Genomic DNA, 72,089 nt, shown 5'->3' with positions numbered 1-72,089 from the left:
AGGAGCTATAATTGGGATATCACAAAAGTAAGTTCTCTATCAGGGGTACTAGAAAGATATTATGAGTGACATCATTTACAAGATGCGTCTTTTTTTTTTTCTTTTGAAAGGTATTTACAAGATACATCACACTGAAGGTTTTTCCTGAATCCCTTCACCAATGGTACCATGGCATAAGAGTCAGTATTCAAAACCCACAAATTGAATCTCTAAAGCACCAAGGACCACTGGCCTAGAGAAGCCACTAGGACATGGAAGTGCTTTAGCTGTGTAACTTGGATCGCGAGTTTGAACCATGCCTCAAAGCAGGAGATGAACCTCAGTAGAAGGTTTTGCAACCAAGCTATATCCTGGGTTTTCAGGTCTTCTTCTGTCCCCCGGAGACACAGCCTGTAAGTGAAATAAAGGGAATCTGTGTATCTCTTAATATTTCTTTTAGATAAATTCCTAGGGAAGCAAACTATTTTGCTGACCACCTAGCTGAGGGTAGACAGGCGATCTTCAAGAATGGGGGATGAGCATCCACTATCTTAATTGATAGTTGTATATTTTGCTTCTTTTAATAACATCTCTTATTGTCAAAAGAAAAAGGTAACTGATGCAGGACAATTAAACCACTTGCTCTAAAAGCTCGAACTGATAGAGCATGGTGAATTAATCCCTTCATCTCATAGCCCAGGCCCCACATCTCATGGTTTAGGACCTCGACCGAACCCTCCTCGTGGGCCCCAAATCACATGGGTACCACCTCACATGAGCCACACGCCTCACACAGGCCACCCACCCCAAGTGTGCCCTTGCATCCCACAGGGGATGATTAATGCAGGGGCATTTTCACACTGGGCTCAAGTAGGGTTGCTTGTGAGATGTATGGGCACACTCAAGGCGGGCCCCACCCGTGTGACGCGGGTGGCTCGTGTGAGGCAGTACCCATGTGATTTGAGGCCCAACAGGGGGGTTCGGCCGAGGTCCTAACCCATAAGATGTAAAGCCTAGGCTATGAAATAAAGGGATTGATTCGCCATGCTCTAACAGTTCGAGCTTTTAAAACAAGTGGTTAATTGTCCTGCGTCAGTAACGCCATGCTCTACAAAGAAAGTAGCCACTTTCTACAATTTAGGTTATCAACTTTTTCAAAAGTCATTGCCTACTGTTGAATGATTCCTTTCAGATATAAGTTTTCCTATTTGTAGGATATTGAGACAAACACAGAGACAACTGTAAGAACCTAGATAAAATGTTGTAATATAGATACTGGCATAGGCCTTGAGAAGTATGGGCTGAGAAGATCTTTCCAAAAAGTATGGGATGAGAAGAAATGGTCAAAATAATTTTTTTCAATATATCTAAATGGTTTGTCCCCATGAAGCATGATGGTTCTCATGTAAGCAGGTATAATAGAAAAGTTTTTTATGCTTAGCAGCACTTTTGAGGGGCAAAGAGTCTCAATGGGATGGGCACAAAAGCATGAATTACAATCATCAGTTTCCATGTATTTTAAGCATATTGCTGTAATATGATCATCACTTTCCATGTATTTAGGCACATAGCTACCATGATGATATACAATTAACATGGAATAATCTCAGGATTTTTATTTTTATTTTTAAATAAGACTCTTTTATCAATTTTACAGTGAATCTTTTAACATTTTTTCAATATTCCATTGTGTGTGATAAGAATATAATAAAATTGTCAGCGTTTTGAATTAATGAACCTAATAGTACTGGATTTGGTTAAAACATGTCCATAAGTCTTATAGTATCCAAAACTAGTTATCTGCTTCCATTCATGACTGACACAATATGCTGAGCAAATAAAAGTATTTTAGTATCTTGGGTGTGTCCTACAATGATTTATGAGGCTCATGGGAAATGTTCGAAAACCTGCTCAACAGCAAATGGTGCATATTGTGAGCTATACAATTTGACAAGAAACCATATTCAATTCAGATTTTGGCACATTAGAAGGTCATATGTCATGAGAGAGTATGTAATCACCTGAGCATAAGCAACGCACCTCTAATACTCGCTTTCCAGTGAGAGATAAGTGCCCATCTCGAACCTCCGAAATAAGGGTCTTAACCAGATCAAGTGAACCTTCCCATAGCTTCAGACCCCCTAATCAAACAAGCAGCAATTTTATTTACAGATGCATTCACATCCCCACACACTGATAACAGAACAATAGAAAAGGCGAAGAAAGGAATGGAAGGCTTCAATTATCTATAAATGAAAAAACATTGCTTATGCACCTTCATATTTTCCAGGGACCAAATCAGAGTTGGATACACCAAAAACATCGGAAGTACTCACTTGACCCTAAAGAAACATAGCATTAGTTTCAAGTTTCAGTCATTCAATCTAATCAAGCAAACTCTCATGATTTTTTTTTTTCCTTGTTGTCAGGTGATTACCTTATGCAAAGTTAGACCTCCCTCCAAATTGATAGACTCCAAGGTAGATTTTGCAGACAACAAAGCCTATACGTTTACCAATGTCACATGCAGAACTATATAGAGATTCATAAGAAAATACAACATTTCTAGATTACCATCACTAGAATGCTAGATGAAAGAGACTTGATACCCACAAACTCCATTGAGGTCAAAACCAATATAAACATAATCACACTACATTTCATTTTTATCATGGACGGAACAAAAACCTAATGCCTTGCCGTTTAGCAATGGTTGCTAGTCGCTCTTTTATTTTATTTATTTTATTTTTTGTAGTATTTTGATCATTAATACAGCATGTTAAAAAGAAAAAGAAGAAATACAAAGGTAAAGGATGTACTTCTAAATCTAATTGAACAAGAACCAGCAAGAAATGTAGTAGTCAAAGACCCCCAGCACACCTCCCCTGCAGCACCTGAAACGCCTAGGAACATGCCCAGAGATTCTAGTCCCAAAATTTCAATTTACACAATAAATATTAATATTTATTTTTTTATAGATATAAAATGATTTTTTAAAATAATCAAAGTCAATAACATTCAATTCCTCTTTAGCCCAAAACCTCATATACCCAATTTTCCCCAAATTCCCCAATTCTAAATACTAAATTTTCCAATTTGCCAAATCCTAAACTTAAATATCCCATTTTCCCCAAATCTTCCAAATTCACAAATCCAAAACCACAATTTTGCCAAAATCATTGGAATTTTCAAACCTTAGAATACAATTTTTCGAAATCCCCAAATCATCTAAGCTAAACTTTCCGAATCCCCCAAAATCCTCAATTCATCTTAAATCTCTTGTATGACACCAACAAAAGCTCAAATTCCTTTCAAGAAGCCCAATGTGATGACCTTTTAGAGCATGTTTGTTTTTTCAATTTCATGTGTAAAGCAAAATGAATGAGCCATCATTATTATTTTAAGTTGTTTGTTTAAACAAGAATTACAACACATAAATCAAGAGTCAAATGCACTTATAATAGGAGACAGGTAAGGAAATCTGTGATCGTTGCAATTTAAAATTAAAAATTCACCTTTTCTACAATGATGCCTGGGCAAAATAAATAAGGGTAGCAATGTCATCCAATCTATCCCAAATCGGTTACGTTTCGGCCGTAACGGCCGATACGTAATAGTAACGGCATCAACCGTTACGCGATTCGGCCCCAAAATAGGGCACCTCTGTTTTTTGGGTTCATAATGGCCGATACGGCCCATAATGGCCGTTACGGTACCGTAACAAACGTTACGGTCCATAACCCTAAAGAAAAATTGAAAAAAAAAAAAAAAAGGTTTTAAAAAAAAACATACCTTTTCTTTTCTTTTCTTCTTCTTCTCCTTCTTCTTCTTCTTCCTCTTCCTCTTCTTTCCCTCTCTCCCGTTTTTTTCTTTTGAAATCGAAAGCGGATTGACTGGTGTACCACACACTAGTATAGCTGTTGTAGGTACGTGTCATGCTAAGACGAGCGCTGAAACTCCTCGAGCTCCGAGTTGTACGAACGGTTCAAAGGAGATCAAAGTTACATGGGCTCCACAGTGATGTATTTATTATATCTATACCGTTCATCTATTTTTAAATATCATTTTAGAGCATTAGCCAAAAAATGAATCGTATCCAAAGAGCCTCTGGACCACACCAAAAATAGCAGCGGAGATGATGATTTTCACCGTTAAAAAATTCGTAGGCCCACCGTAACGTTTATTTTCCATCCAATCTGTTCAAAAGGTCAAAAAGACCTTAATGAAGAGGAAAAACAAATTTCATATTGATCCAAAAGTTTTGTGATCCCAAAAAGGGTTTCAATGGTAGACGTTCGATCCCCCACTGCTTTTTGCAATGCGGTCCACTTGATAATTAGATCTGTATTAATTTTTCGTGTCAAGCCTTAAGACGAGCTCGTCAAATGAATGGACAGTTTAGATATAACACATACCTCATGATCAGACCCACAGGACTTGCTTGCGTCAAATGAATGGACTGCGTACGAGTTACGTAGCACGTCGCACAATTTAATAAAATGTACATATGCCACATGGGCCCCACCATGATGAATGTATTTTATCCATGCCATCTATCCATTTTGCCACATCATTTTAGGTTATGATTCAAAAAATTAGTAAGATCTAAATCTCAGATGGACCACAGCATAGGAAACAGTGGTTATAGAATGCTCACCATTAAAAATTTCTTAGGGTCCACTGTAATGTTTGTTTTCCATCTAACCAATTAATAGCGTCACACTGACGTGGATGAAGGGAAAACACACGTGTCGGCTTGATCTAAAACTTTTGTAGCCCCAATAAATTTTTAATGATAGTCGTTTAATTATTGTTGTTTCTTATGGTGCAGTCCACCTGAGCTTTAGATCTGCCTCATTTTTGGGCCCATGCCCTAAAATTATTTAGCAAAATGGATGGACAGTGTGGATATAACACATTCATCACAAGTGGGGTCCAAAAAACTTTGACACTCGTGTGCTACACTTCACAATCCGAGTCCTACCAAATTCGGGCCCTTAAAAAATTGTACATGAGACATGTATTACCTTAAAATTTACCAATTAAATTATGGATTGTAATTGCTAACTCAAAATGCCAAAATCAAATTGTTTGAATAATTTTAATTGTTAATTTGTGGACGCTTATTTTTAAAAATAGGGCCTTTGATTTATTTTTTTCATGATTCACTATCCAATAAATGTCCACCAATTCACAAGTGGGATAATGCTAATAAATTGCATGAATTTGAGGCTGATTTGGGGCATGGATTGGCCCTCCAAGTCAGCCCCAAGTTAGCAACGTGATCTACCTGAATTTAATTTCATTTTTAAAAGAACTATTAGGAGAAATGATATCAAATTGTTAAGTATATAAATTAGATATTTAGAAAATTAAATATATGAATTTTGTAGTCAAATTCAGGTTATGTAGTTCATAAATTCATCAGACAGTCCGATACAACTTCTCACCAAACAGTAGACTGTTACACCACCATAAACATGTTCCAATTTATAAATGAATGCATATTTGGAATGCTTAGAATACTTTGGATTTAATCCATATTTTTTCATTTTTTTTGGCAAAAAAAAAAAATTTGCGCCGTTACGGACCGTTACGCCCTGTATCACCATTACGCCCCCGTATTCGTATCGGTTTCGGAGGGCACCGTTACGCCAACCGATACCGATACGGGACACCTTGATGTCATCATATCAATCAAAGGCAGGCGAGCACGCGCCCGCACACACACACAAACACAAACACACTCCGATTCCTCCAAAATTGCCAGCTCATCTTAGATCTCTTGTACAACACCAACAAAAGCTCAAATTGCTTTCAAAAAGTCCAATTTGATGACCTTAACACACTTTTCAATTTCATGTATAATGCAAAATAAATGAGCCATCATTATCATTTCAAGTTGTTTGTTTAAACAAGAATTATGGTACATAAATCGAGAGTCAAATGCACCTATAATAGGACCCGATTAAAAGAAATTATAATCATTACAATTTCACTTCTTTTAAGGGTATTACAATTTTACATTAAAAAACCACATTTTTTACAATGATGCCCGCATAAAACAAACAAGTGTAGTAACATCATTATACCAGTCAAATGCAGCTAATGTATCTATAGAAGTAACGACAATTGTAATCATTACCCATTTCCAGCCATTTACTATTGTAATTTGAAAAACAAACACGCCCTAAGAAGAAAGAAATCAAGAAGAAAAGAAAATATGAAAATGTGTTGAAATTTAGAGGAAGAATATCTCAAGTTTTGATCTCAAAAGAAATAAGAGCCTTATCTTATTTATTTGCACCCTTATTGGGAGGTAAAACATCAACAACAACTTAAAATTTAAAAACAAAAACAAAAAAAAAAAAAAAAAAACACGCACATACACCCACATTAGGGTCCCTCACGGAAAAATTCAGGGCACCACAGGTGCACGCTCAAGTCTAGATGGGAGCAATGGGTCCAAACCGCCTATGCAGGCATCAAGGTTACCTTTGACCACACTGCCAACAAGAGTAATGACCACATCTAGCGAAATCCTGCAGTGGGTGATTCATCACAAATTTCAAGTGTATACTACGGCGTTGTTTGGATGCCAATAAAATCCTCTTCTTTTTTTTCCTTTTTTCTTTTTTACTTTTTTTGAAAGGTGAGAAACACACACACTACCACCCCACACATGCATAGGTTCTCAACCCTTAACCTCAAAGATGAGACACACAGTAAAATCCTTTATTCAACATCACATTCCACATTGAATCAAGAACAACAAATACATATTGATATGAATTAAGGAATTTTGAACTGCAGGCGACTAATCGCAAGTTACGAATTTATAACATCCATAGTACGGTCTACATCACCTTTTTTTTTCCTAATTGAGCATGGAAAAATAAAATAAAATCAATTCCAAACAAATTTAAATGGAAGAGCAAACGAAATTGATAAGCAGGGAAGAGAATTTTTATACCTCTGAGAAGAGAACTTCGACGCAAGGAGGGGGCGGCGGACGAGGCTTTTCAGAAGATCCGAAAAAACCAAACCCTAACTGGTTCTGATGCGATAGAGAAAAGAAAGGAAATTTTTCCTGCTCTAAATTCTTTTCAAATCCGAGGATGTAAGAAAACGAAAGATATTTTCAGTATAAGAAGGGGAAGTGAAAGAAATGGTAGAAAGAGGAAGAAATATGAGGGAGTAGGATTGAAAGGGGGTAACCTTGGGGTTTTCTGCCATGCCTGCTAATTTCTTCTCCTGCTGTGGAGTTGTAAGCTGCTAACAGCAGGGCTCGTTAGGATGCCTGCAAGCAACAACCGGACTAAATCCTCATCAACACCCTGTTTTACCTAGCTCAAGCTCTGTGGACCCACTATGTTGTGTGTAGAACATCCACTCCGTCCATCAGGTGTGACCCTCTATTCTAGATCCTGGCACCACAAATCAGCAGGATCCACAATTCAGGTGGAACACAACAAAGTGAATGATTGGGATGGTATATCAACGGCCGTATATTTCATCAAAACCGTCCATTAGATGTGACTCACCAAGATCTAAGGAACATACAAAAATCAGCCTGATATAATGGGTCGTTTGATTAGAGGCATAAGTAATCTGATTAAAGGCACAAAGCGTTTACATGCAGTCTTGCTTAAATTTAAGTTGTAATTTGATTACATTAATAATGCTACGTATGTATAACTAGAAATCAGTTTAGAGCCTATAATTAAGCATTTATCCACAACAAAAACTGAGTGATAAATACTTTTAAAATAATCACACTGTATATAAAGTTTTTATATAAGATAAATTGGTGGAAGAAGCCCAGTTTAATAAAGTCCGTGGCCGATTTTACAATAAATAAATTATTTGGCGGGCCACAAAAGTGGGCCCCCCTAATTCAAGCATGCCACTAGGGTTTAATAGCTCAATGTATGAGGAGTTTCACCCCTAAAAATAGTAATTGAGAGAGAGAGGCGTGTCTTCTTCTTCTTTTCTTCTTCATCTTTCTTCTTTTGTTTTGGGTTCTCACAGTTGCTGGAAGATGATCCATAACCCTAGCTGTTTTGAAACTTTTCAAAAAATATATTCATTGCTTGAAATCCCTTTACCTATAATTTGAAACATAACTTTTTTCATGTTTTATATTAAAGGTAAAAGTTGTAATCAGATTACAAACTACAATTTGATTACAGGAAAATATACACATTCAAACATTTCCTATAATCTAATTACGTGTAAATTGATTCCGATTTAAAGAACTTTACAGGCATCCAAGTGACCCCTATAACTCATGCTAGTGTATAGCCCATTAAGTTTGGTATCAGGTCATCTTTTCTACATCTGATGAACACAAGGGAATATTTGGATGCTTATGATCGGAATACATTCGAATCCAAATCACGTATTAAATGAAATCAATGTATATTGAAATCCTTAATTGTGTTCGGAGCAGATGGGTCAGATTATAATCTACGTCTGGACAAATATTGATCTCTCAATTTTCTCCGTGTACTTTCGTTGTTGGTTGACATGATACTCAGGAGAGAACATCTTCCTATTTACAGGGAAAAACAGGATTTGGTAGTTGAATTTGTAAAACTCCAAGAGTTTGGAGTTGAATTTATAAAACTTCAGCTGAAAGAAAATAAATAATAATAATAATTAATTTAAAAAAGAGGCATACACCTGCACAAGTGGGCCCCCCGGGCCTATGTCCAACTGTTATCTCTTCTTCTTTAATTTTAATTCGGGGGCTCCATAACGTGTTTTTCAGAATCTACACTATTTTACCCTTCTCACTAAGCCCCATCTTATGAGGCATGGACCTGCACCTTTTCATTGAGCCACGTCACATCAAGGGTTACAGGACAGGCACCGATTGGGTACTACCCCCACCAGGACCAACCCAGAGATGTACAGTCCGACAGGGACTCTGTAGGGCCCATTGTGACGTATGTGTTTTATCAATTGAATGTTCTTTATTTACCTATTGATCAAGTTAGTCACAGATGTACAAAGAAATTGACATCTTAGATGTATGAAATTAATTGACTACCTTTAAGATTCAGGAGTCACCAGATCAAGGATTGGAACAGCCTATTGTAAGATACAAAATATACATGTAAAGTTAGGCCGCGCCACACTAGCTTAGGCTAAAAAGATCCCAAGGAACAATTCAAATTTTGATTAGGCCATGCATGTGAGGCCAAAAGCCAAGGCTATTCAGGCCTGCCACCCTTATTGTATGCCTTTGGCCCAAGTTGCATAAATTTAAGGCTTATTTGGTATGTGAGATTAGGTGGGATGGAATTGCATTTGGTACCTTACAAATTTCATCTGCAATGTGGAGATAACTAGAAGGATTAGAATTAAGTGGGGGTGGAATTGCATTTGGTCATGTAGGATTTTTAGCTAATTTTGAAATATATTATATTTGTGGGCCCCACGTTGATGCATCTGTTTTATACACGTCATCCATTTGTGTATGCCTTTTACACGTGACATTAGATTTGCATATGTGTACAAGTGACTAACATCATTTGTGAATCTAACTTGTGATTACAATTCCATAGTCCACCAAGCATAGCTTATGCTTAATACAATGTGTGTTCTAGAGAAAGTGTTTGATCCCAAATTTGTGGATATGATTATCAAAATACCATAGTATTTCCATACTTAAAATCATTGTGCAATAATTACATTAATTACATCTAATGCAATTCAATACTACTTAACCTCGCACACCAAAAAAATAAGCACAATCCCTTTAGTCAAATATTATAATGTTTGCTAAGTAAAAGAAACTTCAGATTTCATTTAGTAATCATACATATAGTGTCGATGACAAATCAGTGACACAAGATATGATGTCACAAAAACATAGTTAAATGTAGAATTTTCACTTGTAAAACAAACATATTTTCTTTGCTTGTCCACAATATTAAAAGAGGTAATTATTACACTACCTTTCCATTCGTCTCTTTTCCACGCAATAAAATAGGCAAAGGAGTGGTTGATTCTATTCCAATTACCTTACTCTTTTTCTTCTTTTTTTTAATGCAACGACAATAATACTCTCATACGAGAGACTAGCAAGAATATAGCGTTTTTCTATTTCACCCTCCACATTCAATGCAATCCGGGTAGAAATGGCCTTTATGGTTGTTGCTGTGATGGATGCATTACCTCTCCTAATTTACCATTGTTGCGTGTCACAACAAACCGGGTGACAGTAGTGGGTTTTCCACTGAAATATCAGCTTTATCTGTGCTTTCCAGGTTCCAACCTTCACTGGCATTATTAGTTTGACAGAACCACGGCCCCACTTGTCATTGCTCACGAGTCCCAACAGTGCCGTACAAAGACTTTTATGAATGATATTGCAGACCATAACTAACTCATTAATAATTTATATTTTTCATTTAAAATTATTTATATTTTTTAACAAATATTTATATTTTTAATGTTAACAAACCTCACTTTGAAAAAGGGGTGGTGGCTCAGCTGGGTCCCACTGTAGTGTTTACGTGAAATCTACCTCAACCATTTGGTGCAACAATGTTGGAAACGGATTGGCTACTCCCCTTGACACCAGCCCCGGAGCTGATGGTCGATGCTCTGTGGGCCCACCATGATGTATATGTTTCATCCATTCCGTCAATCTATTTTTCTAGATCAATTTATGGTAATATACAAAAAATGAGATATATCCCAACCTCAAGCGGACCACATTACAGGAAACAGTGTTGAATGAACTTCAACCGTTAAAAACTTTTTGGGACCCATAAAAGTATTGGATCAAGTTGGTCTTTGTTTTCTCCCTTCATCTGGATCTTTATGACCTAATCAACGGATTGGATGTCAAATAAGCAGTACAACGAGCTTTAGGAGGATTTAAATGATGGATATCCAATTACTATTGTTTTCCTGTGGTGTGATCCATTTGAGACTTATATCCCTTCCATTTTTGGGGTATGGACATAAAATGATATTTAAAAATGGATGAACGGAATGGATGAAACACATACATCATGGTGGGGCCCACAGAGCACCGACCACCAACTCCAAGGCTGGTGTCAGGGGGAGTAGCCAATCCGTTTCCAACAATGTTAAGCAAAGGCTCAAACTAATTGAGGTGGACCACAAAATTGAAAAAGTGTGCAAGCCAGTTTTCCTTGATGCAGCCACCTAAATCACATATGGTCCTTATTTTGGGGGTTTGGGCCTTGCCATCTAATGGTTGGAGTAGATTGCATATAAATAACACGATGGTTATATGTAAAAATCAAAGGTAAATGTCTCTCTTCGAGCAGTTTCCTTTAGTGAAACTTACATGATCTAGAGTGACTATAATTAGATTTACAGTCCTTTCTTACTCAAATATAAAGTTTCTAATGTTCGTGTCACGCTCCGAACTCGAAAACCGGTCTCACAAAATTTTCGATCGCTAAATCCGGCGCCGACAGCCTCCGTAGTACTCCATTTTCGGCTCCCGGCACCCATACACTAGGTTCCGATCATGGGATGTTACAATGAAGATTTATAATCATCAGTCTGATTCATAGTCAGCAAAACCACAAGCATAACCCACGAACAATAACCACAGGAACACCATCACAAAATTCACTATGATCAAAAACTTCTGACCCTAAAAAGGAGTTTCAATGGTATACATTCAATCCCATTGTTTCTTGTGATGTGAGCCACCTGAGCGTCAGATCGGCATAAATTTTGGGGGGATTATAGTTCATGCTCCTATTGTGAGATTTTCTTAATGTGGAATTGTCAAAAGATCTCATTGTGCATTAGATATAGAGATATGAAGAAGTGAATGGCTTACCTAAAGTCACATTTCTTCTTGTTTACACGCCAACGCACTCACACAGTAGTGGGATTTCACCACCTATGGGTACTGGAACCCTTGATCGGGTATTGAAACTCATGTGAGCCTACCACTGGAGCACCCCAATAGTTTGGAAGTTATTATATGGTTGTATTATAACGTGGTGGGGCCGACCTGTCAGAGAGGCTGGACATCAGATGCACCTAATAGTTTGGAACTTGTCATATGAGTGTACTATGTCCCGTGGTCTTGCTTGTTGGACTTAGAAATCTTTTTTATTAATCACTGTTTTAGGAACAAATGACACTTGACACTTGATTTTTGTAGGACCCACAGTGGTGTCCACGTAAAATCCACTCCATTCATTAGATGTGTAATTCCATATTAGGCCTAGACACAAAAAATTATGCTAATACGTTATCTAAGTGGAGCACACTAAAGGAAAAGTTTGGGAGAGATGTGCACGCTTGAATTTTATAAGGGCCACCTGATAATTATATGAAACTCACTCCAACCATTACATACCATATCAAAATTTAGGCCTGCGCTGGCAAATCAGGCCCATCAGTGATTCAGCTGGGCCACACCAAGCGAAACAATGCACAGGCAAACGAGCACCTTCCATACTGTTTCTTTAGTATGCCTCACCTAAATCTCAAATGGGCTTAATTTTTAGGCCATGGGTTTAAATTTTTGGGTAGCATCTAATGATTAGAGTGGTTTTCATGTAAACATCATAGTATGCCCCATAAAAATCAAAAGAACATCTCTCCCAAACAATTGTCTTATCTGTAGCCCACCTAAACCACAAGGCAGTTTGAACTTTTGGCTCTAGGCAAGCTTGCATTATGCATCTAAAGGTTGAAGTTGATTTTGCATACACATCATGGTGGGCCAGCCAAAAAAAATCAATTACTGGCCTCATCTTATTTAGATAAAAAAGAAAAAAGAAAAAAGATTTGCTTGCTACGCGCTCTTGATTTTGAGGGATCATGCCATGACTCTAATCATTAAATATTTAGTCCTATATTAAGCCTAGAGACCCAAAAAAAAGAAAAGTGACCTATAATTTTTGTGAGACAAATAAACAGTTGGGAGGGAGACTTCTATCTTGATTTTTATGGGTTCTACCGTGATAATTATATGAATCTACTCTAAACATTGGATTCCACACATAAACTTAGATAGCCTAAAAATCATATCCAACCATGATTCCCGTAGGCCACGCTAATGGCAACAGTTTAGAGGGCAAACATTGCAGTGTACATTCTTTCCAACCATGTGGTCCACCTAAATTATAAATAGAACTGATTTTAAGCCATTGGCCTAACATGGGGTGACATACATATTAGTTTAGGTGGATTTTTATATAAAGATAACAGTGGGGCAGACATAAGCCATCCACCCATTTGCTCGCACTATCAACATTTAATTAAAAGGTAGTAAAACGATAATTATATCAATTAATCAGATTTTTTTTCAAAACATTTTTGAAAAAAGTAATGAAATGCAAATTCTACATTAATTAAGTAGTTTTTTTTGTAAATATTCATTGTGTTAAACTATTTTTAGCCTTAGGGTGGAATTCCACAAACATGGTTCCAAAACTTAGGTCTTGTCAGCTCAGCAAAGAGGAGGTTAAAAGCAAACTATGAATTCCTGTAACCAAATCACTGCACAGTGTTGGTTTGTTTTAACTAATTGATATATTTAACTTAAATATAATTATTTTAAATGTTTGTTTGTTACTTTAAATATAAAATATTATATGAATTTTTACTGCAAAAATCATTAATAATTTTTATTTTCGCAACCCATGCATGTGGGGGTGAACGCGTGCCAGGTTGCAGCATGAAAGCTAAGCTCCACACCAAACGATGGAGCTTTTTCGATTGGTCAATTACGCCAGTGACAAATAGATATAGCTTTCCTACTGAGAAACGGCTATAAATAACTCGAAAAATAAGTAAATAAACATTGTATGTACGGAATTATAATGAATTAGTAGGCAGAGTGGTTTATTTATAAAGGAAATGAGAGGGAATTAAAAAAGCAACAAAAGGTATGTTCCTCATTATAAAAGTATGGATGGTGTCGGTGGGATGGTGAATATTTTACACGCTCCGATGGCGTGGTGTGTTTTTACCGGGGATGAAGTTGTTGGTGAAGGGTATTTTAGTCTTTTCAATTCATTGCGGTAGCTGCCAACCTTTTAGGGTAGGCCTAATAGCCGTACAACAAAGGTTCTATGGAGCCCATTATAATCAATATCTGCACCAACACCAAGATCCCATTATAATCAAATTACCAGTGATTTCACAGTTTTTGGTTGGTGAAGTACTGCTAAGTCGTACATTTTTTTTATTGATGTTGAATCTAAATATGTACTGGTTAAATTGTTATCTATGCATTGATAATGAAATTTTTTTTTTCTTTTTCTTTTTTTCATATTTCCCATATGGTAATAAAATGAGTTGCCTTGTACTTAGAATCCAAAATTAGTCAGATGGAGTCGTTAAAATCCAATTTAATCTGAGCCTAAAATCTCCCAAAATAGATGGATGGTGTGTATATAACACATATATCATGGTGCGACCCATAAAACTGGGTGGCATCAACGCACCGCCAGGTAAGCACAGTCTGCACTCTCAAGACTGAGGTCTCATCAGCTCAGCTGAAAAAACATAAGAAGTATACAATGAATTTCAAAACTTAACTAAGAAACTTGTATAAGTAAATTGTTGGTTTATTTCAACTATTTTATATATTTTACCTAAATATGATTATTGTATCTTGTTTCTAATCCTTCTTAGAAAATTAAATTGGAAAAGACATGTGTTATAATAAGGAAAAGATATATAATGTTAAAGATCTTTATGATTACTTGGAGTGTTTTTTGCATAGTCACATTCATCATGATGATAAAATAGGGAGTAACTGATAGGTATTCAAAAGCAAATTAAGTGTCCAGTAAGCATTCAAGACTAGGAAGCGGCCGAAAAGTGTCCAAAAACAGATCTAGCGGTTGTGAGGCGTACAAAAGCAAAATGACTGGCTGAAAGGTATCCAAAAACAGAACGAGCAAACGAGAAGGGTACGAAAGCAGAATAAACGGTCAAGAAATGCTACAAAGCTTGTCCGAAAGAAAAGTAACCATCAGAATTTTTTAAATAATAATAATGATATAGAGAAATGCTTTTTTACTTCTATAATCGCTCAAGTAATGGAAAAAACATTTGAAAAACAAGCCGCGGCAGAAATCTATAAATAGTAGAAAAGTTTAGAAGACCAACACACTCAAATCGAATCCAACACAATCTAACAATCAAATCAAATATATCTTTTATCTGAGTTATCCTAGGAGTAGCAATAATCAAGTAGTGAAAATTATTAGCTATAGTTTTTAACTATAATCCAAAACTATACTCATATATTAGATTTGTCATTTATCCAATATTATGTAGTTCTTTTAAGATATGCATTCTTACAATCACTCTCAGTGACGAATTGTAAGTTTTTTTTTTTTCTTTTGTCTAATTACACTAGTATTTTAAAAAGTCATTTCTTATGGAAGTTAAATCTTAGAGAAAAAACCCCCACCCTCTGATTGTTATAAAATTCCACAAATGGATAAATAAGTGACAGATCCTCTCAAAATTTAGTCATACATATTGTTCACATCAAACATATATGCTTATTTCACTGCTTGGAGTCAAAGTTAATCAAATTAGATTGAGTGCTTTTACTGATTCTAATATACCCGCACGCACCACACGTAACATAAAACAAGCAAGAGCGCCAACAATAATTATTTTAAATATTTATTTCTTACCATAAATATTATATGGAATTTTTATTTATGCAACCCGGTGCATGTGGGGGTGAAGACATGCCAGGTTGCAACATGAGATGATGGAAACGATAGCTAAGCTCCACACCAAATGGTGGTGCTTTTGGAAGTGGATTACCTGGTGTACAGCACACCACCTACCTCAATGGTGTGTTGACGTCAGTTCTGTGGGGCCCACCATGAGGTATGTGTTATATCAAAAGTGTCCATCTATTTGGCAAGCTCGTTGCAAGGCTTAAGCCCAAAAATAAGACAAATCCAAACATCAAGTGGACCACATTGCATAAAGCAGTGGGGGATTGAACATCTACCATTGAAATCTTATTGAAGGTCACATAAGTTTGTATCAATCTGATATCTATTTCTCTTCATCCAAGTCCGTGTGACGTTATGAACAGATTAGATGAAAAATAAAAATTATAGTGGGCCTTACCAATGTTTTAATGGTGGGAATCATTGTCCTATTGCTAGTTGTGATGTGATCCACTTGAAATTTACATATGGATCATTTTTTGGATCATGTACTAAAATAATCTCAGCAAATGAATGGACAATGTGGATATAATAAATACATCATTGTAGGGCCACGTAACTTGATCTCCTTCCAAAGGTCCAGGCATCTGGGGGCTCTAGGCGTCAGCTCCTCTTCCAGCTCCAACTCCGCACAACGATTGGGCTGTGTGGGGTCCACAGATGTCGGTGACAAATCCGTTCCGTCCATTTAGTTTGAAAGACCACAATGGGGCAGGATTTTAAAAATAAGTAGATCCAAAAGTCTTGTGGGCGACACCAACAAAACAGTGTGAACAGTAATGTCCACCATGAAGTAAATATGCCATCCAAACCGTGAGTTTTGGATCCTTGTGCTATTTCAAAACAGATGAACTGAGTGAATTTGTCCTGGACATCTCGGTGGACCGTACACGGTTCCAGGCACATAGATATCTATTTACCGAGGGTCACAGGCAATCCGCTACAGAAAAACTGCTATAAATAATTCACAGGCAATGAAAATGTAAGGATTTAAAAAGCAGCATAGGGTATTTTCGTCATTATAATGTATTTGCATGGAAAGTGAATGCTTTATCCCACAACGGAAGGTTTTTCCTTGAGATTCGTCTTGATGAGCAGGTTAGGTTTTAGTCTTTTCAATTCATTGCTGAGAGCATCTGTACGTAAGCCCCCACGTAAGCCTATGCCTGGTGCGAGGGTGGCCGTAAGACAAGGACTCGTACATGCGTCCGTTAGGAAGCGGATTGTGTCCTATACCCGTCCCTTTCTAGCCACGAATGGGCATATTTGTGTGGGGGCCACCGTCATCTATCTATTCATCCACTTCGTCCGTTCATTTTCTTAGATCATTTTAATGTATGAGCTTAAAAATGAGGTAGATCCAATGCTCAAGCGAACCACACCACATGTTAATCTTGCATTTAATGCAACCCAAGGTTACTTTTTGGTGCGGTCCATAACAGTAACATAGTTATTAACCAAGTTCAACATGCTCACGTCCTCACATGACATGACCCACCCCTATGATGTACTTGAGGAACCACTTTGAACATGCTTTGCCTGAGCTCGGTGTTAGTGCTGCCTGGTAACACTTTGGTGGGGTTATCCGGAATGTATGTAAACCACCTGTACGAATGTTTTTAGTATTCATGTTGTTTATCTTTTTAAAATCTCAAATATTTGGTTGAACCAAATAAACTATTTGAAATAAAATAAAATAAAAAAGAAATTAAAAGAAATGAGTTATAAGACTTATAGAGTTGAGTCGGGCATGGTGTAAGTCACTCGACTTGAAATCGAATTTGCACTTGCATCCCAAGTAGTAATCAATTTTCAGGATATAATGATTATGACTCAATTCCAGCGGTGTACTCACTGTACATGGGCTTGAACCACATGCAGTTTAACCTAAAAGTATTGAGTTAACTCACCGATGAACTCAACAACTAAAACTCATAAACCAGAAAAGAAATAGAAAGAGTTTTCACACGATTAGAAAATTTTTGTGGCTTTTGAAAGTGGAATAAAAGTCTTTATATAAACTCTAAAGTGATGCATTAAACACTATTTTGAAAGGGTTTGATCCGTTAGATTTAAACCCAAAAGGTGTGATCAACCAACTGGCCGCATTTCTCTGTTTCAAAACGAAAAAGGCATAAGTGCAAATATACTCTTATATAAAATAAAGTCCTACAAGTACCCATACACACACCCATAAAATTTTTTACTCTTGTAAAACTCTCTTTGTTCCTTTTTGGTTTACGAGTTTTGGTTGCAGATTTTATTGTTGAGTTAACTTTTCAAGCCGAGTGACTTACGTTATATCCCAACTCAACTATACATCTTCTAACTCATTTCTTCTTTTATTTTTGATTTTAAATAGTCTATTTGATTCAACCAAACATACCAACACTTAGAACCCAAAAATTACGCAAATCCAAATCTTGGGTGGACTACACTATCAAAAATTGTGGTGATTGGCCGTTATAAACTTATTATTAGCCATAAAAGTTTTGGATCTAGCTCATCTTTGTATTTTTCGAGGTGTCGTTAGCATCCTGCTGAGACATCATAGTAGGTGACGAAGCCTCCTCGAACACAGAAAGGCTCTAGCATAGAGAGGCTTAACTGGGCCACTGTTAAAGATAGACCCGCAAGGTGTACTTGAAGGGGTTTGGCTCTGCGGCCGCCATACGGGGTTTGCCCAATCAAACCTCGTTAAGGGCTTTTTAGTTAAATCTGAGATCCAAAGTCTGAATATAAAATCTGAATGTAAAGTTTGAATATGAAATCAGAAAACTATTAGTGAATCTAGAACAACCTGTTTGGGTTTTCTCTACTGTTGAAAACTTCTTGGGGCCAAAGAATGCTCTGATCAAGATGATTTTTGTGTTTTCCCTTTATCTAAGTTTGTGTGAACTTATGAAAAGGTTAGATGGCAAATAAAATTCACAGTGGACCTCGGGAAGGTTTTAACTGTAGTTATTCCATCCCCACATTTTTATGTGGTGTGGTTGACATGAGCTTTGGATGTGTCAATTTTTTCAGATCATGTTTTATAATGATATAGAAAAGTTGACGGAAAGTGTAGATCTAACACATAAATTATAATGGGCTCGGACAAGTGCCACACATTAAAACTTAAAGTTGGGTATTAAGTAAAAAAGAAAGTTTAGACCGTATGACAATTTTTAATTCTATATATATATATATATATATATATATATATATATATATATATATATATATATATATATATATATATATTACTGGGTGCATTATTTATTCCCTATTAAGCTAATACTTGGGTCACCAAAAACTTTCAACATAAATTGACGGAGCGCTTTCATCCTTCAACATTAACCAACGCCACTAAACATCGGTCCCTTTCCATATTCCCCATCAAGTAAAATATTTCAATGTTAACAAACACGCCTTAGTCTGGAACTCATTCTCGGCCTCACGCCAGCGACGAACCGCAGATGTGTAAAAGTTAATACCTACAGAGGTAGGTGTGTGACTCACGCCGGCCAGAGACTAAGACCAGCCAAAAATTAAAAGAATGCATGCTTCTAGAATGGAGACCTGCTGCCGTTCCTAACGTAGGAAAGGTCCGCGAATGCCCGGTACAAAGTATAGACCGGGATCGGATTAGGTACGGCCTCAGCCTCACCGACAACGGTGCGGCCCTTACCATGGGGCTAGATTGACGTATGTATTCTATATCCAACCGTCCATCCATATTTCTAAATATTTTTCTGCTACCAGTCCAAAAATGGATTATATTCAAATCTCAGGTCGACCATACAATAAGAAACGGTAGCGATTGACCATTAAAAACTTTTTGTGGTTCAAATAGTTTTTTATCAAGTTGATATTTGTTCTACCCATTTATCTATGTTTTTTTGACCTAATCAAAATGTTGGATGGGAAATAAAAATTACTGAAAAATTACGATGGGGCTTATGAAGTTTTTTAATGGTGGGACTTTCAATCACCTATGTTTCCTATAGTATGGTTCGCATGACAATTGAATATGTTTCATTCTTTTCATAATGCCCTAAAGTATTTTGGAAAAACAGATGGACGGAGTGGATTTAGAATTAATAGACAAGGTGGGTCCACGGTAAGGGACTCACCGTCTTTCGTAAGACCGGGCGCACCTAATCCCCGCGAATATAGGCATGGGTACTCCGAACTGACACGAGCGTAGGGCCTCCTCCCACACAATCGAACAAGGAAAAGTGTTTAAACCATCCATCTTCTAAGGCCCACCATAACTATTCCCTGATACAAGCTGTAGGCAGGTCTCTAGATAAATCAGATGATCAGAAAAAAGGAAGACCAACAGATCATGCCGCCCAGATAATGAGTTGAGCTTCGGAAATTCGGGTAACCACATGTTTCTTCGGGGCCCCGACTGATGAACAGTCTGGATATCGCACGTGTACTTGGATACACGTTTTTCATCTCACTCGCGCGAATGCCAAGGAAATGCATTTGATATCAGTATCTAGCACAATCTTCACGTTCTCACCAAGCCACCTACCACGACTCCTCTCTCTCTCCCCTGTATATTGTATTGAATATAAATCCCACATCTGCCCCCACTGAAATTTTCATGCCAGGGATCAAAACGATCTCTGAGCATATTCCCAAATTCCTTTTCCTCTCCCACGATCTCTTCCTTCCTTTTAGAAAAACTAACCGAGAGATCCGTTACATTCCGATCCGACGTAGAGTTTTTCATTTCGTCCGTGTCAATTCCCTGCTGCTGCTTTCATGGCGCTTAGGGTTCCGATTCCTGCAGCTCTCCGATCTCATCAGAGCAGAAAATGCTCTGTAATCGGAAGCACTGGAGGAATCAAAGTAAGAGCGAGCGTGAAACAGCGGCGGAAAGGAACTGGAATTTCCCCTGATTTCTCTCCGTTCCTAACAGATCCGGAAGAAATCGCTTCCCGTTTCGGCCTCGAGATTACCGTTCTCGAGCTCGAACGCCTCTTCAAAGAGGCTTCCGGAGATCCTCTTCTCCCGCAACTCTGCGGCCCTTCCCATCCCTCTCTAGCGTCCGGTTTCTCTGGCCGCCCCGTCCGCGTCGCCTACCAAGGCGTCCGTGGCTCTTACTGCCAGGAAGCTGCAGTCAAAGCTTTCTCCTCTGTCTGCACTGCCTTCCCCTGCAATCACATGGAAGACGCCTTCCAAGCTCTCGAAGAAAAGACCGCGGATCGTGCGATCATCCCCGTAGAGAACTCGATCGACGGCCCGATAGACCGCAACTTCGATCTCCTCCTCCGCCACGGTGGAATCGATATCGTCGGCGAGCTGATCCTCCCAGTAAATCACTGCCTCCTGGCCGTGAAAGGATCTTCGAGATCGGATCTGAAACGGATCGTCAGCCATCCGCAGGCGCTAAGCCACTGCAAGGCGAAGCTCGAGACCCTCTGTCTGGAGATTGACGAGGTCCCGAACTCAGCTGACGCAGCAAAGTTCATCTCGGAGAATCAGATCTCCGACACGGCGGTCATCGGGAGCAAGATGGCAGCCAGGGAGTTTGGGTTGCAGGTCCTGGAGCAGAATGTCCAGGATCAGATCTGTAATTTCAACAGATTCCTACAGCTCGGGTTAGAACCAGCACCCCTGCTTCAAGGGAAAGAAAAGAAACCTACGGAATGGAAAACGACCGTAGCGTTTTCTTTGGAGAAGGGAGTTTCGGATTTGTTTCGGGCGCTCTTCCTGTTCCAGAGCAGGAATGTAACGGTGACGCGAGTCGAGCACCGGCCGAACCGGTCGAATCCGGTGCGCGTGGTGGAGAAAGAGACGGGTGATTTCCGGTACTTTGACTACGTATTCATATTGGATTTGGAAGGGAGAGTGTCAGATCCGGGCGTGGAGAGCGGTCTAACCCGATTGAAAGAGATAACGGGGTTCGTTAGGGTCCTGGGGAGCTACCCACTTATTTGAACGGAACGAGATGGATGGTTGGATGTATGTGGTTGTAAGGTCGCTGTTATTCTTTTCTTGTTTTCTTTTTTTGGGAAATGTGAATATGATAGGGCCATGTTGAACCGTTGATGAAGATGATGGAGGACAATGGAAGGTGGTGATTTTGGAGTATCCGTGACATAAACGTGTTGCAAAATGCTCGAGAGTTGTATATAAAATAAGCGTTTAGTAATTATTATTAATTTTAATTATTATAACCGAAATGAAATTGGGACTGAAAATTTGCAATGGCATTAGATCAACTCTAGCTCTCAAATGAAAATAATCTTCCCTGTCATCGTATTCATTTCTCGTTTATTTTGGAGTGGGTTTTCAAACCCTTGTTTTGGGGGACTCAATTCCTCTGTATGCAGTTGTCATTATCACTGGTGACGACGGTGCCATCCAACACCTAACGTCGTTTCTTGGCCTTTGATAAAGCTTGGACTTAGGTCCTCGAGATGTGGGTGAAATAAATCTGTTTTTATATAACTAGTTATGCACGTGGCATAAGGAGGTGAATGATGGGTTGTGTTATTTTAAGCACCGTTTAAAAAAAATAATGGTGGCCTTTAATTGTGCACATGGCATAATTGCAAGGCAATCCAGGCTGTCCAAACAGTGTTTTTTTTTAAAAAAATTTATTGGGAAGTCTTTTTTGTTTATCGGGGACGATGACAAAAAAAAAAAAAAAACTGCGTGAAGATATCATTAACGATTTGATTTTCCTTTGGATTTGAACCGCTCACTAAAATACTTTTAACCATCGATGATAGCTTATAAAAATGGATGGTCAGGAGTTAAGTATAATTTTAGAGATTTTCTCCATCGAACAATTGAACTCACAGTTTTTACCGTTTTCACAGCTGTGTACATTTTCTCTATCGAACAAATGAAATTAGCAGTATCTGTCGGGATGGTGTGATGAGCCACCACCCTTTTTTTCCCAAAAGGGTACAAAACGTACGTAGGACTGCAAATCATGCACGAGCTGAGGTAGAGTCGGGTGACAGAAATAAGGTACATCAGATTGTTGGATTGTCCACGAATTATCAAATTAATTTTTTTTAAAAAATGAATGAAAGAAAGAAAGAAAAACAAACAAATGGATGAGAGTAGTTTGTCGGAATTCTAATAAACTCCTCTTCTTCACCACGGCATGCTTAAAGTGTGATCCACGGGATATTCGCTTCGGATCTGGTACACCACACAAGAGTGCACTTCTTATATGGACCCGGATTGCTTGGGCAGAGTTCATGTAGTCGGAAACTGTGTGAAGCCCACAGATATTCACAACAAGATAAGGTCACACCGTTATCTGTGTGGACCCGGATTTGCTTGGGCAGAGTTCATGTAGTCGGAACCCGTTGATAAGGTCACACCAACCTAGATAAAGTAAAAATACAAATATCAGCTTGATCCAAAATAAATATAATTCACAACAAGTTTTCAACATTGGTCATTTAATCCTGCTTTGGACATGCGGTAAAACACATACATCAGGGTGGGTCCCATGAAGTCATGTATGTGGTCTTGGTTTCACCACACAATCGGCATCCAAATAAAGGGGATTACACTTTCCTCAGACATGTGGTGGCTCATTTAGCATACACGTGGCCTCATTTGATAAGTGTACAAGGAGGAGGACATGTTTCACCTTCATCTGACTAGCTGTCCATGTCTCACATCAGCGTCCCATTTTAGAGCATTTAAATATACCACTTGCCTGCAAATGCGTCTATTTATGGGATGAATATGTGCCACTTTATTAGGACCTACTTTCATTAACGGCCTCTTTAGCGAATAATCAGGTTTGTTACCAAACAATCCGGTGGAATTGCCATTTTCAACCTGATGGTTGGTATTTCTTTTAGGTGGAAGGCAGTGCCAATTTGATTTGAAATTCATTTATTGGTACATGTATATGATGCTGCTTAGTTTAAACTGAAGGTTTATGACTTTAAATGTCGAGGTAGATGGAGAGACCATAAGTGGTTCTGTATGATCAAGAATTGAAACAATACGGTCATTTATTCAGCCATTCTATACGACACTAGGTGATTTACACATTCCGAGTTTGCAACTAAGTCGCTCTCCTATTTAACATACATGTCCACTCCACTTGATAAATGGAAAACCTGGTTTTAGGTAGTGTTGTTATGGTTTTGGCCCGCCATGTGTGTGCTTGTCTTGTTGTGCACGGGCATGCCAAGACCAATGTGGGTCCGGTCCAAACTGTGATCACCACTGACTATTGGCGTAGAGATAGAGTGATGCTAGGTCAATCAACCATCATTTATTCAACAAGCAATTTTGTGCTCATTTTTAACCAGGCAGCTTTTGATGTCTAGGGCTCCCCCTCGAATGAGTTCATTTTGCATTGTCAGTCAAGGATTTACGAATGTTTAATAGTTGTATAATTGAACGGACAGAGGTAGATGAAAATGGATGTGGACTCCAAGTGTGATCAGTTACAGTCTCTTACCACCATGGCGGGATTGCCGATCTTGGCTAAGAGCAGTAGCAACAATGTGTTGGTGAGTGGGGTGATGACAATGATAATGATTGTTATAGCTTATGTTAGCCCATCATACGAGCGTAGGAGGACAGTTCGTAAGCTAAGGTCTTCTTTTATATTTGATGCACATGCACAAATGGGAGGAAATTATAGCTATTAGATTAAAATTATGAGTCGGCCTGGCATGGTCACAAGGACGGATTGACGCTACTCCTAATTTAAATGGTCTACCACTGATGAGTGGTGGATGAACTAAGCTAAGATGCTATATTAAGATAATCATCAGCATTGGGCTGATAAGGTTGTTTGTGTTTGGATTAAGGATTGAATTTGAGTCGATGATCTTTGTGTTTACTCATGTTATTAATAGCTTCTCCTGTTGAAGGTTGAAGATAATTGATGGCCCACATGGTGCCTCCATGTATAACCAGCTAGGAAAGAGCAGTTACTCTCGATCGTGGCTTGCCTCGGTCGAATGTGCTAGAGCGTTGATGCGTCTATAACGACTATTCATCATTATCCTGAGATTATCTAGATGATTTGGCATTCGAATATTCTATATGCTTTTTAGATACTTAGTAAGTAAGCTGGACAAGCTATGCATGCCACATGGCATAATCTGTGTTGCTGATATGATCAGTTAGATTTTAGTATAAACAGGTAAAAGACATGTTTCATTGTCATCTAATGAGCAGCCCATGTCTTCAATCAATGTGACACCTTGGCACATTTCAACACGTCACTTGCTTCCAAATGCGTTGATTTCTCACATTAATGAACCACTTTATCAAACCTACTCCTATTAAAGACATCTTCAGTGAGTAAAACGAGGTTGGCCACCAAACAACCCGGTAGATTTGTCATTTTCAAGAGGATTGTTGGTATTTTCTTTGGGTTGAAGTAGCAGTCATCTAAATCGTTCGTATGATGGGCCTCACAATGGATGGGATACCCAAAAGAAAATGTTGAATATTGAAAGATCTAGTTGGTGGCCCACTTCTTCTTTTTTTTTTCATTCCCATCAAAGCATGGCTTCAATAATTGAAACTTGATGCCACACCCAACAACCCCAATTGTTGTAGGGAAATTTGCAATGAGATGGTGTCGCAAAAAATCCTCGATGACACCACTTTGCTATATTTTATTTTATTTTTGTAAGGTACAATTTTGATAGGGGGAATTCTAATGGCTATGACTTTAATTGTGGACTACTCTTACAATCAAGGTGTTTGGAGGATAATGGGCATTGAAAAACTTGGTAACTTTTGATTTTTAAGCCGTTGATGAAATCACTCGTGTCCACCAAGAATTTCAAAAATCTCACATTAAGAATTGAATTATAAATTTATTATTATTATTATTAGTGGGGATCGGTAATAAGGTGTGGGGCACACATAATGGAGGTTCTAAATCAGTAATGACATCATTTGTATTGTGATTAATATGGATCATCTATTGGGTGTATAAGCAACCTCAGATCAAATCAAACAATCAATAGAGAAAGAAAAATCTAAACAAACACAGAGAATACAAAGATTTTACATAAAAAACACTCGTGAGAAAAAATCACGGCACAAAACGATAATCAATTCACTATAATCAGAAGAATTATAAGAGATGGAACATCTTACATATGGAAACCCTAGCTATTCCCTTCAAAACCCTTTGGCTCCTCTCACAATACTCTAATAGTAATTAAGAGCATTTCTTATAAACTCTGTATACGATTAGAAATAAAACATGCATTTACGCAAAACTTGGGTGCTTCGTTGATCAAATCAACAAGAATCACACATTTGTCGATCGAATAAAAAAGGTCCAAAACATCACAACGCACAATATGAAATTCTCGAGATTATTTTGATCGAATCAAAACATTCGTAGCATAATCAATATGGAGCATTGACTTCCTTCAAAATTAATTGAAAGATTAGGATCATTCAACGAAATCGATTTTCTATAAGGGACCGTCAATCAAGGATGGGAGACATGATGAATGGTCTACATTAATGATCAGATTATTTTTAAGATGATTAATATAAACCATTCATTTTCATAGGCATTGATTCGAAGTTATAATCAATTAACCAAAATTTGTTTTCAAAAGGAATGAACAATCAAGGGTTATATGATGGATGGTCTAGATCAATGATCATACCATTTTAATATGACCAACATGGATGGTTCATTTTCCTAAGTATTGATTGGAGGTTAGGATTATCAATGCTAAAAGTAAGTTTTTGAAAGGGAACGACAATCAAAGGTGAAATCCATGTAATGAATTTCATAAATTGATGATTAGAATATTTATGACATACTTAATATAGAAGGTCAATTTTCTTAACATTGATGGGTAAATTAGGATCACTTAACCAAAGTGATTTTTTTTTAGGGATGGACGATGGATAAGTTTTTTTATTTGGTTAAAATAAATAAATGCTTAGAAATTTGAAAATCAAATCAAAAATTAAAATTTTTATTTCCTTCCAAAAACATTTTGATTTTTTTGTTTAAAAAAATATTGAATTTTACTTTGTCCCACATTGCTTAAAGATGATAGATGGTTTTGAGAATAACTTACTTAGAAAAGAGAGAGAGAGAGAGGGGCCCTGTATCACGCGCGGCATCGGCATTGGTAATGTGTGGCTATAAAGGCGTGAAATTAATGTATCTGATACATGCTTCAGCCTGATTCAAAACAATTTTCTAATTTAATTTTTCGGTATCAAAAATCTTTATTTCAGAATAATTCCTAACATGGACAAGCAAGGGCATAACCCACATGATAGATGGTCTAAGGTCGATAATAAGACCATTTATAATATGATCAATATGAACCAACCATTTTCCTATTCATAGATTGAAGGTTAAGATTATCCTTGCAAACTGATATCTGAGAGGGATGACCGGATGAGCAACCAAGGGTGGTACCCATAAAATTGGTGTCAGAAATCAGTGATGAAAATATTTGTAGCATGATCAATATGAACTGTCAACTTTAGAATGCTTTAATTAAAAAAGATTAGCATCATTCAACTGAAGTGATTTTTTAGAGGGTTCGGCAATCATGGGCGGAATTCCCATGATGGATGGTCTAGATCAATGATCAGACTATTTGTATCATGATCAAAATGGACCATCCATTTCCTTAAACATTGAATGGACGATTAAGTTCACCCACCGGAAGTGATTCTTTTAGAGGGATGGACAATGAAGGGTGGGACCCACATGATGGATGGTCTAGATCAGCCATAGGATCATTTAAGATGTAATCAATGTGGATTGTCCATTTCCTTAACCATTGAATGGACGTTTAAGATCATTAAACAAAAGTTGAATTTTTGAGAGTATTAGTGATCAAGGGTGAAAACCACACAATGGATGGTCTGCATCGATGATCAGACCATTTTATGATCAATATTCAGTATTCATTTCCCTAACCATTGTGAATCACGTATCTGCAATTTTTGCTCACAGAAGCATCATCAAATCCACACATCATTTTGATGCATGATATACAATTTATATTTGAGAGCTGTAATTGATTGTGTATAGTTTATTACTACTTAGTATTAACCATCATACCTGATAAGGGATTAAAGTTCTTCTCTTTCGAAAATCATGGCAACCCCCTCTCTCTAGTCCACTTCTAGAATGCAATTTCCTAATTAATAAGACTTAACAAGAAACACATGTGCAAGATCAGATCCATTCATTAGGATACATCCAATGGTATAGATGCCTTAAAAATCACGGGGATGAGAAGGTTCATGTGAGTCACACGCGTTTATAGAATTTGAAATGTGTGGTTAATTTCCTCAACGGTTCATCTATTTCTGGATTATTGGGCATCCAGCCACATTTTTAAATTTTGAAACTCATATGCATTGCAAAGGCTCAATAGGTGGGCTACACATGTAGAGTTTTAGTTTTTCCTTTTTTTCTTCTTTTTTTCTTTTGATCTTTAATAAATCAACTTGATGAGACAACTAACTTCATATCTGGGCCCAGAATCAGCTCTTTATCACAAATATTTTTCTTTTCCTTTTTTTTTTTTTTAAAAAAAAGAAAGTTAGCCGGGTGGTTCAGTGTTCCGTACCGTTGATGGTCCATGCACCAAGCATCCCTTATATTATAAGGTTTTAGGTAATATTTGGCATTTTCGTGTTTGGATGTATTTTCTTCATTAAAGAAATATGTATTAATTTTTTAAAACACATAAATGTCTTTGGTTCTATGGTGTAGTGGTTAGCACTCTGGACTTTGAATCCAGCGACCTGGGTTCGAATCCCGGTAGGACCTTTTTGTGATAACTTTTCTTCTTCTTCTTTTTTTTTTTTTTCCACCTACATCATGGTGGGTCCTGCATAAAAACTAATGATAAGCATCCCATCCCAACTTTCTCATATAGTGTGGCCCACCTAAGTTTTGTATGATCATTATTTTTTGCTTCCAGGGTGAGCATGAGCCAGTATACCTGATGGACGTGGTGGATTTCATTGAAGTTTCACCTAGTCACACATGATCAGCAGAAGTAAACCGTGATGTATGTGTTTTATCCACTCATCATTTTAGGACATGGTCCTGGAACAAAGATGGATTTGTAAATCGAGTGAGCCATGCTACTGAGATTAATGGAATGAGAACACCCACCATTGAAAGCTTTCTGGGCCCACCGTGATATCTATCTGCCAATCCAACCTTCACATAAAGTGACTCAAGCCAGGATGAAAGTTTTAAATTTTTTTTTTTTTAAAAAAAACAAATATTGGCATGATCCAAGCTTTGGTAGGACCTGAGAAGTTTCCAATGATGTACATCTCGATCTCCACTGTTGTGGTCTGGTCCATTTAAGTTTTGGATCAGCCTGTTTTTTGGGCTCACGTTCTTAACATGATTTTTCTCAGAAGATGGATGGACAGAGTGGATGTCACCCACACACATCATGGTGGGTCCACATAACCCTAGTTTCAGGACTCCAGGGCAAGTAGCATAGTTTTTGACACGAGATGGAAAAGGAAGTTGGAATATGATTCTTCATGAATTGCAAGATTCCTAAGATAAATGCACTTTGGAAATTTAATAATTCACATCATTAATGCCCACTCCCTTTAATCATAGGGGCTAAACAGAAATAAAAGAATTAGGCAGTGGGTCTAAAAAGTATGGCCAGGAGTACTTAGTCATTTTCCTTTCTTCTTCTTCTTCTTCTTTTCCAATGACCCAAAGCAACTCAAGAATGAAAGATTTGGCCCATCAAAGTGTGCAATATCAAACCTTCTTGCATTCCTTTATTAAGCAAGTTGTTCATCTTTGGTCAGTAGGCTTGTGTAGGGAAAATAAAGATATTAACAGAAAACAAGGAACCCTTGAGTGGATGGTGATCAAATTGGCTAAGCAAGCTCCCCATGTGAATTTGAATGGAGCATATTGAATTGAGTAACGGTCATTTGTCATGAATACAGGATATCCCCATTATGTTTCTTGATTCTTCCTAATAGGCTATTGCTATTTCATGAAATTCCTTCTAGTCAACCAAGGCTCACACAGCTTTTGAAAGGATTTGAATAGATTCAGCTGTTTGCAAAGAAAATTAGAGAGGATTTCTTGGGGGGGTTGAAAAGCTTGAAAATAAGAAAGGAAGATGTGCAATCAACCACTTGGATTACCCCAACAATAGTACCTTAGATAGCTGGGATGAGACTGTAAAAAGAAGATCCAAGCTTTTTTGCCAATGAGCAGAATCAATATATAATGAAGTCTGCAAACTTGGCTGATCGATAACAAACCAATCTTAAAACAAACTGCATTAACTGAATTTCATGAATTTCGCTGAAAATTAAATCAGATCCAAATCAGACAGTGAACCTGAAAAAAAAAAATGGTTTTGGTCACCAAAGCCAGAACAACTACTGATGATAGAAGGATTGGAAGGATACATTTAGGGAGTAACTACATGGGAACCTTGCTATGCACATAGCTCATTTGGATTTGTTGGCATCCACATCACTTATCTGGATCGTTCATTAGGCTACCTCGAAGACAGTGAATGGACAAGTTCATAGACGATACAGCCACTAATAGATTTTTATAATCATCCAGCACGGTAGTGGTGGATGAGCTGAATGGACCTGATGGGCAGTCCAGATAGGTAAGGCGAATGCCGACAAGTCTGCATACGACTGCGCATTGGATGGTTGTCATACACTTAGCCCACAGATCATTTCTCTATTTTAATTTACAGAACAGATCCATGCCTTTGGTTTATCTGTTAAATCTGTTCCCTTACTGCCTCGTATGCTCCACACGTGGCTCTAGGGTGTTTGTTTATATGCCGCGTCGATAAGAACAATCGGGCTTGCGACAGCGACGAATAATGTATACTACAGGCCACCATCTTCTCATTGTCCTCTTCCAATACTCAGGATTCCCCCTGTAGGTCACAAATAAGATGATGGTTCCAACACTCAAAGAGGCCTCTTGTTGCTGATCAAATGGCAGAGCCAATTGAAGGTTTGCAGGCTAAAAGGAAGGCACCGAAAGGCCCACGGAGATTCATCGGAGTCCGGCAGAGACCATCAGGAAGATGGGTGGCCGAGATCAAGGACTCATTGCAAAAGGTCAGGCTGTGGCTCGGCACGTTCGACACTGCAGAGGACGCAGCACGGGCATATGATGAAGCAGCTCGTGCCCTTCGAGGTGCCAATGCTCGAACCAACTTCGAGACAGCAGTGGGTGGTTCAGGCCCCAACAGTGCTGTTAGTGATTTACCTGAGAATTTGGAACCATTTTCATTTGAGGATGGGTGTGAAGCAACAGGAGGCCTGCTCGATGCACTCAAGGCTAAGCTTCTTGATGGGAAGACGGTACGAGTGTGGGGAAAGGATCCAAGTATGAGATCCTGTATCGCTATTAGTCCTAGCTTTAATATAGAGCAACGTCGTGGTAGTGCGAACATCGAACAAGGCCCTAGCCCTGTACGAGGGTCTGATAAGGCCAACATGGGAACACGAGTGCCGGTTGGCCCAGTTGAGGTAATACAGCCTGATAAGACCAGATGGAACCATTGCCCCTCAACATCAACTACCAGCAACGGGGTAGGCGAGGCATGTACAATGGTGTCATATGATGCTCGGTCATTGTTACCTGGTGATGAGAATAGTTGGTTGATGCCTACAATGCCCATCGGAGAAGGCACAACAGCAGAAGCAATGACAGCCATGTCATTTCCCGACAAATGTCTAGCACCGCCTGCAAAGAAGGGGAAGATGAGTGTTGCAGAAGTGCCGGTGTTGCTGCCACAGCCTGCCCAGTCATGTGGAGATATGGGAGGCACTTGGTCATCTGAAGACTGCTTTGTGGACTGTGAGAACGGATGGGAGGGTGCCAATGGGTCCTGGGACCCACTGCTATACTCCATGCTTAGGTAGGTAGTCCTGCAAATTTGCTCTACAGTGACATCAAAGAGCATTTTGCGATGAAACATGACATGTTTCAAATCATTATTGATGAGGTTCTAGAGTTAGATTCTTGAAATTGGGACTAAATACTGCATGAATTTAAGTTTGATAACATGTTTGGGCCTATGGCATACAAACATAAGCATACATGATGTAGAGATATCACATGCAATTCATCTCCCATTGTCTTCCCTTATGTACATATTTGTTAACTCATTATTCAATTATTGCAAAAAAAAAAAGTAAAAAAGGAAGAAGAAGATCTCAATGTTGTGATCATTGCATCCTCACACCTTCACCAAATTAACATTTCCCTCAGCAGAACAAATTGAAAGCTTTGCATTCTGAGACCGAACTTTGCAGTTACCAGCTGTGCATGGCGTTCATTCCACCAACACAACAAACTGCCATGCACAATCCGACGACACCACATCCCAAGCAAAAGGCACATAAATGAACAAACTCTACAAGTTCTTAGGAGGGAAAGAAACCAACATTTTCACAGTAGAAGTCCACATGCAAGAGGCCATCTGTGCACAATGTGTAATCAACCACCCATTCCCACTAAAAAATGTAAAGCAGATGCTTTTTGGCTCAGATCTGATCAGGTATCTTAAGAGCATGGGGCAGGATTTAGTCCATAAAAATCTGCAATGATCTTGAGCTCCCGTTGCCACCAGGGGCTCTCCAAAGCTGCTGAAGGTCCAACATGTAGCCTCCATCAATTTCACCTATGAGAAAGCAAAAATAGCCCAAAATCAAGTAGGACAGAGTGTGACCAATAGATGAAGCTCCACTTCCTCCAAGCCACATTGCAAGCATGGTTCACTTGGGGGAGACTTGCTGCTGAACTTGGTCGACCATACCAATCCAGCAAAGAGCTACCTGTAAGGCTGTAAGCAAAACCTGAAACTCCAGGGGCTTGCATCCATTTGGCAATCCATAGACCTCCTTGATAAGGAAGTATACAATCCTCTTGCAAGCATTCGCTGAAAAGAGCTGACAAGTTTCCATAATGCTCCTTGACCAAACAGCTTTGATCTCTACCCTCCAAGTGAACCCTTAATACCTCTGCCCATGACGAACATGGTGCATTTAGTGTCTGGCCAGTTCAACCCTACGCTATGCGTATCGAGTAAGAAAGGATCCAGTTCAGTGGATTGTCAAGGTTAAAATTTCAGGATATGAATACCGCAAGATTTCATACTACTAATATGTATAATCATACCCAAACCCAATTAATTGGGATAAGGCTTAGATGATGATGATGGTGATGTATAATCATGTTAAAATACTTCCATAATGTCATCATAGGTTGAATTTCTTACCCAATTAGCATTATTCACTACCAATTCTGATGATTGATAAATCTGAATTTCAAAATTCCCGTCCATATGGATTTCAACTCTTGGGAAAGGAGGATTCCTTCTCTTTACCTTTATCCAGGTATCCAACTCGTGGACTCGAACGTTTTTCAAGGATCTATCATTGGCTTCATCTATCAAATCCCCAGCCCAAAAAGATTATTTCAAGTTCATATGCCTCATCTTAATCCTTGGCTGCCAGTAATTTCTGATTGCCTGGTTGTGCCCTCCTTCATCTTTGAAAAATAACTTTCATAACTACATATTTCCTCACCTGTATTATTTGAATCCAGGAACTTGTCAACCATCACAATTGGTTCCGAATTTGAATAGTTGGCTCTTTATTCTTGAATTATGGATCTTTCAAGTTGTAAGCAAAGGCCAAATAACATGCTTTTCATCCTTGCCCATCACAATCATTTCACCTTTTGCAAGTGGCAATTTAATATGCCGAGTGCCACTTCTTCATGCTTCAATATCACCTAGACCAAATGCACTCTGCCCCTAGAATATGTGGATTATTGTAACCAAAACATTTATTTTCAATCACTCATCCTCCATATTGAGTCACTGTTTATAGATTGCAATGGAAATGAATTGTCATAAATAAATTCATGGAGGAACAAAGTCTTCGAGAATCCATGAACATGCATTCTGATTACACTAACCCAAAACCCAATGTGTCCAGATTAGAGACACAACTGCAGAGGTTTTAAGATTGTGATGCCCACGATTCAGATCTCTACGAATGTCTCCTTCTAACCATCCTTTATCTCGAAATTTTCATCTTCAAATAGAAACAGTACATCTGTGAAATCAATGTCCCAAATCATAGTTTGCAAACAAGGACACTCCCCAGGACTCGGCTACTCAGCAGGGTCAACCCGGGACTCATTGGTTTGACCAGGTGAGCAAGAATTTTTTTATTATAAAGTATCTCCTCTCATCCCTCCTCCTGCCCAGCCCCAGGAACCAAGCCCAATCACACTCAAATAAGCCTAATAGACTGCAGGACAACCAACCACTTGCTTAGTGAATAGTCTGGCCTAGTTGACTTAGGCAAGTTGATGCAGGACAACTAACCACTTGCCCGGTCGGTGAACAGTCTGGCCTAGTTGACTCAAGAAAGTAGATGCAGGACAAGCATGGTGAATCAATCCCTTTATCTCATAGCCGGTGATGAGTCTCGAAGATGAGACCTCCTGCTCTAATACCACTTTGATGTATGACAACTAACCACTTGCTCTAAAAGCTTGAATTGATAGAGCATGGTGAATCAATCCCTTTACCTCATAGCCTAGGCCCAAATCTCATGGGTTAGGTCCTCAGCCAAACCTCCTCGTGGGCCCTACATCACATGAGTTCCACCTCACACGAGCCACCCACCTCACCCGGGCTGCCCACCCCAAGTGTGCCCCTACATCTCACAAGCCACCCCACTCAAGCCCGGAATGAAAATGCCCCTACATTATAATTCACAAGTTGACCAGTTTCTTTGCAAATAGTGATCCCAATCACATTCTGCAATGGGAGTGTCAGAGACTTCCAACAATACTTGTGTCCATGATTTTCCTCTTCTTGGTAACACTTGCATCATGAAAGTATGCTGAGATGGGTATTTCTATTTCTCAACTGGCCCAAATCTCTCTACATTCTTTTTCAACAGTACCTGTGCATACTTCCTTTTCCAAACATTTACCAGTTTCTTGTTTGTTGGCATCTTGACTTTAGTGCCACTAACGATTTCCTAGAGACCACAACCTACAAGAGACACATACATGGACAAGTATCATAGTTCACCACTGTTGGTTTCTTCATCGTGGACTGCAATTCAAAAAACAACTCTAGTATTAACTCTCAACACCTCGATTCCAGATCATTTCCATTCTAGATCACCTACCTTCAATGAACATATGTGGTGCAACCAGGCCCTTCACACCAGTGCCAGGTAAGAGGTTCAACTTGGCACTAATATGATCACACATGTGAACCCCACGTTCATTTGAGCTTTATGCTATCAGCGTTTACTTTATTTTAAGTTTCTTTAGGCATTTTAACTGACCAAAGACCAAACATGAGGGTATCTTAGTCTATTAAGTAGATACTATATTTTCTTTCTATTAGACTTTATAGCGGATGCATTGGACGTGACGTTCTATAATGTTATTGCAGAATAAAATTTCAGCTTTGTACTTTCTGCCTATTGAACTGTTGATCTCTGGTATTGATTAGGGGGCCAATCAATAATCCTTTTATTTTTTATTTTTAATGAATAATCAATAATTCTCCTGTTCTTCTGATCAAATCTAAATTTCTTCTAGTTCAATTAGGATACAATCTCATCCGGAATTGGATTAGAGAAATTTAGATTTGAAGCCGACTGGATTTCCAGTTGCGCCAAGATGCTTCCCTATTGAACATGCACCACAACATGGTTTCATTAGAGTCCACGTATTGAAATAGCTTCACTCTAACTGATACTTTCTCAAGAAATTCGGACCAAATATCGGTGCCCTTGCTCTGACACAACTTGGAGGTCATGAAACGAAATTCACAGTATTTAATTCAATGGTTCAAGCCAAAGCTATGTGTCATCGCATGTACACTAGCACAAGTCATTATCAAAGATCAAAGCACACAAATTGGTAGCATGAGATTAAAACCACAGAACGTTCTCTAAGATTCAATAGCATATATTTTTTTTTCTCTGCAAGCATCAAACTTGTATATGTTCAAGAAACCACAAGAGCAGAAAAGCCCATTATATGGGTCCTGTAAATATGGACTTCTCCTAAAGTAACCTATCACATTTCAATTACTTAATTAACAACCAGCTGCAGTTTACAAAACTACATCTAAAAGGGAACAAACATATTATGGTTGAGCTTGCCATAAATAAAAGAATCGGTATATATGGCAACTTACGTGTGGAGTTATCAAAAGCCCCATTAAGGAGAGTTTGGGTTAATTGCAACATCCAACAAGTTAGACATACTGATCACGCCCACACTTGAGCTATAGCTTACCAATTACCACCAAAGCATTGCAAGCTCATCAAAATTCTCACTATTACTACAAAAGAGACCCACTACTACAACAAAGCCAATGACAAATGCCTCCTTTGTTATTCAAATTTCATCAAGTATTATAATGATCTAAACTGGGACATCAAATAACAGAAAAAAATTCTCCACAGCTCATGGGTACTCAAACACCAACATCAAAATTTCACATCTAAGATCCTGAACTAATGCAAACAAAATCAACGAAAAGAAACCAAACATGATTCAAGAAGTTGCAAACTAGATTTTGAAGCATATGAAGATACAATGAAGGACAACTAGGTGAAATTGCTCCACCCAAGCCTAAGGCACTGCACCTTATGTTTCTAGGCGCATCGCACCAACAAAGGTGAAGGTTCCCATCTCAAAGAAAACTCCGTTGCAAATCAAAATATTCATCATAAGTAAGTAGTTCATAAGTCTGACTCATTGCCTATTTATAGGCTTTAAAATTCAAGAAATATAATAGGAAAACAATGACTCTCATGGATGTGGCCTAGGTCTGTGCACACCAGCATGTACAATATCTGCTAATTTCATCATGAGCAGCTATGAAAGCCTCCAAATACTAATAGACTTTCCGAATGTATCTTTGCATATAGACTGTGGGGTAGTATACACAGATGTATAGTGTTGTATCGAAGTATAAATTGCCAAAAATAAAGTCATCTACATAATCTACTTGTACCAAAACTGCTAAATTGGAAAAAATTACGTGTGTGATCAGATTGGGCCCATTTTGAATATTCAGTGTCCGCATGTGTGGCCTGAGAGTCAGGTTGCATCATGAACTATTACTAAAATTCAAAATCTGATATTAGTGTAGTGAATAGTGATTGATCCACCTCTGTAAAAGTTCATGCTAATGTTGCTAAGCTCTTTGTCCGTGCAACATTTCGATATAGTAGTATAGCTATTCTTCCACTCTGCACTGAACATCAGTAGGAAAAGAAAATGAAAAGTTGCTGATATGAACACAACAGTACCAAGACTACAGGACACAGAAGCAAAAGACCTTCAACTCAATCCCTAACAAAACCAACTTCATCTTCCGCAGTCTGATAAGCCACCGATTCATCGAAAAAACCATTCCAAAGAACATCAGTTACTTCCCAAAGAGCAGACTGATAACGCTTCTAAATACCTGACCACGCTTGCTCAGCTGCTCCCTGACTGCCTTCTCGTCCGGCACGAACCCCTTCCCCTTCATTTGCTCCAAGAACTCGCGCCCCTCATCCACCTTATCCTCTTTCACAAACGCCTCGAAGACGGCCGTGTAGGTCCCAGCGTTGGGCTGAATCCCCTTGTTCATCATCTCCATCAGATACTTCTTAGCATCCGCCAATTTCGCGTCCCTCGCAAGACCCTTGATCAGAACAGTATAGGTATAAGCGTTGGGCTGGACACCGGACGCCAGCATACGCACGTAGACCTTAAGGGCCTCTTTGCTCTGGCCAGCGTTGGCGTAGGCTTCAATGACAGCGGTGTGGGCGACAACGTCGGGCATGTTGCCCTTGTCCTTGATGACGGAGAAGAGCTCCATGGCTTCGTGGGTGAGACCGTCTTTGGAGAGGGCATCGAACATCTTGATGGCATTGGGGATGAGGCCTTCGGTGCGCATCTTGTGGAAGATCTCTTGGAGGTCTTTGGGGTCTTTGGGGTCCTCAACGACGGGCTTCTTGCTGAAAGGGTCGTATGGAGGAGGGAGCTTGCTTTTGTCAATCTCTTTCTTCGTTTTGGTCTTAGCGGTGGCGGTGGCGGTGGCGTCGTCATCCGAGTCAGAGAAATCAAAGGATATGGGGCTGTTGGTGTTGGAACTAGAGCTGAATGTCCTGAGAATAGGGGGTTTAGTGAGGGATTGGGTTGGGGAGAGATTAAAAGAGGAAAAAGTAGGAGTCTTGTGATGGGGAATATGGAGGAAAGTGTTTGTTGTTTTTGCTGTGAGAGAAAAGACTTGCGACTGAGAGAGTTTAAAGCGGGAAAGAAAGATGAGGGAGGGTTTACCAAAGATGGAAGAAGAAGAATTGGAGAGAAAGGAGCGAGGAATTGCTGCTGCCATTTTTATTTTATTTTTGCCTTTTTTCGACTTCCGTAAACTGTCGCAGCGGCGCGAGGAAGATGGGTACATGCGTATTTATATTTACAGGACTCGCGACCAGCCGCGGATTTTCCCGAGATGGTCCTAGAAACGAAGCAAATCCAAACCTCAGGTGGATCACACAACAGAGAGGGTTATGATTGAGCAATAAAAACTTTTTGTTAGCTACACAACTTTTGTGTTTCATTCTTATAAGTCTGCGTGGCCTTATCAACAGGTTGGATGGAAAATAAAAATTATGGTTGTCTCTAGGAAGTTTTTAATGGTATGTTTTAATGACCACCCTTTCGTCTGGTGTAGTCGACCTTACGATTGCATCTGCTTTAAGTATGGGCCCATCCACTAAAATGAACGGAAAAATGATAAATGGCCTGGATATACAACGCATGCATCTAGGTGGGCTCGAGGGTGTGGGACTCACCTACAAAAGGTATTACCCGGGATGCACCTAAACCGCGCCCCTCACAACCAACCACATCCGAACCATTTATCAGGTTGGACACACCTTACAGGTGATTCAGGCCAGCCAGGATGCACATGCAGACCTGGACATCAGTGAAGAAACGGGTTGTCAATTATCACATAGGCCCGGGTCCTTACTCTAGCTCCGGTGATAGACTCTTAGGAGTTTCGACACCCGGTCAAGGGTTCGAGTGCCCATAGGTAGTGAAATTCGTGGGGGTTGCGAATGTACGCTCCTAAATAGGCCGTTGCCTCCTTAGCACACATGGCGTTGTTTAGAAGCCCCAGTAGAAAAAAGCAAGACGGGTTGGGGCCTTCCAACGTCGATTTTTGTTGCATGGTATCATTGTCTTTATAGCCGAGGGAACAATTTCGGATCGAACGCAGACTGCGTTGTCAGTACGCTAGTACACGCTAGCCTACTGAATAAATTATGTAGGGCCTACCTTGGATGTATCTGTATTATCCATTCCGTCCATCCCTTTTTACATATCATTTTAGATCATGGCCCAAAAACTGAAGCATATCAAAAGCTCAAGTGGAACACACAAAGGGAATAGTGGGGATAGTGAAGTTCACCGTTGAAAGCGCCTGAGATCCATGGTGCTGTTTATTTGTCATCCAACCTGTTTATAAGGTCACAAGGACATGGATGAAGGAAAAAACACAAATATTAGCTTAATCCAAAGCTTCTGCAGCACCCAGAAAGTTTTCAACGGTAAGCGTTCAGTTAACACTGTTTACTATAGTGTGATCCACTTGAGCTTTGAATATGCCTAAATTTTGGGCCGATACTCTTAAAATGACCTTATAAAACGGATGGACGGCGTGGATAAAAAACATACATCACGGTGGGCCCCACGAAGTTCACTCAGTAGACGCTGTCGGCAATCCACTTCTTTTCGCATCAACTGGTGAAACCAGTACGGTATATTGTCCTTAATATCCAGTGTTGTTACGAAGCTTCTTGATTAAGGAAGCAAGCCTCATTGTATTGGTGGAAAACGAGAGAGAGAGAGAGAGAGAGAGAGAGAGAGAGAGATGGGGCTGCTCTCTAACAAGATCCCAAGGGAAGAACTGGAACCAGGGGATCACATCTATTCGTGGCGGAATGCATACGTCTACGCTCATCACGGTCCATACTTTTCTTCTTCTTTTATTCACCCGCTCTCTCTGCATTTCGTTGCTCGATCGTTGGATCTTTCTTTTCTTGGTTTTTGATTTGTTTTGATTTTTTGGTGTCATCCAAATTCGACGGCCCCCAGTGTTTTTGGCAGTTACATTTGATGCTGTGTATTTCAGAGATTTCTTGACTGCTATGATTCTTTTTTTCTTTTTTTTTTTTTTGAATTGTTTGTTGATGGGCTCAATGAAATGAAATTAGATGGAGGAGAGGGCGGATTTTGTAATTAGAATTATAAGTTTGTGGGATGTTTTATGATTTTATACAGTAGCATCTGTAGAAAATGGAGTACCATTTTCACATGCGTTTGGGTGCACTATCAAATTGAATTGCAATTATTAATAATAAAAAAATTAGAGCAGAATAAAAAATTATTCTTTTTTGAAATCTAATTGAAGGAGAAAGAAGAGCCGATAACGAGTGGCCCTCTTGTCACTCTCCCTTTGGAAAACAACCCTCCCTCCAGACACAAGACCTTTTAAATCTTGGTTAATTTCCAAGGGCCTGGAATGGATCTGCCGAAATAGCTCACTTGATTGCATTGCATGAGTCTCCTGCAATCACCACAGCCTGCTGAGACAGAGTGGGAAAAAAAATGCGTAACACTTCTCATAGCACATGTACCTGTGCAATCACACCTCATCCAACCCAAGCGCATTCCACACTTGGGAACAAGCAGATGCCAATTGTGGGTCCCACCCACTTAAGCCCACTTGTATGGAGTCCTTTTTTTGTTGTCGTTGTTGTTTTAGCTTCCTTGGTGGTTCCTTTGCAATTTTAGAAGTTCAAGTTGTAGTTAGATTAGTAATAGCCAGATTCATGTAAAGCTTATAAATAGGGTCTCATGGCCTCATGTATGGAACAACTTATGAGATCTTTCAATAGGAATTTTTCTGAGAGGTTTTCCTTAGGTAGAAGAAGCATGGATCCCACTTAAGCCCACATGAAAGCACACTAGGAAGGAGTCCTTTTATTTTAGTTTCCTTTTTGTGTTAGCTTCTTTAGTGGTTTCTTTGCAATTTTAGAAGTCCAAGTTGTAGTTAGATTAGGAATGGATATGTTCATGCAAAGCCTATAAACAGGGCCTCATGGCCTTATGTATAGAACAACTTATGAGATGAAGGGTTTTCCTATGGCAGAAGAAGCAGTGAGGGGATTGCATCTCATGGCAGAAGAAGCGGTGAGGGGATTGCCACAAGCCTTTATATATATATATATATATATATATATATATATATATATATAATTGTGATGCATCACAATCATTTTTTTTACAAAACACTGACCTTGCTAGGGCTGCATATCTGACGTGGGATGAAAGATAAGGAAAAAAGAAGAAGAGAATAACATAATTTTGCACAACCCACATAATTCAAGTGGTTAATATGTCCAGATATGGCTAGACCGATCATGACCATTTACAGGGTCTTTTTAACGGATCTGATTTGTAAATCAGATTGGGCTGAAACTTGTTCCATGGCCCAATCAGGACGTTCTAAACATGACGGATTGGCCTGGGATTTTGAGTTGGCCTCGCTTGTCCACACCGAAGATTGTATTAATTTATCACTTAGTTTAGTTTTCATCCCAAGCCGAACTATTGGTGGCAGTGCAACCATGTATCGATTGTGGCGGATCTTACGGAATGATTTTGGTGAAATTTTAGACCATCCATAAGGGCGCCATCAAGATTTGGATTTGAGTCCGTCCATCTAGATGGCGAATTTGACAATTTGGATCAGCCCAAGATTTCGAGTTGGCCCCGGCTCTCCTTTAGTAAGAGAATTTTTACTCAGTAATTGAGGAAAATGGTATTTTCTAGTAAAAGCTATTTTCTAGAAAACAATGAGAAATGAAAAGTTGTTTCCCTTGATTGTTTTTCAACAAGATTTTCATGAAAATTTTCTCTTCATTTCCAAACTTGTTGTTTGGAAAAAAAAAAAAAGAGGAAAAATTCATGAAAATTTTACTCCAAGACGGAAAGTGACATGTGTACATTGAATACGGATTGTGGCATCTATCACATTGTCACATGCGACACATTGGCACGTGTGGGATGTTTGAAGATGGATGGTGGCACTTGTTGCACATGTTGCGTGTTGACACGTGTGGCACATATGGAGCACTTAAAGAAGAGGGTGGCACATGTGGCACATTGGGCATGCGGCACATTGGCACACTTGACAATGGGTGGTTTTACGTGCCGCACGTGTTGCACGTTGGCAAGTGTATGGTGCTTTAAGATGAATTGTGGCACATGTGGGGACTTAAATGGATGTTTGCAATGTGCGGCACATGAAGGTGGCCGGCTGCCTCATGTTGCATATGCCATGTTTGTGAAGCACTTAAAGATGGATGACAATCATATGACACATATAGGGCATTTGAAGTTGAGGGTGGCACATGTTGCATATGACACATTGGGGTGTGTGGCACATTGAAACGTGTGTGCGACATGTTGGCACATGTATGGTGTGTTAAGATGAATGGCGATACATGCTGCACATTGGCACACATGGGCATGAAGATGACGGTTGCACATGCAAGGACGCTTAGAAAATGAGTGGTGGCACATGTGACTATCACGTGAGATACTTTCTAAAAAGAGGTGTAATTTTTTCTCATTTCCTTCAATTTCTTGGAAATGACATTTCCTAAGTCTAGGCATGGAAATGAAAAATGGGCATTTTTTCCAGAAATTAGAGAGATGGAAATGGCATTTCCAAGAAATTTATAAAAACAAAGAAAGGAAATGCCATTTTCATGGAAATGATGTTTCCTCAATTTATATTTCAGCAAATCCAAACGGGTGTTAAATTGAATGTTAACAATTCAATTCAATTTTGAATCCCAATGAAGCTTTGACTAAGGTTGGCCGATTCAGCAAGTTTACTCGAGACTCCCCCAAGTCAACCCCGTTTTCACAATCCACAGAGTAAAAAATGGAGTAGACTGGGTGGGGGTGAAAAAACTCGATGAATCAGGCGAGTCTGCTTGAGTTTTCTTTGTGACTTGGTGCCTTGGACAAGTCTATTAACTTTGGGCGAATCATCTACGTTTTTATTCTCCATTAATCTTCTTCTTACGTCTTCCTATGTTCTTCTCCTTCTTGTTCCTTCCTTCTTCCCTTATGGCCGTGATGCTATGGGCTGCTGTTTTGCTGTAGCTACGGTTCACATTCAACCCTAGAAAAGAGAGAAACTTTGATACTTTGGCGGAGTATGATAGTAGATATGATGGGGACATCACGCGCACACGCACACCCCCCTACGCACTTACGCAAGGAGGACGAGGGCCCCGCCATCGATCTGGATTGATGACGACGTCCAGGGAGGGCCTCCTAGTTATAGTGCTGCGTTTTGGTTCGTTGGAGTGGACCCGATAGTCATGTGAATCCTACCATGGGTTCTCATGATCGTGGCCCACTATTCTAATTAATCTAGTACTTTGGGTTTTGCTTATTATTTTTATTAGGAATATTATGGACGGTTTAAATTGCTTTAATTAGTTGTTATTTTTTATTATTTCATCTCCAAGTAATAGGTTGCGCACATGACGCGAGTTTTGGGGTCTAGGGTTTTATTATAAATAGACGCCCCTTGTAGTCTTTTTTCTGATTGAAGATTAATAAAATTTTTGCATTTTTCTGCTCTTCTAAATTTCTGAATTGTGGAGATTCAATTGGGTGTGAAACCTTCCATTCCTAGAAGGGCTAACTACCGTGGTGCGAAGCCACACCTATCCCGATTCGCTCCCACCTTCTACCATTCATGTTTCTCTTCTCTTGCAATTATCTACGCTTCAAATCTATCCTCCATTGCAGTCATTTTTCTCTCTACAGCAGATTTCCAGAATCTGGCCTTTGAGGAAGGCTGAAACTTCGACAGAGCACCACGCATAGACAGTGCATCGGATCAGGCTGAAATTTGGAGGTTTTGTGGCCCACCCCTTGCCGACCAGGGCTAAGGTAGCCGTTTTCCAATTTGTGGGCCCCACACATGTGCAGGACACCTCCAACGCACGTGCGTTTGGGTCTTCTCCGCTATGCACACGTGTGACACTTTTCTGGTTCGTCTCTCTCCTCTCTTTCACCCCTCTTTCACCCCAAATCCCTAACCCTAACCCTAAATTGCTCAAATCCCCAATTTTATGCCCTTTTTTCAATATTAGGGTTCCCCGAATTGAAATTTGTGAATCCCTTAGATTGAGGAATTATTTATGTGCATGTGTGGATGAATTTACCCTCCTTTGATTGTTGTTTGGTATATAATTTTGATTGATCTAGCCCTAGCATATGTAGGCTTGGATCCACATAAGATTCCCCTTGATTGAATGCTTGAACTTTTATGTGGGATATGAAATTTTGTGTAATTGTTTCTGAACTAACGTGATCTAAAGCCTTAAAATCTTGCACATCATATTTGAATTTCACGTCCTGCATCAAGATATGCAGGCACTATAAAATTTCCTAATTTGCTGATTGGTGGAACTGCTTCAATGAAAATTTGATGATCTAAATTCAACAAAAACATGCCATCCATCAATCAAAGGTTATAATCATTCAATCATATCTGATTTTGAGTATATAATTTTTTGTACATTGGGTCCCACATGTTGGACAGTTTACAATTACTGAGTACCTGCATATCAACATTGCACTCTCCCTGGTGTCAAATCCCTTCCCCAATGGATAAACTGTTATAATAGTTTACCACTATTTTGAAAGTGGTGGTGACTCACCTCATCCGTGACACTCATCTAGGCCTTTGCAGACCATTGAAATGGTAGGGTGCATTGCTGATGGAGCATGTCTCTAAAGTCATCAAGCAATCTTAACCATCCAATTGATGGTCATCAAGTGGATGGTTATATGTGGAACAGTGAGTGGTCCAAATTCCAAGGGAAAAGTCAGATGATTGTTGGCATCTGTTCTATGCAATTTTTGGATTGTGTTCCATCTACAAATGGGTCATTGATTTGGATGTTTTTGTCATACAATTATGCAATGTGTTGGTGGAAGGGTCCCCAACATTTTAAATTGGTGGTGAACTATCAATTGAGCTACCAACTCCCCAAAACAGGAACTTTATTTGCTACTCTTGGCAGGGGAACAGTAGCTTGGAATTCTACAAAACTTGACTCGCCCAAGTCAAATTTTACAGATGGACGTAGTCGAGTCCAAGTCCGGCATTTGCCAACCTTGGCTTTAACTTGAAGGTGCTCTATGTTGCAAGTTGCAAACTCGCTTGTTAGGTTCCAGCTTAACTTAATATGGATGAATGTATGCATGCCTTCAAGATTGAATTTCTAAAGCTTAATATAAATAGTTGAGTCTTGTGTGTAGCTGTCCCTTCCTCTTAGTTTGTTGCATTTTCTGTTTTTCAACAAACTGTCAGGGATATACATGGGCGACGGCAAAGTCATTCACTTTACTCGAGGAGCTGGCCAAGAGGTTGGGACAGGAACCATATTAGACCGTGTCCTCTTCAGTTCCTCCCATTCCCCTTCAGATGCTCCATGTCAGATATGCGGTGATCAGAAAATGCTCAATGGAGTAATTAGTTCCTGCATCAACTGTTTCCTCTGTGGAGGTGATCTTTATCTCTTTCAATACAGTGTCTCTCCGGCTTTCTTCATTGCCAAAGCCCGAGGAGGGACCTGCACGCTCGCTGCTTCTGACCCGCCTGCTGACGTCCTTCACCGTGCCACATACCTTCTCCAAAATGGCTTTGGTGTTTACCACATTTTCAAGAACAACTGTGAAGATTTCGCAATCTACTGTAAAACAGGTTTGCTTGTGGTGACCAGCATTAGTGTAGGTCGAAGTGGACAGGCTGCATCTTTTGTGGCTGCTGTGACTACTGTTGTCTCCTCGCCACTTCGTTTCTTGACAACCAGTTTTCCTGGCTTGGTAGCAGTAGCCGGTGGCATGTACTGCCTTAGCCGGCTTGTCTCTGATATTGGAATGCGCCGAGATGTTGCTAAAGTCTCAGTTGAGAGTCTAGTTGCCCGGTCTGGTGTAGACAGGCCAGGTGCAGGAAATACAGAGTGACTCCTGAAGACTAGGTGCCGGAACCTGCTTGTGTTGCTTCCTTAGGTACACCATATTTGAAGGGTGGTTTGATTTGTCGAAACTGCATTGCTTTGCTTTTGATCTTTCTACTTCTGTAATTTTTTATATAACTTCGATTTGGTGGTGGATCAGTTGCTTGTACTAGAGGAAGAGACTGTCTATGTTCCATATCATTCTTTATGCTTAAACTGTAAGATGAATGCCAATTTGATCCATAATAGTGGAATGGAAAGGTGTTCCACGTAAAATGAATGTAGTTATTTGATAGGCCGTTCGAGCAATTTTGTTATTTTATTTTTCAAGGAATATTGTGCATCATCGGGCAGGTTGCTTGGCGAGGACCTGGGGCTTACTCATATCGCCATTGTATCTTTTTTTTCAACTCACCAAGTTTGAGTTGGGTTGCTGACTCTCCAAAGTAGTCAACTTGACCTAGTCATTAGCCAAATCCTCCTGTACATAAGATGTGGTTTCAGGACATACATACTTCACATCCTAGGATGTTTTTTGTGCTTCATCTCTTTCATCATGTGCACTTGGAAGATCCAGGGATGAATAAGGAATATTGTTCTCATTTCTAAGAGTCCATTTTGAATCCTCTGTCAGCATTTCCCACTGTTTTCATTTTCATTTTCATTTTCGTTTTTTTTTTTTTTTTTTTTTAAGTTCTAATTTTGAGAAATCCATTTGAGAAATATGCTAAGGTTCATGCAATGAGAGACTGAAGAGGTGAAATGCGGTACACTTGCCAATGTGTCAGGTGATTGTATAAACTGGCAATGTGTGAACCTGTGTCTAGAAAGCCAAGCCGATCCACTCATTCAGTGGGTTACATGTTTTAATATAAAAATTTGAGCCCTAAATCTCTGTTTGCAACAAATGAAGCTCTCTATTCTGCATAATCCATGCAAGTGTCGTCCTTGGTTCAATAATCCAGTGCATCAGCTCTGATGGTGTCTCCTGTGGACCATGGCTTCACTCATATGGACTGTTGTGGATACATGACTTCCCTAGTTGTTACTAAGAGAGAGACACAATCTTGAAATGATTTTAATGCAAATGGGGCTAACAGTAATATTAAGGGATTTGCATGATCTATAATCCTTCATCTCCATGTGTACACGTGTCCTGAGAAGACCTCTGAATCCTCCATGGACTTTTTTTCAACAGCCTATAATCATTACTATATTAATAGATGAGCATCTGACCTGATCTTAGAGTAGTACAAATATATGGGGCTAACGGTCTTGCTTGTTTGGATGTAACTGAAACATAAACCCCTCTGTAATATATGACCAAACGTCAACTAGCATTTACAAACAGCATTGGTTCATGGTAGGGTTACCATATGTTAAAAACAATGGGTTTTAGAAAATTATAACCAAGTCACCAGCAATTTTCAGGCTTTGGAAAATGGCGGCTAAAGTAGATGATTTGGTTAAGAGAAGATCCATGTCCCTTTTGGGGGAACATGAGAGTGGAAACAGAAGTTATACTGAACAACTTGAAACAACAGAAGTGATTCTAATATTAGACTACTGTGGTCCATATACTCGGGGTTTTCAGACTGTTTAACTACAAGACATCTGAAAAACTGCATTTGTAGGCAGTTTAAGAAACATTGATGCAGTGTGCAAATGCCCAGCAGCACAAACAAGAGAGTTAAAAACAAGTGGACAGTGTGCTGAGGCAGTGATCCTTCTCGGGCACCTGCTTACCTGTCCTGTAAGATCCTCCATCTGTTGAGTTAATATATTCGCCATTTTATAGATAGATGTGTATGAATGATGAGCAGGAGTGTTGTTTCTTTAAGATCTTGGTTACTAGATAGACAAGGTCATTTCCACCATGGGCTTCTAAACACTGGTGATTTACTAGCTTCACTACAAACTGGAAAAAGAAAAAAGTATCCAGAGATAATGTGGGAGTTGATAGCTCAATCAATAGACTAGGAATTACCTATCCCTGCACCCAAAAGTGGATGATTTGGTTAGATGGCCTACCACTGATTAGCCAATCATCCTCATTATTTGGTGAGTTTTGATGCCAACCATAATCACCTGTGTTAACTCCGTCCACCATGCTGGAATCCATGGCCTTTGTAATCAGAGTCTTGGCCACCCTAGCCCTGTGGCTTCTGTAGCATTGTTGGGCCCTCGTGACCCCTTGGGGACACTACCAGAAAAGGGTAAGTATGACGGATGAAATCCGTAGCTAAATATAAAGCTACGGTTATAATTCGTAGCAGAATTGTAGCCATTGGTTCTATGCCATACGTAGTTATACATTCCATAGTTCAAAAGTACATACAGCTACGAATTATATTTGTAGCTAAAACTAGAACGAGAGTGGTAGCAATGGGCCGAAGTTAGCAATAGCTACGGTTAATAGCCGTAGCTAGGACCTAAATTTTTTTTTAAAATACTAATGATATCTCTTACTATTGTAGTTGCCCTGATAGAAATTATAATAATCATATCTCTCGTATACTGACAAGAACCAATTTCACTAAGAGATGAATGATATAGTTTTAGAAAAAGACACTAAATTACCTGAAACCAATGTTTTGATGTAGTTTCGTAAGTTCATTTTCCGCTTTTTCCTGCATAAAAACTTAGCCCTGGTTCATTTGACGTACACATGGCCCAACCTGACAAATGGACCAGCTTTATTTTTGGGTTGTATCTCAAATATAAATGTGGAGCAGACAAGTTGCACCTTAAAAGAAAGAACTTTAACAGGACTGAACTTCATATAGCAGACAAGATACATTGTTTACGAACCTATTCTACTTCACTTAAAACTTAAGCACCATGCACAACATTTGGAACCAGGCAACAGCATAATTATGAGTAAGAAATGGCATGCAATAAACCATGCTCATAAGATGAATAAACTTCATCGCTCCACCACTTTATCAACTTTCTTCTCTAAAAAAGAAAAAGAAAAAAGGCAATCAATGGCAAACTGATGAACACTAACATGGTAATAAGTGACTCAATAATCTGGAGTCCCTCCTATATCCACATCTCGCATCTTTGAATTCCACCAAGCTTGGCAAAAACCTCCTATATCCACATCTCGCATCATTGAAATCCGCCAAACATTGCAACAAAACCACATACATGGATGCGTAGACAATCTTATCATGCTAGGATTCAAAACTAAAACCATTAAATGAGCACCAAAAATCACAAAGGCAAAATTTTCTACTGAAATCCACCCAGTAGTGAAAGTTGATCTCCTTAAACCCCAAAAAAGGATCAAACCATAAAAGCTAGATCAAAACAATCTTCTGAAATGGAAGCCATCAAAAGGACAAGAAATGAAATGAAAATGCTGCAAACGCATTAGAGAGGCAAACCATTCCAAACTCAAAACAGAATGATCAAATTTTGGATATTTGAATCTCATCTGGGACAAAAATGTAACCAGAAATGGAAAAGAATTTTCAAAACAAAAAAGATAACCAATTATAGCCAAATGACAGCATAAAAATTCATTTATTAAATAAATGACTAGAAGAGTTTAATCAGTAAACAAAGAAAGGTGTGCATGTGTATCTTAAAACAGAAAGTAAGACCCACAAGAGGAGAACAAAGGACACAAACTATAAAATACAAAAAAAATTAAGCAATGGAGGAGAATACAGAGGAAAGGTTGTAAAAACAGAGTCTCCTTATTTACCTCAAAGTTCCTAGATATATCTTTCACTTGCTCAGTCAGTTCTTGCCTTTTCTTTACAGCTGCAACCAACAAGAACTATTGTTAACACTCGCACAAATATCGCATTAACGGACGAAAGCACCCTCAGCAAATGGACCTAACTTCACGAAAAAGAAACTGCTGACCAATAATTCAGATTACCTGGGTAATGATTGTATTCTTGTAGAATTACAGAAATGGCAACAGATATATAAGATTACTAAGCTCAAACCTTTGCTGGATTATGATCAAACTACATAAGAGTCAAGGCAAAGAAGCTTTAATGTCTAACATACAAGAATACAATAGCAAAAATATTAATTCACATGACCATCATCAGAGCCTTGTCCCACCTATTTACAAACAGCTGGAAAAAAAATACAAGGGAAGTGATGAATGAAGAAAAAGAAAATCATACTGTAAATAAAAGTTGACCAAGTTCTCTTCACTGCCTCTTATTTAAAAGGATCACCATTACTTATCACCATAATAATAATAATAATAATATAAAATTTTCCAAGCTGATGCAATATCCAAACAGTGGTTCCACAAGTTAGTCGGATTAATTTGAGTTGATGCCATGTGTACCATTTAAAATGTCTGTGTATAAGAGTCAAATGATGGCTAGAGTATCAAATAACTTGGCCAATAGCATATCAGTTTATATAAGGTCTGTCAAAAGTGATAGTCTAACAATGGAGGTTTGTTATTCATCCAAGTAATGTTTCGACAGTGCAAACTTCTCTAATTTTGGTTTGGGCAGGTTTTGTGTGTATCTTCTTTCCATTAAGCACTAAATTCATATCATGCATTAAAATGTATGTTTAGTTAAGGACACCAATTTTAATGTTCATGTAAAATACTTTTAATTATCATAATTTTTTCTATTTTTTTATTCTTTTCATTTTTTTTTCTTTGAAAAGATATAAAATACCTAGATGAGCACATTGAGCAAAGCAGCAAAATGTATCATATTTGATAGCCCAAGGCACTGATGTAATGCATGAAAACAATATTTGAACACTGGTTTTGTTGGTATTGGATGTTTTCTAAGATCACCTTGAATTTTCAGACAATAACGCTCTCATCTTGCTGATTACCTGGACAAAACATTAGTGCAAATGCATATTTTGTGTTACTGAAAATCAGAGCAGCTAAAATCAGACTTAGTAATTAGGATAAAAAAGGCTGAAGAATAGACAATCCAACTGGCTGCCTTCTCATGGCTGTCAATTTAATAGAGATTGGGATCATTTCCGTTTTGGGACTTTCCATCACTGCTGGAGAAACTATTACAGGACAGAGAGACGTTTTTCATTCATTGTTGGTAGAGATGGGGTGTTCAACCATTATGGGAGAAAGAGAGGGAGCCATTATGGCCATCAATGGCCACACGTTCCAATAATATGGAAGTGTGAGATACGAGCCAATCATTAGATAGGCCCCACCTGTACATTCAGTGGCAAGCAGACAAGTCCAACATGAGGTAAGCTAAATGGGTGTGTTAAACATGTCTTTGGCAAGATAGTCGGACAGAGTAGAATTCATTTGATTACTCTCAAAAGTAGCCATCAGATTCTTCTAGCTACAAGATTCAGCCTAAGATATCAAATCTTGTACACAAACATGCATACTCACACGTAAAATATAGCAAGAACAAAATTCTACTCAAGATGATTTGCAGAATACTTTTTCCCTTTCTCCTTTTCCTCAAGCTCTGGGAACCACATAAGTAGACCAACCTAGTAGTCTTTTTATAAGATCAACAAGAAATATACATGTCCTTAATTGACATCTCCAATGGTTATTGGCTTAAACAAGAAAAGTCGAAACCCCCTATTTTCAAATTCCATCTATTTAACTTTGAACTTCATCCAAACAAATTGAGAGATCATACTCTTCAGGGGTGAGAATGTTACCACATTTGCTTTCAGGGGAATGTCTATCATACTAAATTCAGCTGCCAAAACTTGTAGTTCACCTGCCATTTCAGGCCTGTTCAACAGACTTCTCCCATTAAGCAGACTCCATGATGTAGCAAAATTGAAATAATGGACTATGGGATGACCCAAGTCCCAACAGCCTTCTAGTATAAACTTGAAACCACATAAGACTGAGACTCTCAGTCATATGAAAACTAACTCAATCTTTTCATACGATAATTGATCTCATAGCGCAGTCATATGTATGGCCTATGTGGACCTCACAATCTGAAGAATCTCCTAAACAAAACTTTCTACATTAAAATCCCTTACTCTACTGCTATTGGCCCACATGTATAGGGCCCAATTTACTCTCAATTAGCCTGTAATTGAAAAAATAAAAAGCAAGGCAAACATGGAAACCAAACTTCACCATCATCATCATCATCTAAGCGTTATCTCAAACTGGGGTCAGCTACATGAATCCTTTTCTGCCATTCCACTCTATCAAGGGCCATAACGTCAGTTAGACCATGGGTGTGTGTAAAAAAAAAAAAAACCCGAAAGGCAATTAAAGTTTCTCCCTACTTAAAAAGATCATTGACATCAATCTGCCTATCAAACTTCAAAATGAAGATAGAACAATACTTAATTTTAAAGGTATAAGAGACAGACAAAAACAGAATGGCATGATCTCAATCATTAATGATGCAAGACAGACCGTTGCATCAACAATTTGGGTCCACAATTGGACCCAACTGCTGTTGAGAAAGATCAGGCCATTATGTATAGTCTCATTGGACTCTGAAGTCTGCAGATCCAATGGGATGGACCATCCAATTGTTTGTAAGGCACATGGGTCAACCAGATGGCCAAAACAATGGATTGTGAAGGCCCACAAGTCCAACTGGTAGATTTTTTGGGGGAGAATTTATAAGCAAAATGTTTTTTTTTTTTTTTGGGTGTGTGTGTATTACTGAGTTGTATCTGACCTTAGATGATGGTGATGATGATGATGGGGGCTGTGCGTGTGCAAGTGTGAGATGATGATCATAACAATGACGATACGTGTGTTGTGGTGATGATGATGATAATGACAACAATGATGATTATATGTAATTTGCATGTATATATACATGAGTTTTTTGTTCACACAACTTACTCTGCTTCATATGGCTGTACAAAGGGGTGTTTTGGTAGTTGGGTACCGTTAGGATTCTTTATTTAGTAACAGGAATACATATTTATATATTGTGTTTGGGCCATTAATTGTTTTCATTTGGCCATGCATTAAATATTCACCAATCAATCAATGATTATGTCAAATTCATATATTTCTTACCTTTAAAACAAAATCACATATTTTTTAATGAAAATCCATTAGAATCTAAACTTGCCATTTGCATTTTTTATTTTAGTTTATTATCTTGCATGTCTATAAATTTCTAGTGACTGTATATGAACCAAATTAACATGCCAAAGTATCCAAAATTTTCTCCATTACAAAAGGAGAAAAAGTAAGGGAAAGAACAGGGAATAAAGAAAAAAGCAGTGGAATAGGCCATCTGTGGGTCATACTAATTAAAAATACTAATAAATACCCTTTCCTTTTACAAAAAAACCTTCCCATGTCCTTTTAATAATAAAAAATGTAATTGTGTGGGTAAAAAGTTTCTATTAGCTTTGTCATGTTTAATAGAGGTTCAAAATTTAAAAATAAAATTAAAAAAAACCTAGTTGACATGTTAATATGATAGTTCACCATCATTTTAAAAATTTCATAGACTTTAGTTGGGTTGAATGGTTTTTTTTTTTTTTTTTTTGTCTTCCTTTCTTTCTTTTAAAAGTCTAGTTGGTGTTTGAGAATAGGTAAAGTCCAGTCATCAGATGGAGAATGAGCGTGTGTCACCCAGTTGGCAGCATTGGTGGGACCGAGGTCGTCTTGCTTCCACAAATGTAAAGTTCACGAAGTGTGGCCCAACTGAGTTTTATATTAGGATACTTTTTGCATATTCTCTTAATGCTAGTGACTTATATACCTGACTAACGTGATTAATGAAAGATAGACACACACACAAACATATGATAGGCATCATATCCTCATTATGGCATCTGAGGCCTATATGAGCAGTAGTTCAAGCTGATATTTTGGCCTCAATGGCTAACATCCACGGTAGTACCTGATAAACGGAATAGATTTTACACTTCTAACATGGTTCGACCCACAAGCTTTTGTGTTTCACGCAAGGTGTGAAACTGGTGCTGCTGGATTCCAGTCCGGTATCGTGTATTCGTGTATCTCGCTTGGAGGTTTGCTCGAATACATCCCGTATGTATTTCAAAATGATACATTGGGACTTTTAACCTTTCAATACCAGTCGTTTTACAATGATCCGAACTGTTTATTCGATATTTTGCGCCTTGCAAGGTAGACAGACAAGAGAGAAAATTTCTGAAATTCGATCATTTTAACCGTTTTAAATCTGACGGTTTTGCTTTGAAAATGGACGATTAAAAATGGCCTTTTTATAATCAAAGGTTAGAAATATTCGAATTGAGATATTTTTTGCGTATACCCCATCCATTGGAAGCCGTGTATCCCATGAACGATTTTGGATCGTTGGAAAGAAGCTAATTCCAAAGGTTTAAAGTCCCGATGTATTCAATCAAACCTCCCTGCCATATCCGTCTTTCCGCAGTTCTTAATTTTTTCTTTTGAAATTCGTAGAAGCAACGACAGCGAGGCATAGCCGCCAATCGCATTCTCTCTCTCTCTCTCTCTCTCTCTCTCTCTCATCAAAAAGAAGCCCGGGGCCTTATTTGGACAAGAGCAGATCTGCCGTTGCACCTCTGTCCTTTTACTCTATCTGTCTGATCGCATTGAGGTTGGTAAGCACCTCTCTCTCCCCCTCTCTCAAAACCCTAAAACTTTCCCTTGTCATTTCTCTTTCTTTTCTTTCGTATAATTCAATCTTTCATCCCATAAAGACCCCTTCTTTCCCTCTTCTTTCCCTAACAAAGACTGCAATTCAACTCCCATCTTCGATAAATCAATCCACCTTCTTCATACACATTTAATAATAAACGATTCCTCATCCATTTCTTTTCCTGCTTGCTTTGATTTTGTAGGGGTTTGCAGGAATAACTCTCTGCCGATCATCCGAGTCTACATTCTCTGGGACAGTCATCGGGGCTAGGCTTTACAATCTCAGTGAAGAAACCCTTTTCTTCCTTTGTTTTTCTCTTTCCTATGTTTGTCTATGGATCAATTTACAGATCCATTGGACAAAATGAAGGAGTAAGTAGGTCATAGGACTTCTCCTGAGGTTAGTTCGTATCTAAAACGTGCTTTTCTTGTGTTCTTTTCACTATTTAGGATTTATCATGGTAACTTGTTTGCATTTTGTTTCTTATGTCAGCAAGTCGCTTTGTGGCTTTCATTTCATTCTGACTGCTATTGGGTGGTTTCTTTGGTGGTCATCAAATGGCACCCCTTTACTACATCATTGTTGCGTTCCCTTGTGCTGTTGGAGCGATTGCATTGGCAATGTTTCATATATACAGACACCTTTTGAATTACACCGAACCAACTTATCAGCGCTACATAGTTCGAATCATCTTCATGGTTCCGGTATGCAGTTTATCCGTCTTGATTTTTGTCATTATTATGATTACTGGCTTTTCCTGATTTCTTTTTGCCCTCATGCTTGGTTTACTGGTCATGTTGCATTCTAAGCTAATGTTTATTCTTGTTTGGACTATTTTTCTGTCTAAACTTTTGATAGAGCAAATGTTGATTTTTTTTCGTTGTTTAGTTTTTGGTGTATGTGATTGTCTGCATTACTGTAAGTTACTGTTCATTTTACCGTTTTTGGAACCCACACAAATTATCTTGGCTTACTTAAGTTCGTCACAGAAAACTTGCCGCCAGTGCTTGTTACTAGAACTTTATCATGGATACATTAACTTCACAGGTGGAGTATGCTGTAGACTTTTCACTAGCTCACTTGTTATATGTGTTTATTAAATTAAAGGCATGGTTGAGCTTCGAACATTGACATTCATTCTTAGTACTATGTTTATCGTGGACATGCTTGGGTGGCTACTGTGAACTTTCTAGAATAATATGGCATCAATTATTATTTAGCATTGCTCTCATTACACAGAAGGAGAGGCCTATGGGTTGTAAATACTTTAGTTTTGACATTGGATTGGAGGCCCTTAATGGGTCCATAGAATATGGCCCTCTATTATAGAACCTTATTCCTGCTACAGCCCTCTAGCATGTTGAGTTTCCCAACCGCTCTAATAGAAACGGGAGCCATCCACCCTGTAGTTTGTTCTAGCTCAGGAACACTTCCCCAAATATCGTGGAACTGCTATTCAAAATATCAGTATCTTTACATGTATCGGAGACCTGGAATACAGGAACATGTATCAAGATCGTCAATGATATCACAAATACTGGTGAATATATGGTTGTCTGAGGGAAACATTGGAAAACATTAGGAAAAAGCTGAATTTTTTTCAGTGAAACTTCAAGAGATGTTAAGGGTGCGGGATTATAAGTTGTTTTGCAAAAGCTACTTATGTCTTAAGTAGTTGATGTTGGTTTCTGTTTTTTCAGCGCATAAATATGCTTGGCAAACAACATCATCACCAACCAAAAAGTAGAAAAGTTCATTTAGTTTCCTTCCTGATATAAGCAAGTTTTTTCACTCTGCTACACATTTTCTGATATACCATCAAGATGGGGGTTCAATAATCTCATTTCAAATTCAAATCCAAAAACAAATCAAAGTTCATGTATGACTTAAATTCATGTACGAGTTAAATTTACTACGTATATCAAATTCCAATTTATTTATTTTTTATAATTAAGATGTCAATCTCAAATCCTCTTTCCCTCTCAAATCGTCTCTCCTCTCCATCTCTCCTTTTCCTCTCAATTTCTCCACCTCTCTTTCTCATCATAACATCACCAGAAAATCCCATAAGCATGAAACACAATTAAAACTTATAATTATTTGAGTAGTTTATCAATTGAAAGTTCCAAAACACTATTGGGCACAATGCTATTCATTCAAATCACACCACAATGCATCAATTTTCCACAAAATAAAACAAAAGAAAATCCAAAACCAACCATAAATCACCAAAACAAATAAACAATACTTGATTCAAATAAACACCCATAAGCCTAACCCCCTCCAAATCCCATTTTCTAACCAATCATGATAAAAACAAACCACTCAAAACTTCCTAACCAGCTAATGCCAATGTCTATGTACTTAAAAAAAAAAACACCAAAATCTTGCAAATGAGAAAACAAAACATTTGATCAAACCCAACATAATCTAATCTAATCTAATTTGCTTCAGGAGGAGATTCCAAGACGGGCTCATTTGTCCCTGGATGAGTGTATAGTAGCTAATTGTTTCTCTATTTGTGGTGATTCTGTCATTCGGTTGCCCCTGTGCCATAGAGATTTTTAGATGAGGAAGAGGGTAACTTCCTTAGGCTTCTGGATCGACGATAGTGGTATCATCCTATTGTGGGTGAGAAGGATTCAATGGTGTGGCATGTTCATAGCTCAGGTCGCTCCTCTGTTCGGAAAAATCCATAAGGAGAGAAGTGGGTGACTTCATTAGGCTTCTGGATCGACGATAGCGGTATCATCCTATTGTGGGTGAGAAGGATTCAATGGTGTGGCATGTTCATAGCTTTGGTCGCTCCTCTGTTCGGAAAAATCCATACGGAGAGAAGTCGGATCGCGCCTTGTTTTGGCACCATTCCCTCTACCCCCTTGGCCTTTGTTTGGTTGGTGGGAATAAAAAAAGGGTGTTTACTATAGATAATCTTTAGAAGAGAACTTTGGTTCTTCCCAAGATCTTTATTACGCACGAATGAGATTAAGACGATCAACCACCTGTTCATCCATTGCTCCTTTACTTGCAAGGTGTGAGAGCACTTTCTTGCCCTATCCAACATTTAGTGGGTGATGACCGCTTTCTGTCAAAGACCTTCTTTGTGCTTGACATGGTAGCAGGCTTTGCAAGGAGGGCAAGGCGGTATGACATCTTTATCCTCATGGCTGTTTGGTGGGTCATATATGGAGAATTGAATCGTTGATGTCTCAGGAATAGGAATGGATCCTTGGAAGAGGTGGTGAGAAAGATTAAGTTGGAGGTGGCGGGATGGGCGTCTCAAGTGGAAGCAATGGATATTTGTAACCTTTTATTTTTATTTTTGGGATGTAATTCGCTTTGGCTGTATTCTTTCCGTGCTAAGCTTGTGTTTTGGTGGGCTTTTCTAATAAAACTTTGTAACTCTTCAATTAAAAAAATCATTATTAAGAACAAAGAACACTAATTCGGGTTGCTAAAAATAGCAATCTGGATCGCAAATGACAAGTAATCTGGAATGATGAGTATTTGTGATGGCTAGCATGTGTGGTTTCACCATTTCATTTGTGCCTACTCTTTAGAGACATGTTACTTATGAATTGTTTCTCACTAATATGGCAGATGCTTGTTAGCTTCTTTTCTTTTCATTTCTTTTTTATTTTCTAAATAAATGCTTGCTTGTTTATTTTCTTTTCCTTTTCTTCTGAATAAATACCAGTGTTTTAAATAGCGGTAGCGTGTGGCGTAGCATTCATCCCTCTATAGTGTGTAGCATACGCTACACGGTATTTTTATTTTTTAATTTAAAATAGAAAAAATATGATAAATAGTAAAGAAAAAAAATATAAAACGACCTAAATTTTTTCAAGTATAAGCATGTTCAAACAAGTTATTAATTTTCATTTATCAAAAGCTAATCCACATATAAATCGGATCGAATAATTATCACAACAACAAGTTTCTAAGCAAACCACTTGATCCATACAATAGAAAACAATGCATAGCCACATGAATACTGAAAAAGAATTGAAAAAAAAAAATGAAAAAGAACAAAAATGCACAATAACCGGCATTTTAAAAAGAAAAAAAAAAGAGTCAAAATAATTAATTATTTTCATTGTACATGAAAAGAAACTCACTAAGGGGAACAAACCTACTTATTGTAGGCTCAAGAGGAGATTCAATCAATGAAAACTTTGAAAATTGAAGCTCCATAGCCGTTCGGAACCGGAATTGGGAAAATCTGATTTCTCCTTCATTTCTTCTCCAATGATTGTGAAACTGCACCAATGGACCTCCATATAAGCTCCAACAATCGACCAAAGAAGCCCCTTCGATGGCTTTTTGAATCGAAAGATTTAAAGAGATGGAGAAGAAATTTTAACGGTGAGGGCTTTCCAAGGGGTTTTCGAAAACCCTATTTCGATTTTCTCTTTTAAGTTAAGTTTAGACTTCTTGTAGTGTGAGTTCAATACGCATTATATCAAATAAACACCATTCTTTAACAAAAAATTCAATACAATAGTATTAGTTGCTGGTTTTATAATATAAAATTTTTAAAAATATGAGTTCACCACCAATTTTTAACAAAGAAAAGTTTTTAAAAAAGGTGCAGTGTAGCGCATGCTACCTGCGCTACATGCTACGCATATTTACGCTATTTGGTAGCGCTATGGCAGCGCTACACTATGTAGCGTACGCTACCGCTATGCTATGGACGCTATTTAATACAATGATAAATACTTGTAGTTTCCTTTTTCACTTAGTTCTTGTATTTCTTTATTATTATTATTATTATTTTTTCTTTTGTTGATTGCTTGATTGATTAAACATGTATTGTTCCCTGCTAGTATTTGCAGCCAACTACTTGAGCATGTCCTTTACACTTTTGATCCAATGATTGTACATGTGTCCCTCAAAGCCAATTTGGGTTGCCTGTGTTTATAATCTGATACAAGCGAACTGCATGTATGTGTGTGCCTTGTGCTCAAAAGTATGTCCGGCAACTGATCCCCCATGATCCTCATTTGCTTGCTTGCCCTTTGGGGTATGCATATATTAGTCAGGCAGGGGTTAGTATCGAGTGGGAGCATGTTGATATGCGAGTTTTGCCAACCAGAGCATCCTTGTGGTGGTTCCAGCCTGGTGAAAGAGGAAGGCTGATGTTTGTTGGGGCAGCTGATTGTAGAACTTGCCAATCAACCATTTGAATGCTGACCCATATTGCTTCTAGAGAGGCTAACATGATGATCAAGATGATATATTCCATCAAATCATAAATAAATTGAAATCAATTAATATGTTGCAGATGCATCATACCTCCATTAACTTCATTTCCTTGTTGTCTTAACTTCTCATGATCTCATTTCTTTGACAGGTTCACGCATTGATGTCTTTCCTCTCCCTGGTCTTAAATGAAAGCTCAATCTACTTTAATTCAATCCGTGAAGTGTAAGGATATTGCACATCTAGCTTCTTGGTGTAAATAATTTTCTTACATTTTTCACAATTTTGACTTCACTCATTAATATTTTTTCTGCTTGTATGGTGTGTTTTTATCACATTTCTCAACAAATTTGACCCTTCAAACCATAGGTACCTTGTTGATAAAATTTACATGTAGAATGAGAAATAGGAATCTATGTCCATATTGAAGGCAGGGAAAAATTTATTATATCTGGTACTACATGTTAGTGATTACTTTGGAAAGCACAGATCAAACCCCAAGCATTATATTACATGTATCATTTGGCAAAGATTGAGCATGATGTTTACAGGCACCATGTTACCTTTTGAACAAAATTTCATTTTTGCGTAAAAAAGAGAAACTTCAAAACTTTTACTTTTGCCTAAGCAATAGGTGCTTCTCTTCTTCTTCTTCTTGTGTTTTTTTTTTTTTTGAAGAGTAATGCAATTTCATTGAAAAGCCACTAATACAATAGTCAGAGCGGAAAAGAATACAACCCCAACTTTAATCTTTAACAAAGACAAAACTTTACAATCTTTGACATTCTTTATCTTGATGCCCATTCTAGAACATCTCTTCTAAAAAATTAGAAAACCTCCTCCCATAGGCCTTAGCTATTGAGGAAGCATCTGCCATATTGGGCAATGAAGAAAGAGATGGACAATGAAGAAAGAAATGATCTATCGACTCTGCATCTTTCATACACACGAGACATATTGGGAAGAATCATTGGACATATCTGAAGATATCTATGGCTAATACTCTGCCTCTCCCTAGTGGTTATGAGAAAACTGCCACCTTAAATGGAGTGCATAGAACCAAAAACCATGAAAGAATTCCTGACTTGGAGATGACGATGGTTTTCGGATCAACTTGTAGAAAGGTTGAACTGTGAATTTACCCAATGGAGAAGCATTCCAAACCAGGGCATCCAAAAGGGATGAAGATCGCTGAATATTCTGTAATTGCCTCCTCATCAGATAAGTCCCTCCTGCAAGGAGGGCACCAAACCCCATTGGTGCCATGTAGGAAATAGCAACTAGCTACAACCATATCTTTAGATGGGGCTAAACTTGCCAACAGTGGGAACTCGTTTTCCAATGGACAGATCCCACACCAAGGATGAATGCGAATCCCATCTCCAATGGAGAATACCAAACCTTGCTTGAATAGAGGATCGATAGAGGAAATTGCTTTCCAACAACATCTGTCTCCCCCACCACCACCACAGGTGCAAAACCTCCAATACCACTTCCATAACAATGCCACATGCATGGACTCCCAACACTTGAAAACCTACTCCCCCTTCAGACATCGGTTTGCGACCCTTCCTTTCTATACAGGACTTTCTTTTTATCTTTAATAAAGTTGTCACTTATAATCAATGTTATCAAAATCATACGATTCATATTGTATCGTATGGGTGTACGATTTGAATCATACACCCAAATCGTAAATCCTAAATAATTGCACGATTATCGACTTATCGTACGAATCGTATCGAATCATAAGATAATTATACACTGCATAAATGGGCTAAAAAATACTTCAAAAATCAAATTATTATTATTTTTTATTCATTTTTTTTCCTTTTCTTTGTACCCTTTTGTTCATAAAATATGAAAAAGGCTCTCCCATATTAAAAATGTCCTTTTTTTTTTCTTGAGAGAGAGAGAGAGAGGATATTTGGGGATTTTGATATTCAAAAACCCAAAACGAAGAAATCAAGATATCTTTTGATTCACAATGGAATCGAATGCCATTTTTTCAAACATGATTTTACTTTCAAGAAAGGTACAAAACAAAATTTTTAAGGACTCTTGTATGTTTTTCATGGTAAATTTTTGAAAAGAAAACAAAGGAAAAAGACAAGAATCTTTTACTACCATGATACGTATGTATGTGTACAATATACATTTTCTCAATTGATAATATCATGATATGTATTACTTTTTCGGTACATGTTGATGGTAAATGGATGATTGATGCATTTTTAATATTTTATGATTTAGTTATATCTTTTCACATGTCTTATATATATTTTTTGTAAATCAGAAAAAATCTTACAATTTACGATACGATTTGTGATTTGATATGATTCAACTGCTATTACGATTTGCGATACAATAACGATTTTGACAACATTGCTTATGATAATGAAGATGATAATTTTGACATGAATATCATGGGGGGCAAATGGGTTTACATGATCAAACACAAAGTAGATGGCTTTGTAGAAAAAGACATGAACAAGACATTTTTTTTTTTTTTTAACGAGATCGAGTTGCCTGGCCTATTTGCAGTTGAATGCTAAAAATGCCTTCATGGTTTCTTTTATTAATGTGGATGAGTATCGTGTTTTCCATGTTGATGGTGTACGATTTGTGCCTGTCTTTTGTTTTTGAATTAATATGCATGCTTTTGCAATAATAACTTTATTTGTTTGTCAAGCTCTTTTGACGATGTTGCTCTCTTCTTGAGCATGCTTGTCATCCATGTTGATGCTGCACTTTTTGTGGATGCCCTTTTGTTTTGAAATTAATATCATGCTTTCACAATGATAACTATATTTGCTTGTCGTTCTTTTTTTATGATGTTGATCTCTACTTGGGCATGTTTAACCAGGCTTGAGAATTGGTCCTTCCCTCAATTTCTTTTTAAATAATGTAGTGACATCACAGATATGTTCACAATGTCCATTGTACCACACGTGCAGTAGATGCCGTGTGTCTTTTCCTATTTATCTTGCACTGTAAATATCTAGGTATAGAAAGAATTACATGGGCTTACCTTGCATCTTTTCCTATCTTATCTGTGAGTTCATCAAAGCTTGTTATGACACTCTCTAGTGAACTGCCCGACCTGCCAATTTCTTTCAATTATCAGAATCAGATCATGCCTATCTGGGGTAGGCCCTGTAGATTGCATGCTAGAGTAACTTAGAAATGTTTATGGATGCAAGTCGATGGTTCTATACAAACTTTATGCAAGATCTGATCTTAATTTTCTTTGACTCTATTTCAGGTATGAAGCTTGGGTCATCTATAATTTTCTTTCACTTTGCCTGGCATGGGTTGGAGGTCCAGGTGCTGTTGTAGTAAGTTTAAGTGGCCGGGTTCTGAAGCCATCATGGTGTCTTATGACATGCTGCTTCCCTCCTATAGCTTTGGATGGGTGAGTGCCCTGTCTGTGGACCTTTGTTCTCCCACTATTGCTTGGTATGGGTATTACTAGATCACCCAGTACTTGAGCATATGAACCACATAAGTTTCAAAAATGTAATCATGCTTTGTTTAAATAAAGTTGCACATTCCTGATTTTGTTGTTTTGGTTGACCAGACGTTTTATACGGAGGTGCAAGCAGGGTGCTCTCCAATTTGTGATTCTGAAACCCATATTAGTCGCAGTTACGTTTGTACTATATGCCAAAGGGAAATATGAAGATGGAAATTTCAGTGCAAATCAAGCATATCTTTATGTGACAATTATCTATACGATATCATACTCTATGGCACTGTATGCATTGGCCTTGTTCTACGTGGCATGCAGAGATTTGCTTCGGCCATTCAACCCGGTTCCAAAATTTATCATGATTAAATCCGTTGTTTTCCTAACTTACTGGCAGGTACTACTAGCTCCGCTATCTGGTTATCGGTTACATTGCTTGAACCATTCTTGAATTTATTGTACCACTTGCAATGCGCTGCTGTTCTGGCTGCTGCCTATGGCATGGATATGGTTCAAAGAGAAATGCCTGACATGCATTTGCAGTAGGTGAATAAGAGAAACACAAGTAGGTAAGAGGGCAGTTGATTGGGTGTTTATGGAGATGGGATGGAGTACATTTTGATAATCAGATTCACGGATTTGTAAAATTAAGCAAACAAATTTCATGATGATTGGAGTTTAGGGTGGAATGGCGGAAAATGATTCATGTAGCTGACCCCAGTTAATTGGGATAAAGGCTTAGATGATAATGATGATGATGATGCTGTTGTTGGAGTTTATATGTATTTATGTATGCACACAAACTCACCTACACACACACACACACAAAAACTATATATATATATATATATAGGGAAAAGGTACTATGCGCTTGACCTCACGATAAGCTCCCGTGAGGTCGAGCTGTGTGGGCGCCACCGTGATGCGTGTCGACCATCAACACCGTGTATGGGTGCCCTGTAAATTATGGGATATCCCAAAAATCGGCCGTATACGGAACTCAGGTGGGCCATACCATCTAAAATCATGTGAAGACACCGTTAAAACATATAAAAGCACTTGGTGGGGCCCACCTGAGTTTTGAATGCTGCTGAAACTTGGTCTGAACCCTCATCCAAGTGGGACACACATAATGGATGGGCTGGATTTGCAAACCACATCTCTGTGGGCCCAAAAAATGATTATGAATGTTTTAATGGTGCACGGCCCCTCCCCACTTCTGTATGTGGTGTGGCCCACACAAGTCACGGATTGACTTGATTTTTGAGACCTAAGCCCACGATGGAATGGTGCATCTGACTGATGGGGTAGATGTTCGAAACGCATCACGGTGGGGCCCACACAGCTTGACCTCATGGGACGGACTTGTGAGGTCGAGCGCATAATACCTTTCTCATATATATATATATATATATATATAGATCTGAGTATTTTAAATAGAGAATAGCATGTGGTATAGCGTTCAGCCACCCGTCTGAAGGATGGGGAGTAACAATGTAAAGTACACACTACTAGATTAAAATAATAGGAAATATAGAGCAAATAGTAAATATAAAGATAAAAATAGCAAATGAATTAATTTAATATCTTCACTCATATTATTTCAATAAAATCATTGAAAACGTTAACTTATTTTTTGTGAAAATGGTGAAATTTAATAAATCATTGAAAACATTAATTGATTTTACTAAGTGAAAAATAGCCTTTAGCATATGCTACGTACTTTATAGAATAATACGCTACATGCACGATTTTCATGAGCTATGTGGCATGAAGGCTAGTACACTAGGTAACGCTACACAGTGTAAGCTATTTAAAACACTGTACACACGTGGAACCCTGCCCTATTCACACATGTGTCACATCTAAGCTTTCCATCAGGTAGGCCGCACCGTTTAGACATTCTTAAAAAAAGAAGAAAGAACAGGTGGTTTCACTCCACGTGCGGGGCACAGTGTACAAAACACATGGGTGGCTAGTAAAAAATTGCTTCAACCATCTACTTGTTTTGCACATTCTCGTCCACATGAGTGAAACAGCCTGATTTTCTTCAAGGGAGGTTTAATCAGTTCCCACGGGAGATGAGAAGCTTGAATTTCACACACACACTTGTGTCTGTATGGGCGGGGCTCCACACGCATCTGAGCTTGGCAAACCTCCCTCTATAAGCTTGTCTATAAAAGGATCTCCTGTTAAATATGATCAACGCCTTTGTCCTTGTAGGGTGTCTTGGTTTTTCTTGCTGCCAAGTCTGAACTCATAAAAAATGCAGAGGAAGCTGCTGAATTCCAAAACTTTATCATATGTGTTGAGATGCTTGTTGCAGCTTTGGGTCACTTCTATGCATTTCCGTACAAAGAGTATGCAGGTGCGAACATTGGTGCCTCTTCTGGTTTTACAAGAAGCCTTGCTCACGCCTTGAAGTTCAACGACTTTTACCATGACACAGTCCACCAGGTGATTTAATGACACCAACTTTTAAATAAATATGTAGCTTGCATCTCCTGCTTTATGGACACTTTGGCTATATCGCTTGAGCTGACGAGTGTTTTGATCTATGTAGTTTGCTCCTACTTATCATGATTACGTGCTTTACAATAGTAATGAGGGTGATGAAGGAACAAGGAAGTACCGATCACGCACATTTGTTCCAACTGGCCATGAAATGGATGCAGTGAGAAGAAACAAACACATATTTGGTAATAAAGTTGATGATACACTGGTATCCAGCGTTTCCTCCTCGGACACCAACAGTCCCAAAATCTCCAACACAGTACAACACTCAAACGATCCAGAAGTGATGAAGTCTTCGTTACTTATGGATGCTTCAAATTCTCTTGCACAGCCATATGACCTTTCACTGATTGACATGGATCTGTCTAGCTACCCAGAAAAGGTTCCTGCAGTGAATGACTCCACTACACGATAACACACATCGTCAAACCATTTAGCAGATCAAGAAGCTTTGGGTGTTCTGTACCTTGTTAATCATGCGTTCCATTTGCGGAAGCAATACAAGCTTGTCGAGTGCTGATATAATTGCTGCTTATACCAGAGTGAATGTTGATGATGCTGATTGCCAGTTTTTTCAAAGCAAGTGTTCTAGCCCTATCAATGTAGCTTATGCATGCTTCAATCGGCATCATTTTCTTTAGATCATCATGGCTTTGAGGGTAACTGTATTGCCTTGTGCTTCTTGGTTTTTTTTTTTAAACACACCCTCACACTGTATTGCCTTGTGCTTCTTGTTATCTTCACCTTGTGTTATTCTCTTTTGGATCTTGTGTTTGAGAGGAATGTCCTCATTTGACTACCATTCCAACTTGCTACCATCATGCCCCAAAAATCGGATACTGAAAATTGGGGTCCCTTCACTTTTTTATTTTATTTTATTTTATTTATTTATTATAAATTATGAAACTTGATGAAAATGTCAGTGGCTGTTTGGTTAATCATGAATTTTGCAGAATTTTTATTGCCAAATTCATGACGTGTGTTGCCGAGGAGTTTGGATGACACATTTTACCAGATTTATAAACTAGACTTAGCTAAAGGAGCCTAACTCATGAAGTAGGCTGATGTTGATTGGACCTTTTGTGAATGGGTGTCTATTTTTTTTTTTCTTCAGCCATTAATCAAATGATGAGGACTGACTGTCCGATGAAAGGGATTCTTTAAGACAATCCAAGGTGGAACCATTATGGATGGTCTATCTACGTTTGGGCATTTTCTATAGTGATCAATTAAGACAGTTGATTCAGTTGGTCATCAATAAGATTAATGATCCAACAAAGTTATTTTTGAGAGTGGGCAACCAAAGGTGGATTCCACAGGATGAGCAATCTAGATGATATATTTATAGTTCTTTTCATGATCAGTAAGGACATTTATTTGGTTGACCATTAATCAAATGGTCGGGATTGTTTGATTAAAGTAATTCCTTAGGAATGTAGTTAATATGAAGTGAGTACTGCAGGAAATGGTCTAGGCTAACTATATGGGATCCTTCATTTACAATCAATTTGAGTTTTGTACTATTGAGCATGAATCTGATGGTTGGGATTGTAAGAATCTTTCATTTACAATCAATTTGGACTTTTGTAATATTGAGCATCAATCTGATGGTTGGGATTGTAAGATGGAAGTAACTGCGTGATGTGGGCAATTCTAAGCAGGTTCCACATGATGGTTGATCGAAATAGATAATATGATGATCTAAAATGTCTTATTTAATGTAGATTGGATGGTTAGGATTATCCAACTAAAACAATTCTTGAGAATGATGCACAATCCAAGGTGCAGCTCACATAATGTATGGTTCAAATTTGTGGTTGGAGCATTTTTCGCTTTAAATGATTTGTAGTATCCAATTTTGTTATCAACCAATCAGATGTTTAGGGTAGTCCAACTGCAGCAATTCTTGTGAGTAACAGATTGATCAATCAATCGACCATCTTATTATGATTAACAATTGGTTGTATGACAATGATTTTCCAATCAAAATGATCCTTGAGAAACAAGCAATCCACATTGTAAATAACTCTATATAAATGATGCAAACCATTTGTATCAATGGCTTCTGGTAAGGTGATTAGGAATGTCTGATCAAAAGGATGCTTGAAAGATTAGCAATCCAATGTTGGATCCACATGATGAATGTTCCAATTGGGTTTCTACTTTGTTATTTCGAATACGGACTATGTTTAATGGTTGTTGATCTGATAGTTATGTTCCTCAGTAGACGTGCAATAAAAGAAGGGTCCTATGTGAAGGGTGGTTCAGATCTTATATTTTAAAGATGCATGGAGAACTGAGTCTGAAGCTGTTGCTGCAGGGTCACTGTCCAGCATAATATTTTCTAGCAATAGAGACTATAGCTCAAATGAGTACATGCCTTTTTCAAGAGTGGGATAGGATAGGAGCATACAAATTTGATTTCACCATTATACCACACGTCACTCATCTATCATGGCTGATCCATGTGCTAATCTTAGGAGCTACATCTGTTAAACCCGTTAAACACCCCACTCCGAATGCCCACGTTTCCACTTGATGCATACATGACCCAAGCGCAAGTTTTTGATAGATGGTACAAAGAATAATGACACTCTTAGCCCCATAGCATCTCCATTTGTCATCTTTTTTCTTTTTAGCACCTCAAGCCATTTTCGCACTTGGTGAGTAATTTCACCTGGAAATGATTTTCGCACCTAAGAGCCATTTTTGCACCCAGGTGCCATTTTTGTGCCTAGGAGCCATTGTTGTACCCCATATACATTTTTGTACTCATGAGCCATTGTCATGTCCATGGACCATTTTTGTACTTGGTGAGCCATTTTCACACCCGGATGTCATTTTCATGCCCATGAGCTATTTTTGCACTGATGAACCATTTTCAAACGCGTGAGTCATTTTTGGGCCCATCAACCATTTTCGCACCTGAGAGCCAATTTTGCCATTTTTGTACCAGTGAGCTATTTTCGTACCTGTAAGCCATTTTTGCTATCATAATGAATTTTGTGTCACTTATTTATTTTTTATCACTAGAGGTTCTGTAGACAGTGGGGAGCTCCAAAATAGTATGTAGAGAATTATAGAAAATTATGTAGTAGAAGCATGTCAATTGCCTAAAGATCTCTAGAAGTTTCTAGAGTTTTCTAAAGGGGTCCTGTAGAGTGTCATATAGAGAAAATCTAAAAAGTATTCTCAGCTGTTGGATGATTATCACGTGGCATCATCATAGCCATCTATGTAAAGTGGCAAGAGATTCCTGACTGGGTCCTTATTTGCAACAAACCTCATAGACCACAGAAACCATGGAAATTGTAAGATGGTAAGTTCACCATTGGAAGTTGTAAGATCTTAAGTTAACTATAGTGCAATACAAGCTTTCCTGCCTTCAAGTCTTCCAAGTAGTTTAACTCTAAAGTGTGCTGTTGCTTGCTGGCTTAAAAACTTGGTTGGTATTCAGGGTGCACAAAGTCAATCCCAATCACTCCAGTAAGAAGCAACACTCTCCTGCTTGAGAGTAGGAAGGGGGTGAGCTGCCCCAACCCAAGTACGACAGGTAGTGGTATATTGCGACGTTGGCTCTGGCGCCATTTGGGATACTAATAATATTGGTAATGCTCGGGCTTCTGCACAAAAGAGGCATGAGTTGAGTTGCAGGAAGAGAAACACTTGAGACGCTGTGACATATCGCTTTTTGGCTTTAGCACTATGCTTCTAGAAATCAACTAACTACCACAAGCTATCCGTACTTGATTAACCATTGATTCTGGGAGCTCTATCCCACAAGCTTTCATCTCATACAGAAGCTTAATAGCCTCATTGCAGAGTCCTTGGTTCGTGTAACCAGTAAGCATGGCATTCCAACTTACCATGTCTCTCTCAGCAATCATCTCGAATGCCCTTGTTGCATCTGGAAGAAGCCCACATTTCCCATACATGTCCACCAAACTGCTCTGTACAAATGAATTCGATTCAACCCCAGCTTTGATGGCCTGGGCATGTACCTGTCTGCCATTTCGACCATCGTCCTGCATCCTCCCACAGGCACGTAGAACACTTGAAAAGGTGAAGTTGTTCTTTCTCTTTCCTGCTCTCCCCATCTCCTCGAAAAGCTGGAGAACCTCATTGAAACGATCTTCTCTACAGTACCCCACAATCATAGACGTCCAAATGATGGAACCACGACGAGGCATTTGGTCGAAGACCTTTCTTGCACTCTCCAAACAACCAAATTTCACATAGAAACTCACCAAGGAGCTAGCCAGAAGCATGTCTTTTGTGAAACCCATCTTCCAAAGCCGTCCATGAACTTGTTTTCCCAACTGAAAATAACAGCATTGGGTACATGCCTTGATGACACTGACAATAACAGAGGCAATGGGCTCTAGTAGCCCATCATTTTCTCGTATGGAATCCAGGAACAGCCTCAGGACTTGTTGGTGATCGTCATTCTCGGCGTGACCAAAGATCAGTATAGCCCAGGAGATGGGATTTCTGGCAGGCATTCGATCAAAGAGGTGGTGGGCGGCGTGTAATTCACCACAGACAACATACATGAGAAGCAGGCGATTAGCAAAGATAATTCGAGGGATGAGGCTGCCCCGCTGGATATGGTAGTGGACCTCAGCGCCTCGGAGTGCATCCCTGGAATCGGTGCATTCCTTGAGTAGAGAAACATAGGTGTCAGCTTGTATGGGGAGTTGCAGGCTATCCATGAGCCGTAAAACGTCGGTGGTTGTCGATCTTTTCTCCTTGTTCGTCTTGGGTTTGATTGATTTTAGCTCGACATTCGTAGGGTAGGGTAATAGTCGAATAGATGGAGGTGGTGGTGAATTTCTCATTTTGTTTACAACACTACCGCTGCTGCAATGGTTGAGAAGAGAAGCGAATGGTGGTGAGATGGCCATAGTTCATGTTGGGTGCTTGCTCGGTATAAACTCTACTGATTCAGGCTCAGTATGCATTTTCAAGGGGTGAGTTATTTTATACTCGAGCTGCGTATGACACTTCATAAGTAGGCATCTTCATCATCATCAACTAATCCACCCTGTCCATCCATTTTGCAAGTTCGGACATGAGGACAAATAAATAAATAAATGAGGCCAATCCAAAACTCAAGTGGGCCACATGATGGGAAATAGTGGGGATTGAATGCTCATATTGAAACATTTTGTGGCCACAGAAGTTATGTACGGGATTTTATTTTATTGATTTATTTATTTTTGTTTGTTTTGTTTTGCTTTTGTTTTCATTTCATCCCAATGGGAATGGCCTTATGAATGGTTTGGATCGCAGATACAACAAGATGGATCCCAAGAAGATTTCAACTGTAGGCATTTCTCTCCCCACTTTTTCCTACCGTGTGGCCAACTTTGAGTCTTGGATCCACTTCCATTTTGGGCTCATATCCTAATACGAGATTGCAAAATGGATGGGACATGGTGGATTTTGCACAAACATCACAGTGGACCGCACATGATTTTGCACAAACATCACTGTGGACCCCACCTAGCTTCCGAGTGAAAGAGCTTCCTATGGTCAGGCATTGTCCAGTCCCTGTATCCAGGATCAGACATTCAATTGGACCACAAGTCATCCATTATTTTATTACTAACTCCAACCATATCCTTTTCAGGCTTCCCTTGTCCTTTTAGAGCCTTTAGCTTGTATTAACTTGCTGCGAATTGGTGCAGTTATTAATATCCATATCTAAGTCTACTTCTCCTCATCTTATTATCCATTGGTGCTACTATTTAAGTTCTCTTGAAAGTTCAATTTTAATTCCATCATTCTTCGTCTTGCTTATTATCTATCTCAACTTTCTCACTTTCAGCTACATTCATCTTATCAGCATGTTGTTCTTTAATTGCCCAATATTCTTTTCTATAAAGCATGACTAGTCTTATAGCTATCACATCAAATTTCCTTAAGTTTCAGCACATGGTGATTTTCTTTCACCAATCTTGAATTCTATGGGCAACATACTTTTAAATTTCTACACTATCATGAATTATCAACCTAAGGTATCAAAAGTGGTCATTATGGAAAACTTTTTAGTCAACAATTTTAATTAATTTATCATTTTCACTCTTATTATTACTAAAATTGCACTCCATATACTTTGTTTTAATCTTGATTAATTTTAAAGCTTAAAGCATGCCCCCATAAATCCAGCTGTGTTTATGCTCTCCCTTGTCATGTCAATCAAAACCACGTCATTTGCAATCCACATACATCATGAGATTTCATCTTGTAGATGCTTTATTAACTCATTCATAACCAATGCGTACAGATAGAAGCTCAAAGTTGACACTCAGTGCAAGCACATACAAGTAATTGTTAACTCAATTATCTCTAGTGATCCTCACATTTGTTACCACTCCCTCATACATATCTTTAATCACATCAATTTATTATCTCGAAGCCAATTTCTTTCTCAACGGCTTAACTTTCTAGAGACCCTTC

General features: G+C 38.6%; 7 protein-coding genes and 1 non-coding gene across 9 annotated transcripts in view; 5 read left to right on the top strand and 3 right to left on the bottom strand.

Annotated features, from left to right (window-relative positions):
- LOC131225402 (uncharacterized) overlaps nucleotides 1-7,355 on the bottom strand; it is a 10,504-nt gene extending 3,149 nt beyond the window's left edge. The window contains exons 1-5 of the mRNA XM_058220929.1: nucleotides 7,198-7,355; nucleotides 6,953-7,081; nucleotides 2,417-2,482; nucleotides 2,255-2,321; nucleotides 2,020-2,120 (exon numbers count right to left, since the gene is read on the bottom strand). Of these exons, the coding sequence (XP_058076912.1) occupies nucleotides 2,020-2,120; nucleotides 2,255-2,321; nucleotides 2,417-2,482; nucleotides 6,953-7,081; nucleotides 7,198-7,215 (381 nt within the window). The 5' untranslated portion in view covers nucleotides 7,216-7,355. The remainder of the gene's footprint in view (nucleotides 1-2,019; nucleotides 2,121-2,254; nucleotides 2,322-2,416; nucleotides 2,483-6,952; nucleotides 7,082-7,197) is intronic.
- A 13,110-nt stretch (nucleotides 7,356-20,465) lies between these two features.
- LOC131225926 (arogenate dehydratase/prephenate dehydratase 2, chloroplastic-like) lies at nucleotides 20,466-21,644 on the top strand. Its single transcript, XM_058221537.1, has one exon. It carries the CDS (start codon nucleotides 20,466-20,468, stop codon nucleotides 21,642-21,644), a length of 1,179 nt encoding a protein of 392 aa, XP_058077520.1.
- A 6,769-nt stretch (nucleotides 21,645-28,413) lies between these two features.
- On the top strand, nucleotides 28,414-28,485 carry TRNAQ-UUG (transfer RNA glutamine (anticodon UUG)). Its single transcript has one exon. It is a non-coding gene; the product is annotated as a tRNA-Gln (tRNA).
- Nucleotides 28,486-30,621: 2,136 nt separating this feature from the next.
- LOC131225863 (uncharacterized) lies at nucleotides 30,622-31,839 on the top strand. The gene has a single exon (XM_058221466.1). The coding sequence runs from the start codon at nucleotides 30,678-30,680 to the stop codon at nucleotides 31,611-31,613; it is 936 nt and encodes a 311-aa protein (XP_058077449.1). The 5' UTR covers nucleotides 30,622-30,677; the 3' UTR covers nucleotides 31,614-31,839.
- A 5,009-nt stretch (nucleotides 31,840-36,848) lies between these two features.
- LOC131225860 (pentatricopeptide repeat-containing protein At4g38150-like) lies at nucleotides 36,849-38,128 on the bottom strand. The gene has a single exon (XM_058221462.1). It carries the CDS (start codon nucleotides 38,126-38,128, stop codon nucleotides 37,175-37,177), a length of 954 nt encoding a protein of 317 aa, XP_058077445.1. The 3' UTR covers nucleotides 36,849-37,174.
- A 1,500-nt stretch (nucleotides 38,129-39,628) lies between these two features.
- Nucleotides 39,629-46,174, top strand: LOC131225862 (protein LEAD-SENSITIVE 1). The gene is made up of 2 exons (XM_058221465.1): nucleotides 39,629-39,764; nucleotides 45,209-46,174. The coding sequence occupies exons 1-2, from the start codon at nucleotides 39,671-39,673 to the stop codon at nucleotides 45,862-45,864; spliced, it is 750 nt and encodes a 249-aa protein (XP_058077448.1). The 5' UTR covers nucleotides 39,629-39,670; the 3' UTR covers nucleotides 45,865-46,174.
- A 7,983-nt stretch (nucleotides 46,175-54,157) lies between these two features.
- On the top strand, nucleotides 54,158-66,492 carry LOC131225857 (uncharacterized). 2 transcript variants are annotated; one of them, XM_058221457.1, is made up of 8 exons: nucleotides 54,158-54,397; nucleotides 54,642-54,838; nucleotides 54,932-55,143; nucleotides 59,796-59,869; nucleotides 62,910-63,059; nucleotides 63,225-63,510; nucleotides 65,337-65,570; nucleotides 65,677-66,492. In XM_058221457.1, exons 3-8 carry the CDS (start codon nucleotides 54,997-54,999, stop codon nucleotides 66,040-66,042), a joined length of 1,257 nt encoding a protein of 418 aa, XP_058077440.1. In that variant the 5' UTR covers nucleotides 54,158-54,397; nucleotides 54,642-54,838; nucleotides 54,932-54,996; the 3' UTR covers nucleotides 66,043-66,492. The 2 variants fall into 2 exon arrangements, with proteins under 2 accessions (XP_058077440.1, XP_058077439.1); XM_058221456.1 differs by having other exon boundaries at nucleotides 54,158-54,401.
- A 2,857-nt stretch (nucleotides 66,493-69,349) lies between these two features.
- Nucleotides 69,350-70,531, bottom strand: LOC131225925 (pentatricopeptide repeat-containing protein At1g31790). Its single transcript, XM_058221536.1, has one exon. The coding sequence runs from the start codon at nucleotides 70,529-70,531 to the stop codon at nucleotides 69,350-69,352; it is 1,182 nt and encodes a 393-aa protein (XP_058077519.1).
- Between the last annotated feature and the right edge of the window lie 1,558 nt (nucleotides 70,532-72,089).

Source organism: Magnolia sinica, chromosome 14, assembly GCF_029962835.1.
Source record: "Magnolia sinica isolate HGM2019 chromosome 14, MsV1, whole genome shotgun sequence".
Lineage (NCBI taxonomy): Eukaryota > Viridiplantae > Streptophyta > Magnoliopsida > Magnoliales > Magnoliaceae > Magnolia > Magnolia sinica.
Note: the sequence above shows the minus strand (reverse complement) of the source record. Positions and strands in the feature narration are given on the sequence as shown.

What these genes read in the sequence shown, in the direction of transcription:
- LOC131225860 (XM_058221462.1), bottom strand. Translation starts at nt 38,128, where the DNA reads ATGGCAGCAGCAATTCCTCGCTCCTTTCTCTCCAATTCTTCTTCTTCC.
- LOC131225925 (XM_058221536.1), bottom strand. Translation starts at nt 70,531, where the DNA reads ATGGCCATCTCACCACCATTCGCTTCTCTTCTCAACCATTGCAGCAGC.
- LOC131225857 (XM_058221457.1), top strand. Translation starts at nt 54,997, where the DNA reads ATGGCACCCCTTTACTACATCATTGTTGCGTTCCCTTGTGCTGTTGGA. An exon ending in GAATCATCTTCATGGTTCCG is followed by an intron (nt 55,144 to 59,795) that starts GTATGCAGTTTA and finishes TTTCTTTGACAG; the next exon opens with GTTCACGCATTGATGTCTTT. An exon ending in CCTCCTATAGCTTTGGATGG is followed by an intron (nt 63,060 to 63,224) that starts GTGAGTGCCCTG and finishes TTGGTTGACCAG; the next exon opens with ACGTTTTATACGGAGGTGCA.
- LOC131225862 (XM_058221465.1), top strand. Translation starts at nt 39,671, where the DNA reads ATGGGGCTGCTCTCTAACAAGATCCCAAGGGAAGAACTGGAACCAGGG. An exon ending in ATACGTCTACGCTCATCACG is followed by an intron (nt 39,765 to 45,208) that starts GTCCATACTTTT and finishes ACAAACTGTCAG; the next exon opens with GGATATACATGGGCGACGGC.
- LOC131225926 (XM_058221537.1), top strand. Translation starts at nt 20,466, where the DNA reads ATGGCGCTTAGGGTTCCGATTCCTGCAGCTCTCCGATCTCATCAGAGC.
- LOC131225863 (XM_058221466.1), top strand. Translation starts at nt 30,678, where the DNA reads ATGGCAGAGCCAATTGAAGGTTTGCAGGCTAAAAGGAAGGCACCGAAA.